Consider the following 72,089-nt stretch of genomic DNA (forward strand, 5'->3'; position numbering starts at 1 on the left):
GCTGGGCCTCCCAGCTTCTGGGCAGCATTTGCCTCCGGCAGGGTAAGTGGTTCAGGATCCCTGGGAATGCATGGCAACTGATTGGAGCCAGGATACAGGGTCCTGACCATCCAGAGGGCTGTTTAAGCTGCCAGGGCCTAGGAAGCTGAGCCACAGTGGACCACTGAGACAATATGATCCACTCTGACAATCCCTCACTATTGCACCCACCATGTTTCATCTCGGTCACTCTGATTCCCACCCCGTCTTCCAAAAGACTCTCTTCCCAGCAGCAATCTTCTCAGAAAGCTGGCAAATGGAAGGGTGCCTCCCTTTCTTTACTGCCTTTGGGGAATAACAATTGCTCTGTACACAGAATTCTGAATCCACTCTGTTATTCAGCCTTTCTGAAAAAACTGCCCAAATAGCTATAGTGGGGTCCTGGACCCCCTTCAGATCTAGGATTTAAGGGAGAAATGAGCTTCCACCTTAGAACGGAAATCTGCAATCAGGCTGCCACAAAATTGGAGAAATACTTATAAATCATATATCTCATAAAGCATGTTTATTGCACCAAATTTTTTTGTTTTGGAAAATAGTTATTTTTTTCATTAAAAAAGTGTTATTTACTTAAACATGTAGTGGTTTCCTAACAAATTACCACAAACTATGTGACTTAAAGTAGCCCCCCATTTGGTATCTCTCAGTTCTGAAGGTGAGAAGTTTGACACGTCTTGGCAAGTTCTCCCAAAGCTGAAATCAATGTTTCAGCAGAGAGCATTCTCATCTGGAGCTTTGGGTCCTTCTCTAGGCTGATTCTTACTGTTGGAAGAATTCAGTTCCTCGTGGTTATGGGTCTTGCTACATGTTAGCCAGAGATGACGTTCAACTCCTAGAGGTCATGCTCAAGTCCTTCCCCAGGGACCCCTCCATTGGAGCAATGAAGAACCTCTCATGCTTTTGATCTCTCTGTTCCTCTTTTTCCATCATCTGGAGAAAACTCTTGTTTATGAAGGGCTCATGTGATAAGGTTAGGCCCTCCCAATCATCTCCCTTCCTTAAAGCTACATAATCTAATCAAGAAGTGAAATCGATCATGTTCACAGTTGTGGGGATTAGAGTGAGAAGTCTTGGGAGCCAATTTAGAAATATATATATATATATATATGATTTATATTTATATTTGTATTTATGTTACATTAAATATTTAATTTTTTTCTACACAAGAACTACAAAAACATGCAGAATATCCTTCCCGTCTTCCCTCTGCCACTCTCCCCACAGCTGCACCCATGTGCTCAGGTAGCTGGTACCTGACAGTGGCTGGGAAAGTCAGCTGCTCTCAACACAATACAACGAATGTCTTCTTAAAGTCAGTAACTTGTTGAACATAAACGTTCTGATGGCACCACAACTCCTTCCTGTGCAACAGAATATACAGATGCACGGCTCCCTGGATTTGAACCCTCCTTCTGATTCTGTCCCCTGGTCTCTGGGGAGGAGCCCCTGAGAGGGGTGCTTGGTGGAGAAGAAAGGGCACTGGCTGGGGAATTGGGAACACTGGTTATGTCTATGGTCTTTGTCAAGTAATAATAACAGTAATAGCTTTATTGAGTATTGTTTGGACCAGACTCTGTGCTCAAAGATTTATAAAGATTTTTATTTTAGAAAAGAGATTTTGGCAGCCATACCAAACATGCAGGTGCTGTTTACATGACATAAGAACTGATGAATAGCTAGGTGTGAAGAGTTATGGGCCTGGGGCCTGTGAGAGTCTCTATTTCCAGGAGAGCCTGGGATGCAACCAGCAATTGCTCTATGTTGCTCTAATGGCGTACAGAATGGGGCCAGTGGAGGACAGTTTGCATCAGAAATTCATGGGCAGCTTTTGGCCACATGGGAGGTCCAGAGACTCTTAGAGGCCTTAGGGAAGTTTGCTAAAGTTTCTACAGTGAAGCAGAGTCTGGGGGCACTAATAGGAGTGCCTGTTGTGTTGCAATTTGGACACAGACTCTAGAGCAGTTTCTTGAAAGGGGCCACATTCAAAGTGGGCTGATTTGTGAGTAACAGCAGAAATGGGCTTAAGTAAAATTTGTAAAGACATTACACATCGCTTCCAGAACCCACAAAGGCCTAAAAGATTCTGGGCTTGTTTTAATGTCCTGAGTACTGAAAGGGTAAATAGTTGTTTCTTGAAAGTGCCAAGGATGGAGCAACCCTTGACTTCCCAAATAATGTTTAGAAACTTAACCAAAGCGGAAGTGTCTTGTAATGTGTGTGGGGGCAATGGCCCACCTCTTTGTGAGCTCCTTTGTGAGGATCTGTAGGTCCTGAATGAGTGTGTCAAATGATTTAGCAATCTCACTTCTGGGTATATATCCAAAAGCATTGGAATCAGGACTTTGAATAGATATCTGCACTCCCGTGTTCGTTGCAGCATTTTCCACAATAACCAAAATATGGAGATGACCCAAGTGTCCATCAACAGGTAAATAGATAAAGGAAATGTGGTATATGCATACACTGGAATATTATTCAGCCTTAAAAAAGGATGAAATCCTACTATTTGTGATAACATGGATGCACCTGTAAGACATTATGCTTAGTGAAATAAGCCAGTCACAGAATGACAAATGCTGCATGATTTCACTTATAAGGTACCTAAAACAGTCAAAAAGTATAGAAGAAGACAATAGAATGTTGGTTATTGGAGGTTGGGGGTAGGAGAATATGGGGAGTTGTTTTTCAGTGGGTGTTAAGTTAGAGTTACACAAATGAGTATGTTCCAGAGACCTGCTGTAAAACAGAGTGCCTATAGATAACAAGAAGGTATTGTGTACTGAAAATTTGTTAAGAGGGTAGATCTCATCTTTCTTACCATGCATACACACATGCACACACAAACACACACACACACACACTAAAAGGGCACAAGAAAACTTTTAGAGGTGATGTTTGGTAATAAATATTACCTGGATTGTGGTGAAGGTAACACAAGTGTATACATATGATCAAACTCACCTATTTGTATTTATTAATTATGTACAGTTTTTAATATCAATTATACCTCAGTAAAGCTGGCGGGGGGGGGGGAAGTCAAACATCAAAAATGGAGTCAGACTCTTTATTACAGGGAAGGTTAAAACCCCCTGCCCTTTCTTAGCCCAAAGAAGGCTCTGGCTGCTCCTTGGTATGAGCTCTGACAGAAAATCTTCAGCTAAAAGTCATGTATGTACCCTTCCTGAGTCATGTAAATGCAGCTAAATGCAGCGTCAACAGGATCCTTCAAGGCTTAGAAAGACTAATCAGAAAGGTACTTTACTCCTGCTTGAGAAAAGGTAAAATTTAGTTGCTGAGAGGTGGGACAAAGTCTTGGTCTATGGTGGTGGGCACAGGAGTGGGTCCTGTTCAGCCTCCATGGTTGTGCCACGCCCGGGAAAGTGGCCCTGTGTGGACCAGAAGGTGATTTCTCAGAGCCCTGGTAATAGCTGTAGTAATGACTTCTTAGGGAGTTGCCAGTGAGTGTGTCCAAGGAGTTGGCCTTTTTCCGCTGTAGGGAAGGGCTCTGGAGCAGCTGCACGGGGACCTCAGCTTCCACCGCCATGCCCAGGCCTTGGCCTTCAGGGACAGCCTTGTCATCCTTACCCTCCACCATAGACTGCAAGAAATTCATGAGCACCTTCAGACCACCTTTGCTGCTTCACTTCCCTACTCTTTGTCCTTAGAAGAGAGACCTAGACTCCTAACCCACGTGACTCCATGGGGTTGCTGTAACACTGCCCACCACAGCCAGACCTCCTCTGCCTCGAGCCTACTGCCCTCCCACGTCTGCCATGGGACAAGGGCTGGGGAGCAGTGGGGGCAGAAAGAGCTCTCACTTGGAGGGCCCTGGCCAGACTTATGTGGGAGGGAGGGCACTTCCTGGGTGTGACTCTATTTTTTTTTTTTTTAAACACTATGCTGCCTTTTTATTATTTATTTTATTTTTATTTATTTTTGGCTGTGTTGGGTCTTCATTTCTGCGTGAGGGCTTTACAGACAAGCAAAACCTAAGAGAATTCAGCACCACTAAATCCAGCTCTACAACAAATGCTAAAGGAACTTCTCTAAGTGGGAAACACAAGAGAAGAAAAGGACCTACAAAACAAACCCAAGGGGCTTCCCTGGTGGCTCAGTGGTTGAGAATCTGCCTGCCAATGCAGGTGACACGGGTTCGAGCCCTGGTCTGGGAAGATCCCACATGCCGCGGAGCAACTAGGCCCGTGAGCCACAACTACTGAGCCTGCGCGTCTGGAGCCTGTGCTCCGCAACAAGAGAGGCCGCGATAGTGAGAGGCCCGCGCACCGTGATGAAGAGTGGCCCCCGCTTGCTGCAACTGGAGAAAACCCTCGCACAGAAACGAAGACCTAACACAGCCAAAAATAAATAAATAAATAAATAAATAAATAAACTCCAATCTCTTAAAAAAAAAAAATTTCTTCTTCTTCCCACTCCCTTATGTCTGTTATTTCTTCAAAGTGTTTATTTTTGCATTATAGGCCTGATTCCTTCCTTAATCCTTTTGAGCAGTTAGTCTACACATGTACCCTGATGTGGAAGTCTCCACATGAATCAGTTTAGTATTTGCCCCAGCTTGGGTCTTTATAAGCGCCACCTAGTTTTAAGATAGTTTCTGGGCTCTGATTTCTAGCCTGTAGTTAGAATTCACATCCACACCCACACACAATGAAGGCTTGGATTCCAATTTCTCACATTCCTCTCATGGAACAGGGCAGGTTGCAGCCCCCATGCTGGCTTCCCATGACAGAAGACAAACACTTTCTTACCCTAATTCACCCAGCCTCTTATCTTTTTGCAGCATCCCTACAAGCTCAAGGCCACGTTTACACTTCATCCCCACTTACAGACATGTAACATTGGCCTCTAAGGTATATTTCTGGTTCTGATAACCCACTGGGACACCTGAACTTCAAATTCCACTCAGCTCTTCAACACTGAGTTCCCTTTTGTTTCTGAACTTAAGTGGCATAATTAAAACATTTTAATTACATTTAATCAAGTTTTGTTGTGTGGTTAGATTGTAAGGAGGAACTCCTGAGTCAGTTCATGTGTCTTCTCCTCTGGAGGATTCCGAAGTATTTTTCCACTCCTGTAATCATTACTCCCACACCCTCCAACACTTGGGGCTGAGACAGCCATGCTCAAGGCAGAGGTCAGAACCCCGCTGAGAATGTGCAAATCCGTGTTCATCTTTTGGCTTCCAAAATAGGCAAGAGCCATATTTTATTGACAGAACAAAAGAGATTTGTGTGCTCCCAAACCAAGATTATAGACTAAGAGAAGAGAGTTCATTTGGCAAATCACAAACTAAAAAGACGCCAGGTAGGACACGAGAGCAGTTTTATATATCTCTCTGAAATTAAGTAATCATTAAAAATGCATAAAGGGGGCTTCCCTGGTGGCACAGTGGTTAAGAATCCGCCTGCCAATGCAGGGGACACGGGTTCGAGCCCTGGTCCGGGAAGATCCGACATGCCGTGGAGCAACTAAGCCCGTGTGCCACAACTCCTGAGCCTGTGCTCTAGAGCCCACGAGCCACAACTACTGAGCCTGCATGCCACAACTACTGAAGCCCGTGCGCCTAGAGACCGTGCACCGCAATGAAGAGTAGCCCCTGCTTACCGCAACTAGAGAAAGCCCATGCGCAGCAACGAAGACCCAATGCAGCCAAAAATAAAATAATTTATTTTAAAAAATGCATAAAGGATGAGACTGTAATTAAAACTTAAACAGAATGTGACATGCCATTCCCTAGGGGCTCAACAGAAGAAGGCTATGTGGCAGGGGGTGAGGAGCCAGCCAGGTGATAGGAATTCCAGATAAGATGAGCAGGAATGCAAAAGCAGAAGAAGCTTCCGTCCTACTTCCTTCTTCTTTGGGAGGGTAGTACCTCCTCCTAGGGAGTCATGTTTAGTAAATTGGGCCATGTGTGTTTGTGTGTTTGGGCCTTAAAGGGCCTCTAGAAGTGCTACAAGTTCCCCTTAGCTTGCGTTCCATGTTGGGGAGGTTCAGACGTTCTCGTGGGCTCCTAGAGGGGAGATGAGGTGCTGAGAGGGGCCATGGGCCAGAAAGTGCCTGAGTTCAGAATAAGAAAGGTCAGAGTGCAGGGACCTCACTACAGGGGAGGCCGTGGCAGGGACCAAGGACGTCCCCAGTGTTGCCCACACAAGCCCAAGACAAGCAGGAACACCCACATCAGCAGCAGATGCAGCAGAGGGTAGACAGTGAGACCCAAAGACCAGGGCAAATTTCCTTGGCAAAGGCCCACAAGGATCACAGAGAACAGCAAAATAAACTGAGCTCTCTTCCCCACTCTACAGGGACGGGGAGGGAAGGAGGAGCAGTAAGGAAGATGGAAGTTGGAGGCAACAGGAAGGACCTTCCTTGACTCATCCTGTTGTGGAGATCTAGCACTTGGGTTCTCTGGGTGTGATAGCATTTAGGCTGCTGGTTCTTCCTCTCACGGGGCATTTTCATAGGTTCCTTGGATACCTCTCCTCTCCCATGCTGGGGATCTCATCCACCCTGTCATAGGTGACACTCTCAGAATGACCACCTATATCTTTCTCTTTGGTTGCTGGTCTTGGCTGGTCCATTTCCACATGGACCAGCCAAGATTCTCTTTGTTGGGAATCTGTTGCCTCTCTAGATGCCCTTCTTGTCAAAGTTCTTTTAAGGCCCTACTTCTAGTTGATAAAAAGCATGCTCATTTGACTCATCAATGCCTTTGCAATTTCTTCCCTATTGGCAGCCAATATTTTACTACTATAGGCTGTCTCTGCAGCATTTTATTCCTTCAGCTTCTCAGGTATAAATCAGACACTTGTCCAGTGCATCCCCAAGCTGCAGAGGACACACATCAAGTTCTCAGAATCATCTCACTGAAGCCCCTATCACCATGTTGAGGTGAGAGGTAGGCACCCATTATGTTAGAAAGGAACTCACAGCTCTCTCCAAATAAAATCTCTTTCTGCTTATCTCCAAATCCTAAACTTTGTATGTCTTCAGTTTGGGTGAGAGAGGGTTAAGACTCTCAGAACTTTTCAGAACCTTCTTTAAAAATTCTACCCATGGGAAGTATTTGCCCAAGAAGTTTCATTACACCCTCTGAGTGCTATGGAGATTGTGAAGGTTCTGATAATGCATGTGGAGGGCAAGCAGGTGTGATTTCAAGCCGTGTGTGGTGACAGTTGGGGGTATGGGTAGTGAAGAGAGTTGATAGACTGGCTGCCTTCCCTTCTCTAAAACTGAGATTCAGTATCACTTTCTCATTATATAATTTTGCAAACTATTTCACATTTCTCTAGGCTTCAGTTTCTTTGGCTGTGAAATGCCCTGCCTTCCCACCTGACTGCTCAGAAACTACATGATAGTGGGTGAATAACATGCTCTGCAAATACAATAATAAGCTTTTGTTCCCTCCTGCCCCAGAGCCTGTGCCCCTTTCCTAGATCCAGGCCGACTAACTATCCATCACACCAGGATGGTGCAATGTCACCCTGGAAGTGCAGGGCCACAGAGGACCTGAAGGTGACTTGGGTAAGCAAGGGCTTCCCCAGGGAGCTGGAACAGAGGAACATTGCGACCAAGCTCTGAGCCTGCCCCTAAGCCAGCCCAACTCCAGCCTCACCTGTGTGCTCAACAACCATGTGGACCAGAAAACTGCCACCATAGACCTTGGGGAACTCTCTTGGGATTAAGAGTGCGCCTGGCAAAGTGAGTGTGCCCACCTCTGCAGACATTCATTTCCCAGGAGATTGGGGGTATGGTAGGTCGGTGCTCATCATTGTCAAGAAGTATGATTCCAACCTCCCCAGCCCTTGGGACAGTACCAGATGAGATGGGAATCAGAGATAATAAAGGTTGGCATATGACCCAGGAAATTATGGGGGGAGGTAGAACAGCTGTACCAGGCACTGATGTTTATCTCTGCTCTGCTCTAAATCCCACTTGAAGGGCCATTGAGTAGACAAGGAATCATATTTGTAATGAGCAAATAAGGAGAGGCAGGTTTTGACTCATGATATTAGAGGAGAGTTTTCTATAGTCAGTCATCCAAAACTGGAATGGATGCTTTGGGGCACAGTGACCTCATGTCACTGGTGGAGTGAAACTACAGGTAAAATCACTTGGTGGGTAGTTATAAAGCTCAGAATGGGGTCAGACTCCACAGTGAGTTTCGTCCAACATGGACATTCTTAGATTCTAGGAAAACTTTTTGGCAAAATCAGATTATTTTGAGCCCCAAAATCCCAGTTTCTCCAGAACCATCAGCTGGAGTAGAGTGCCTTGTGTTGAGCCAGTACACCACAGGGAACGTGGCCAGCCCAGGATACATCACCCCGAAGCTTCTCACTCCCTGCTCTGTTTCTGACCCAACAGAGACTACAACTCTATTCTTATTTCCGTTATTGTGGATGATCCTGGCAAAAGCTCTTCTGCTCCTCAGCCTCCCTGGGAAGCTGGAAATTGAGCTCACCAAGGAAAATCTCCAGCAGAAGAAGGGAAATTACATGTGTCCAAGCAGCCTGGACAACTATTTCCTTTTTCATGCTTTGTCAAGTTTTCTGAATCATAAATGAATGCTTTCTATCTTCTGGCAAGTTAAAAAAAAATTTGCTAGCACAAAAATTATCTATTCTTTAAAGATGTGAGGAATTCACATTAGGCTTTGTGAATAGGCTTTGCCTCTTATGTCATCAAAGGAGAAAATACTTATGTAAGTTTTATAATATTTTCTATGTTCATTTTTTGAGGTTTATACACACATGTAGATCAATTTTATCAAGTCATATTTTTCTAGAAATTGTCCATTTAATAAAGATTTAAAATTGAATAGACATTAATTATGCACTACATTCTCTCAAGAGTTTTTCTTGTTATTATTGTTGTTTGGCTGTTTTAAATATGAGAGGATCTTGCTGAAAGGGTAAGTGATAAATTAGGTGATGTGTCCAGCCCTGAGAGCCACAGAATTCCATTAAACAGTTTATAGCTTTTCTCTTTTAGTCTATTTGCAAAAGCTATTTGGTGGCTCACCTGGTGGCAGGTGGTGTATTGAGGGAGTGTCTTCGCCCTCCACATCCTCTACTACAATTTGGAAATGAGAGAAATAAGGGTAGATGATTTGGAGGGATTTTTTTTTTTTACTTTTGGAGATTAAATAAAACGCTATATATCTGGATCATGGGAGAGATATAGCAATTCCAGTTGAGATCAAGGCAAGTCTTAATCTCACATAGGCACGTGACCAAAGAAAGAATGTCAATCAGAAGGATGGTTAATAAGAAATGGGGCATAACGAGAGATGAGTGACAGAGGCAAACGAAGTGCTCCATCAGGCTGGCAGGAGAATCCCATGCCCTGGGCAGGTAAGTCCTACCATGGAGATGGAGAGCTCAGATGAGAAGGCCACTGGGATCCATGCCGGCAGCATCTGCTTACCTGGCCTGACTCAGGGCTCCCCATGTAGTCCAGTGGTAACTCGGCTTCCAATGTGGCCTATCTTTGGGAAGAGGATGCCCTGGTCAGGCTAACAGGGATATCTAGCCCAGTTAGCAAGTATACTTCTCACTGTAAATGAATAAATATGCATTCTGGTTTTGTTTACCAGTGTCTTTTAACATTTATTATCAAGATTTTGCATCCCCAAGGCAAAAGGGCAATGGATGAAATGGAAATTCTGGGCTTTGGCTAAGAATCTACATGTCAGACTCTGAACACATGGTGAACACATCAAAGTACAGTTGACCCTTGAACCAGATGAGTTTGAACTGCGCAGGTCCACATATATGCTGATTTTCTTCAATAAACGTGTACAACAGTACTGCATGATCCATGGATGCTTGAACCCGTGGATGTGGTACTATGAATACAGGGGGCTGATTGTAAAGTTTTATGTGAATTTTTGACTGCTCAGGGGGTGGGAGCCCCCTACGTTGTTCAAGAGTCAACTGTAATGCCAAACTGTAGGGCTTTGTCATTCACTCATTCCTTCACTCAACCAACATTTACTGACCTACATACTAGCACACACTGAGAAACATCTTGGAAGACAAACTCACAGCCTTTCTTTGCCATGTACATTCCCATTTGAATTTTATGGAGAGTTCATGTAGGCCCAAGGTTTCAGTTCTAAAGCCTGATCATGAATCAGAATCACCTATTGAGTTTTTAAAAAATATAGATGGTGCCCAGTTTCAGGATAGAGTCCAAGTATCTGTTCCTGAAAGCTCTCCAGTTGATCTAATGAACAGCCCAGATTGTACGCAATTCACGGGGAGCGTCCATTTGGATCAATCAGACCACTTTGCCTGTACTATAAAGACAGATCTAGACATATTTGGGGTTATTTCAATAAAGATCCTGAAGGCATCAATCAATACAAAAGAAAGTAAAAATAAGCATAAGTACGTTAACTGGTTTAGATGATAAACTTCCTGTTGGTGTATATATGGCTTTATCTATCTGAAGCACAGCTCTGATCATGTCACTGTCCTGCTAAAAATTTTTAATAGGTAATTTGTTTGATTAGTGTTATAAAGAAACTGATGATACAGAAAAAGAGACAGACCGCAGAAGATAACCACTGTTAACTTCTTAACCTACTAGCTTTTAGACTATTTTATGCCTACATAAACATATTTATATATATTTACAATATAGGATAACACTATGCATGTTCCATAACTCATTTAATATTTCATGGGCAACTTTACGTTCAAATATATAAAGATGTAATTTGTAACTTATTCTCCTTATTACATAAATAGTATTCCCTCATGTGGAGAGAGTATACTTTATTTAACTAGTATACAGTGGTTAAGAGCTTTAGAATCCAACTCCAAGATTTCAATTCCAGCTCTGCCACCTATTAGTTATGTGACATTGAGTAAGTTCATTAATTTATCAGTGTTGCAGTTTCCTGGGAATAATAATGGTATTTGCGTAATAGGACTGCAGTTTATACTTTGAGGCCTCAATACCCACCTGTCTTTAAACTACAGCCCAGAATAAATGTACCCTGTCACACAGCCTTGTGAAAGTACTATGGAGAAAAATAGACCATGGAGGAGGGAGGAAGGCATCAGGAAGAGTTTGCAGTTTTACATAGGGAGGTCAGGGTAGGTCTTACTGAAGAGTTAACATCTGTACAGAGACCTGAAGGAGGTGAGGAGATGAGACATGTGGATACCTAGAGGGAGAGAATTCTAGAGAGCAAAGGCCTTGTGGAAGGAGCATGCATGTAGTATTGAAGGAATGGCAAGGAGCCCAGTGTCCTAGAGTGGATTAGGAAGGAGGGGAGCATGGGAGATGAGGTCAGCTGATACAGGGCCTTCCAGATAAAGTGGGCCCATGGGGTAGTTCTGAGCTAACGAGTAATGTGACATAACTTAGGTTCTGAAAAGATAAATCTGGGTGATATTATGAAAATAGACATTAAAGGATTAAAGACAAAAGTAAGAGACTCAGAGGCTACTTCAGTAATCCAGGTGAGAAATGATGACCCTATTGGACTAGGGAGGTGGTGAGAGGTATTTTATTATAAATGTAATTTTTTCATATAGGTATATGAAATTAAATATTTGAATATATATAGAATGAAAAGATATCAGTATTTTCTAATAGAGATAGAGGGTGGGGTGTGAGAAAAAGAATGAAGTCAAGGATGACACCAAGGTTTTGTGGCCAGAAAAAATGGAAGGATTGAGGTGACGTTTGGAGGGATCAGAAATTGTATAGGAAGCATGTTTGGGGAGTTTGAATTTAGACATGTCAAGATGGGGATGCTTGTTATACGCGCAAGTGGAGATGTCAAGTAAACCGTTGGATATTTACAATGTGGAGTCCAGGGGAGGGATCATATCTTTAAGTCCCTTTTGCCACATAAGGTCATGTAGTCATGGGATTACTGCATGGCCGTAACGTCAAAAAGAAATGAGTGTAGACAGTGAAGAGACGTGGTCTGGGTGGTCTGGGTATGAACCCTGGGTTATTCCAAAATTTAGAAGTTGGAGATAACGGAAAGATACTGATAAAGGAAACTAAGGAGCAACCACCCAGTAGGAGGAAAATAATGTGAATAGTGAATGCAAAGTGAAAACAGTGTTTCTAGAAAATATAGGTCCACTGCGGCTGAGACGTTATGGGAAATGAGGATTGAGAATTGACCACTGGATTTAACAACATGATGTTCCCTGGTGACTGGACAAAAGCAGACTCAATGGAGAGGTAGGGGCAATGGATGACAAGAGACAGTTCGAGAGAGAAAGAAATTTCTTCAAATAAAGTATACAAATGGTCAATATGCTCATGAAAACATGTTCAACATGAATCATTTGAGAAATGCAATTCATAACCACAATGAGATACCACTTCACCAGCACTAGGTTGGCTACAATCAAAAAATAACAAGAGTTGGAGATGATGTGGAGAAATTCTCATACATTGCTGGTGGAAATGTAAAAATGGTGCAGCTGCAGGTATAAGATGGGAATGAAAGAATAAGAGGAGAACGGAGTACAAGAAGCTTTATGAAGAATAACCCAATGGAAGACGGTAACTGGTTGGATGTCTGGGATGACAGAGAGAAAGGAATCACAATGTGTGAAATTATTACCCCCTGATATGCCTACATCACTTACACTTGGGAGAACTTCCGTAGGGTACTTAACATCTCTGGATTTTAATTTTCCATTTGTACACTGAGGATTTCTGCCTCACATAATTGTTGAATGAAGTTATGAATAATAATGGATAAGGAAGTTGGCTTGAGAATAGGGATGCTGAAAGCCACAACACACATTGAATGAGAGGAAGTAACTCCCACAAGACCCAAGAGGAAGAAGCATCTCTGCTTTGAATGTCTCATCTGAGCCAGAGGGCAGGGTCTCTCATTCCATGTCTCCCACCCACATCTCCTACTCCACTGTCCACTGAAGGGACAATTCCTCTTTCAACCACCAACTGCTCCATCCATCATCAGGATGAACTCATTCCAAGTTGGGGCACCTGAGTCAGAAGACCAGGATCCTTGGAAGAGGAACAAATGGAGGATATTCTCCTCTGAATACTCCAGGATTACAAGGTCTTCAGTGACCATGTGGCAAAGGATAAGATATGAATGCTGGAATTGTCCAGTGTTGGATTTAAGGCTTTGCTCTGCCACCAACTATTTTGGGACATTGGTTACTTGTCCTGCAAAATGGGGATAGTAATACCTACCCTAGAGTGTTCTTGTAAGAATAAGAAGAAATGATATTTATAAAATGCCTGGGACAAAACCTGGTTCATGATAGGCTTGGAAAGTCAAGTTCCCGTCCTCTTTCATTTTTTTTTCTCTTCTGCTTTAGGTGGGGGGTGGGAGGGGTCAATGAGTGGTCACATCTTACACTGCTTCTGGACTGATGGGCACTGATACCCAGCCATGATCGGTCACCTGGGATGCCAGTGAGAGATGTCATCTTTTTCCTTCTCAGCCTTCTGTTCAGCCTGAGCAGAAAGAGGTTAGAAAGAGCCTTATTATGGAAACTCTGCTCCTCTCTTATTCATGCACCATCTAGCAGGATCCTAGCATAACACTCAAGCCTTTAGCTCAGAGCTTGGCTTTCTGAGGTCAGAAGTGAAGCAGCTGAGCTTGCTGAGCTGGGAGGGGAACCAAGAGACCTAGGAATCTAGGCCAGCAGACAAAGGATCACAGATCATAGTATCAGAGTGAATCCATCTCCGATTCAAGAGCTGGGACTCAAGGCGGAAGGTACAGGCTTCGAGGAGGTGAGGACCGCCAGGGAGAGGAGAAGCTTCCACACAATACAGTGCCGGCTACATTAGGTCCTCAGGCAACGTGAAGCTGGATGTGGGTTGGGGAAACCAGGCGGTGTCATTGGAGTTCATCATGTCCTCTTTGCTTCCTTGTGGAGTCACTACCAGAAAGACCTTCAGCAGCATCTGTGCTCTGGGTCTTGTCTGCTGAGTCTCTGTGGGAGTTGGGAGTAAGAGTAGCTCAGACCCTTCACAGACAGAGGTGCTTGTCTCCTTGGCACTGGCCTCCTAAAGCCCCAGCACCCTCCTGAGGGAGCCCCAGGTGAGGTTAGCAGGGAAGACTCATGACCAATCCAAAGCAAACCTATGGCAGGGGCCTTGATTATGTCCAAGTTGTCTGAAAAGGACAGATGTGGGAGAGGCTATTTTCAAACCTATGCGAACATGTAGACCATGTGACTTGGAAGGGGGTTTTGGGTTGGAATGGTAGGATTCCAACAGGCAGGGATGGGAGGAAGGGATAGGGAAAGGGAGCCATCATTTCAGGCAGAGGGACGTGAGTGAGCAAAGAGGAGGCTGACCTAGGATCTGAGGCCAGCAGGGCTGTGGGGCGCTGAGGGTCAGTAGAAGAGGCAGGAGAGGGTTGGCTCAGACCCTCCTACAAGCCTCACCCCTCACCCCTCCCAGCAGCCTCATCAAGGGGAGGCGGGAGCTGCATGCTTCATTTCCATTCTAATAACCAAGTACCCCGACCCCAGACAAGGAAAGGCTGAAGCTGCTTTCCTAAGAACACAGGTCCCGACTTGGGTCCCTCTCTGAGAAACAGAAGTCTTGGAAGGTCCAGAAACAGTACACATTCCTTTTCCCACTCCACAAGAGGTGGATTTGAAGTCTACGAGCTGAAGCTGAGGTTAGTACTAGTGGTCAGGGAAAAGGGCTGTGGCCCGATGTATAATATACACTGGATGCTCCCCCAACAGACACACAGACACACACACACGCACACACAAACACACCGCTTGACACAAACCTTTTGCCCTATACAGGGTGCAAAGGAAGCCTCAGGCCAGCCCTTTGTGGGATCCCACCTACCCATGCTGCATCCACGGACCCCCAACTCAGCTTCCAGCACCAAGGTCCTAACCCCCTCCTCTGCGGCGTGGTCAATATCTTCTACACGGTCCCCATGCCTGGGCTGTGTTCTCAGAAAGACACACGGCAGCCACTCAGCAGAGGCTGTGGGGATTATCATGTGCAGGAAGGTTCTCTTTGGGAAGCCTCAGGAGGAGAGTTATCAGGAGCTGAGTCAGTGATGGAAAAAGAGCACGCATCCTGCAGGGTGAGGATCCTGAGTGGGAAGGCAGCTTGGAGAGGTGACAGAGGCTGTGACAAGGCCATGTGTGCCCAGGGAGTCGAGGGCAGGAGGGTCAGAGTAATGCAGACCACGGCGGCTGGAGCTGGACCAGAGCTGAGAGAGGCAGGTGTCTGCAGGGATCAAGCTCGGAGTGGAGGTGTCCTAGGAGTTCCAGTTCTCCTACCTCCTCCAATTAAATTATCTTCATGGCTTCTCTTTCTGGCTTATGGACCTCACTGTAGACAGTATTAACAGGCTCCTTTTCTTCTAAATGTTGTTCACCAATACCCTAGGAATGCAAGACAGAGTTCCTAGAACAGCTGAGAGAGGCCCCAGAGGGACCCAAATGGAACCAATGCTGCTGACATGAGCTGCATGTGAATTCCCCCAAAGCGCCCAGCACTGCACTGGCCCCAGGTATAAATTTTCTCAGTAAATACCACTGACCACCTGGAAAGAGTTTTAACTTGGGGCCGGGAAAGGCAGATGACTGGGTTGACAGGCCCAGACCCAGGTAAGGATGGACCCAGGAGAGCCCAGGCTGGGCACAGCTCCCAGCTCTCACCTTGTGCATGTCCTTTCGAGACTCCTGCTGGCTCAGCTCCGCATACTGGATGCCACTATCATTGTCCCTGTGGTCCTCCTGCAGTTCTGTACCTGAGTCATACACAGAGTGGAGCTTGAACCTGGGCCTTGAAAACCTGTACGCTCCCCCACTGTTCTGAACCCCAAGGCCAAGGCCACACCCACCATTCCCTCTGCAGAGAGATTCCTTGAGCAGCAAAATGCAGAAGGAAAGGAACCAAGGGTCCAGTGGGGGAGGGGAGGTATCAGGGCAGGAGGGAGAAATGCAACCTGCCTCTTCCAGTCTGCATCTTCTTCTTCTTCTCACATGTCTTCCAAAGGTACAGTCCTCCTCCAAGGATCAACAGCACAACCACGACAGCCCCTAGGATGCCTGGCAGGGGGTCAGCACTGACCTGTCCTTGTGAATCTGTTCCCCTCACACAGAGAGAATGAAGAAAGTTAAGGAAAGACAGAACCTAAGATACCCATTGCCAAGGGGAGATAGAGAGAGAGCAGGTGGAGAGCTCTGAAGGGTCCAGGTTCAGAAGCTGAAGAGGGAGGACCATGTCAGTTTCATCCATTCAACCAGGTCCTGAGCTCCTGCTTGGTGCCAGGGGTACCGAGATGAACAAGATGGGGTCACCCAGTGGGGGAAGACTGAGAAAATACCAAAGTCTGCCAGCCAGAGAGACTGCAGTGCAACAGAGGTTTACACCTTGTACACATGTCTTCAGGGAGGGCCTCCCAGAGGAGGTGATGCGTAAACTGAGTCTTGAGGGAGGAATAGGAGTTAACTAGATATTCAACGTGGGCACAGAATTCCAGGAAGGAGGGGCACCACATTTGAGAAATGTCTGTGTCAAATCGCCAGCCCAGGGAGCTGCCATCATCCCACTGCAGCAGGCAGGAGAGGGACAGGGCAGGGAGGGGCCGGGTGAGGAGGGTCAGAGGGAGGAAGAGTCTCTTTCCAGAGGGTTTTGTGGGTCATGCTGAGCATTGAACTTTATCTGAGACTCCAGGATGGGGCTGAGGGGAGGGTAACGCGGGATTTTAAGTGATGCTGACACATCAGTTCCTCCCAGCAGCTTATGGGGGGATGGGTTAGAGGGACAAGGCTACAATCAGGACACCAGGTCATTCATTCATTCAATGAAATCCTGACTGTGAGCAAACAGTGCCAGGAGCTTTGCTTGGTACATGAATTCAAAGGAGAACAAGACATGGCCTCTGCCCTCAAGGTGTTCCAGGCTACGGAGGAGACAAACCCATAAACAGCATTGCTATTTCGTGTGGGGTGGCTACGGACTGCTCCTTAAAGGGGATGATGCTTGAGGGCAGGACAGTTATAGCACCTGCAGGGCCCTGTGCCACATGAGATTGACACACCCTTGTTCAAACTTTATTAATAACAGAATTATAACCAAGCGCAGGGTCCTGCGTTACTGAGCTGGTCACGTGCCCATGACCTGAGGGAAATCCTTGAACAGGAATAAGCAAGGAAGTGAAGGACTCTTGACTTGGGATGGCTGATGGTAGAGGAAACAGCATTTCCAGAGGCTCAGAAGCTTATAATAGCAGAACACATTCAGGAGCTCCAAGCAAACAATCCCGTGTGAAGTGTATGAGGTAAGAAACATGGGCAGAGGAGCATCTGAGCCCTGAATCCTACAGGGAGCCAGCGGGTCATATGCCTCCAGATGACACAGACCAATTTCAAGATCCAATTTCTTTTCAAAGGATTCCAGTGGATGCACTATGGATAATGGATGAGGTGGGAGAAGTACTGGAAAGCTATTGCCCTGGACCAGCTCTGACACTGCACCACAGCAGCTGGGAAGGAGGGAGATGCCCAGCAAGCAGCAAGTAGGCGGGCAGGCAGGCGCAGGCAGCAGGGAGCATGGGTCAGGGGAGGTGTGGGCCCTCAGGGGAATACATCTCTAGGGAACACCTCTGCGGGCTGCAGCCCTAGTTCCCCTCACCTCCCCCACCCCACCCCTGCTTTCCCTCCAGGCCCAGCTGGGACTGGGAGCTGCTCATCTGGAGCTGGGTGGACAAGATTTGCATCAAAAACAAAACACTTGTATCTTAGGGGAAAAAAGGGGGGGTGTGGAGAGGCGGGCATGGATGTGACAATGAAAAGCAGAGATGAGTTTGCTGTACCTCCCAGACTCCTGTATGCGGTGACCCGATGGAAGGTGGTGCTCATGACATAGTGGGGAGAAAAGCCCAGAACCCTCACCCCAGTGCACCTGAGCTCCGAGAATGCCCCTCCCCTCTGGCAGGTACACTCACCATGGACACAGACTTCCCCAAGGTCTAAGGTGGCAGTTTTCTGGTCCACCTGGTTGCTGACCACACAGGTGAGACTGGCATTGGGCTGGCTCAGGGGCAGGTTCACAGGCAAGGTCCAGGAGTTGGAGGCTGGTCCCGGTGTCACTCTCTGCTCCAGCTCCCTGGGGAGGCCCTTGTTCTGCCAGGTCACGTTCAGGTCCTCTGTGGCCCCTGAGGCTCTGCACTCCAGGGTGACATTGCACCAGCTTGGTGTGATGGATGGTAACTTGAACAGGATCTGGGGAAGGGGCACCGGCTCTAGGGTAAGAGGGACAAAAGAATGGAGCCTTACATGAGTGGAGAATAATACAGTCTGCACATTCTCATCCAGTATCTCATTGAAATCCTGGCATCCTCCCTTTAATGATGGTGAATGCATTTTACAAGTAAAACACAATTTGCCCAATATTTAATACATAGTAAGTGACAATAAAGAAGGGAGCCACTGAGTTAAGTCCTATGTTATTTCACTAGATTGAGCAAGCCTTAAAAATCTCCAACAAGAAAATAAAACCTGGATCCCACCTACCCAAGGCCCGTTATTTCTAAGAAAATGGGGTTTCCTCTGGAAGGGGAAGAAGTCTGGGACAGAAAGGCTAGTCCCAGATCAGGACTTGCTCTCTCCTGCTCAGATAATGCCTGGGTTTGCATAGCCCGTAGAGAAGGAGGACATCTGGCCAGCACTGGGAGCCCAGAGAAAGGCCCTGTGCTCGCAATAGTGGAGACATTTGCGGGAGATGCGGTGGTAGCAACTGGGAATGATGAGTCTGAGTCTGGTTAGAATATGCCGCTGAACTTGAGAAGTGACATATTGATAAGTTGGTCTTAGAAATCACATGGGGACCTAAAGCTGTAACAGCCTTTATGCAGACAGGGACTTTAGGGAAAGAAAGTGTTGACTAAGTGAGGTTCTTTGGAAGTGTTGCAGTATAACCTTCCTCCTACATCTGTTGAGGCTTCTAGAGCTGGATTTGTGGAGTCTGTGAGTGAGGCTGGCCTTGGGTGGTGCTGAGTAAAAGGAGAGGAGGCATTAACTACGTGGGCTTATGAATTATGGTAGGTGAATAATGGACCCCAGATACGTCCATGTCGATCCTCAGAACTTGTGAATATGTTAGGTTACATGGCAAAGTGGAATTAAGGTAACAGGTAGAATTAAGGTTGCTAATCAGCTGACTTTAAAATAAGGAGATTGTTCTGACTACCTGGATGGGACCAATGTAATCACAAGGGTCCTTGAACGTGGAAGAAGGAAGAAGAGGAGGAGGTCAGAGGGATAAGAATGTGAGAAGAATTGGTCTCACTATTACCTGCTTTGAAGGTGGAGGAAGGTGGTCATGAGCCAAGTAATGTAAGCAACCACTAGAAGGTGGAAAAGACAAATAAATGAATCTCCTTCTGGAAACTCTAGAAAGGAACACAGCCCTGCCAGCACCTCGACATGGGCCCAGTGAGACCCGTATCTGACTTCTGACCTACAGCACAGTGAGATCATAAATTTGTGTTTTATTAAGCATCTAAATTATAACAATTTGTTCTAGCAGCAGTAGACAACTAATACACAAATTAAGTAAATCTAGACCTATAAAGTACAATAATTGTTTTGGCAATATCATTTCCCCAAATTTCCATTCTCCTCTCCCAAAATACTAAAGTGGTTTATCCCTGCTGTGAATCTCAGCTCTGCTCACCATTTGCAGTAAACCCACTTACCCTAATTTCAGAGGAGAAAATAGAGTCTGAAGGCTGGTGTCTGGAAGGAATCTTGAAAAATGGGACCTATGTGAAACTCGTAGCATAAAAGAAGGAGGTAAGCCATGGGATGGGGTCAGGTGCTGTCACTTACCATAGACAGTGAGGGGGAAAACTTGGTTAAGTTCTATTCCTCCAGTGAAGCTGGCTCGAGCCCGGTACAGTCCACTGTCCTCAGGGGTCAGGTTCTCAATCTTCAGGGACAAGATGCCGGGCACATGGACCCTCTGCTGGTACTTGTCCTGGAGGCTGACCCAAGTGGGAGCGTCTGCCCCAGCATAGACTCGCAGCAGGACTCTGTAATTTGAGTCAGGGCCAAAGCCCCATGTGACCTCCTCCAGGTTAGCTTCTTGCTTCCTGATCACATGAAACAACACAGAACCTCCTCGAACCCTGTGCAGATGAACATGGGCTCCAGAATCCTGAACTCCAGAACCATGTGTCCCAGAACTCTTGACCCCAGTGCAGCAGATGCCTAGGGCATTGGAAACAGGACATGTATTTTTTTTTTTCAGTAACAATAAAGGAGAAAACCACAAAACCCATCTTTTAAATGAAATTCATCCAATATAGTCCCTTGATTCTTAGGAGGAAGCCTAGTAAAATGAATCTGAAGCAATTCTAGAATTAAGTCCTGGCTCTAGTGAATTGTAACCTTGAACAGGTTACTTAAACTTGCTAACCTGCAGTTTCCTCACCTGCTTCATAATGACAGTATAAACTGAATGAGATCATGGATCAAAAGCACCTGGCAGGGGCTTCCCTGGTGGCGCAGTTGTTAAGAATCTGCCTGCCAATGCAGGTGACATGGTTTCGAGCCCTGGTCCGGGAAGATCCCACATGCCGCGGAGCAACTAAGCCCTTGCGCTGCAACTACTGAGCCTGCAAGCCACAACTACTGAGTCTGTGTGCCACAACTACTGAAGCCCGTGCACCTAGAGCCTGTGCTCTGCAACTAGAGAAGCCACTGCAATGAGAAGCCTACGCACTGCAACGAAGAGTAGCCCTGGCTCGCCGCAACTAGGGAAAGCCCATGCACAGCAATGAAGACCCAACACAGCCAAAAATAAAATAAATAAATTTATTAAAAAAAAAAAAAAGCACCTAGCAGAGTTTCTGTCAATACCAAATGCATAACTGTAGGAGGAATTTCTTAAGTGTCTCCTCATGTTCACATCGTTGTGTAATGCCCTCCCCTAGAGGGTGGGCTGCACCTAGTGACTGGCTTCTAAGGAATGGACCACAGCAGACTTGATGAATGTCACTCAGTGATACTAGGTTATAGGAGACTGTGACTTCCCTCTTGCTCTCTCTCTCTCCTTCACTCTCTCTCTTGCTCACTCTGAGAAACCCAGCTGCCATGTTGTCAGCTGTCCTAAGGAGAGGCCCACGTGACAAGGAACCGAGGGAGCCTCTGGCCAACATCCAGCGAGGAAGAGGGACCCTCAGTCCAGCAGACACAGGAACTGCCTCCCATCAGCAATCACATGAGTAGGCTTGGAAGCAGATCCTGCCCAGCTGACCCTGAGCTGCTGCAGCCCCAGCCAAGACCTTGATTTCAGGCTGGGAGACCCTGAGCCAGAGGACCCAGCTGATTCACCCCTGGGTCCTGACCCACAGAAACTGTGAGAGTATGCCTGGTGGTGCTTAAGGCACTAAGTTTTGGGGTGACAGGTTACACAGCAGTAGATATCTAATACAGATATGAAGGCTGCTCTCTTTCCTGCTCCTTCTAGACAGTGTAGCTGGCAGGACAGGCTAGGCTGTGCTGCATAACAAACAGTTACAATACCTCAGGGTCTTAGAACAAGGGGAGTTTATATCCCCCACCACAGGTTCCATGAGACAGTGAGGAGGGGTCCTGTCACACAGGGCGGAGGTTCTACCTCCTTGTAGCTGCACCCATGGAACTCACAGCACCCTCACAGGCTCCCAGCCCCGCAGCAGGGAGGGGAGACAGGAGAATCACACAGGGGGTTTCACTGCATCTGTCCAGAATTAGCGTGATCCCTGCTCTTGCTTTGTGGCCAGCACTTGTCACAAGGCTCTGGCTAACTGCCAGGGACTAGAATATGAGGGGAAGCGTGATCATTTAGTGAGCTCTGCTGTCCCTGCCACCAAGACAGCACTTCCCTAACCAGGCCCCACGAGGCCGCATTAGGCCTTTCTTGGTCATTTTCCTGCAGAGCTGTGACCAGTGGGCACATTCGCCTCAGTGGCACCTCCTCCTGAGCCCACCCTCCCGCTTCAGACACAGACCGCAGGGACCCAATACCCTCTTTCCATCCTGGGGACCAAGGTAGGACAGAACAGGACCAGGGAAAGTGTCTTATCCTGAAGAGATGATCAATCTGCTTCTTCCACCAGGTCAGGATCCATCTGCCTCGCTTGGCCTCTGGCTTCCAAGGTCCCAATCCTCTCTCCAATTCAATAAATTCTCATTATCTCAGGCCTGCCTCCCTCCTGCGGTACTTATTCCCATTCCTGGCTCTCGCTGGAAGCAGAGAACAGCTCGCGCCAGCTTTCATATGCACAAGCATTTCAGATATTTCTTTGTTTTTATTTAATCACTAACTCACTTAACCAGGCATCTCCTCCAGATCAGGTCTTAGGGGGGATCTGCCCAGGCCCCTCCTGTCACAGAGAAGGAGGAGCCCCAGGGGGTGAACTTGTCCTGGGTCACATAGGGCAGAGCCACGCCTGGAGCCAGGGCTCCTGTCTCCCAGCCCAGTGCTTCTCCCCTGCAGGAGCCGCCCATCACCTCCCCCACCCTGTCTGTCCCTGTCCTCCGCAGGAGCTCCCCTCCCAGCACTGCTCTCTCATCACCAGGATCAGAGCAGTTCCTGGAGGCTCATTCTCCAGCTTTCCTCTCCTGGGAAAGGGGAAGCAAGTACTTAGAGGGGTTTAGCAGGGCAGGGACTTCCGGCTGGCTGAGGGTTAGACAGCAGCCTAACCAGACTCCCCATGTGCTGGAAAGGAGGGAACCAGGGAGAGAAGAGGCTCAGCCTTCAGGCTGCAGGAAGGACCCACCCAGAAGGGAATGGTGAGCCCAGCTGTGAGGAAGATGGAAGAAGACGTAGAAAGAGAAGGAAGGCAGCAAGAGCTGTGATCTACAAAAGATCTAATCCTGAAGAAGAAAATAAAGCCGGGGGGTGTGGTTACAAACAAGACAGAGTAAAAGTTTATGTAAATAATATAAAATTTAACACTTACAAATCAACTTAAAATTTTGTGCATTTCCCTCCTCTCTCTTTCTCTCTCTCTCTCTCTCTTATGTAATCTTCCAACCCCAGAGCCTACGGAGAAAACTCTAAATAACAGAACATATTTTCCAGTTATGTAAAATTGAAGAGAAGGCCTACATTTTACTGTAGACATAAATTTAACTTGTTAAAAAAGAGGTCATGTTTTACAAAGCTCATTCTTTTTTTTTTTTTTTTTTTAATTAATTTATTTTTGGCAGCATCGGGTCTTTGTTGCGGTGCGCGGGCTTCTCATTGCGGTGGCTTCTTATTGCGGAGCACGGGCTCTAGGCGCGCGGGCTTTAGAGCGCAGGCTCGTAGTTGTGGCTCACGGGCTTAGCTGCTCCGCGGAATGTAGGATCTTCCCAGACCAGAACTCGAACCTGTGTCCCCTGCATTGGCAGGCAGATTCTTAACCACTGTGCCACCAGGGAAGCCCACAAAGCTCATTCTTATTTCAAGACATCTGTTTATAAAAGGTCTCTAATTCATTAAATTTCATATAACTCCTGCAAGTTTATTTAGTGGCTGGGTTACTAAAACAAAAAATTAAAACAACAAAAGCTTTCCAACTTTCTCCAGAATTCATAATTCACTGGGTATTAGTATTTTCTCATTAGTTTTTATTTAATTTCCTTTGACATAATCATATACTCTCCCAGGAAGTCCTGTATGTGATTACGGTGTTGTCCAGTCTTCAGTTCATTTTCACTTAACTCCCTATTGTTTCTACTTCCATTTCTCTTCTCCCCAAGTTCACTCCCTTCTGAAGCCCACATTACCAGTCTACTCTGTTCCTTCTGTAGTTTCTCCATATTCTTTCTACATGTGGGTATACAGAAACCCTTAAGTTTTACAGGCTGCTGTTCCTTTTACCAAAGCAGAATTTCACTGTATTCAACATCTTACATCTTGCTCAAGAAACCCAGACTAGAGTTGCTTCCTCCCTGTCAGACACAGGGTTCTGGCTGCCACCCTCCCCCATAGGACAACTGCACAAGCTGCCAGGTGTTCCCCTCTGAGTCCAGACCAGGGGAGCTTCATTCCCCAGCCCTTCCACGCCAAGGAGCGGGTTTCTTTGTCTCCCTCCCTCTTCCCAGGCAGCTCGATGCTCTCCCAGTCTCTCTGTTATTGCACAGAAACAGCCTCGCCTCCCTGGAAATGTTTCCCTTAATGCAGCCAAGGCTGCCTGAGCACAGGGGTCCCACGCTCGCCACAACCAAAAGGCCATTTTGTTCTTCTGTTCACCCCAGGGCTCTAAACCAAATGCACTGTAGTTGCTAAATAATTACAGAGCTGTTTTGTCTTTTTGTTCACCAAAGACTTTAGACGTGGAAAGGGGACATTGCCTCCCTGCTCCCCCCAAAGGTCCTCCCTCCCAGGAGCCCGGGCCACTCACTGAGGAGTAGGCTGGTGAATCCCAGGAGCCGGGAGGCCCAGCAGAGATGGGGGTCTTCTGAGCAGGGCCCCATCACAGGCTGCCTGCCTGCCTGTGCAGCTGTGGAAGAAAGGTCTATAGGAGGAGGGGCAGGAGAGAAGGGAAGCGTCACTCAAAGGGACACTTAGGTTCTTCCCCACCCCTAGGGCGGGGCTAGCATGTTAGCTCTGGGTTGCCAGCCCACAAGCCTGTAGTAAGCCACTCAGATGTTTCCTATTACGATCCCCAGCACTTACAGTAGGACCTCAATAAACAATTGCAGAATAAATGTATAAACAACTTCGCTACTGGAGATACCCCATCCCTGTGGTCACACCAGCCTGTTGATCTCACACTCCCCACGCTGGCACTCTCTATAATTCCCTTGCCTGTTTCCCTGGGGTTAGGCTCAGCCCAGACAGCTTGCTCTTCAGTGTCAGCCTATGGTTGGGCACAGAAGTCATGCTATTTCAGCCAGGGTAGGCTGGGCCTCTGCTGCCTTGGGTTGCTGTCTCCTCTGTCTTTACGCTGTTTAATGAGTTTGGTTTTCCATAAACTTCAAATGTCAGTTGCCTAAGTAAGAAGCTATGAGCAAAAGAACAAAGCTCTTTGGGGGAAGTGTCAACTCCCCGTATCACAAATGCAAATATTGGCATTTATTGCTTGCACCCTTATGGCTTTCCAGCTGCCCCTAGTGTTACTTATTCTCCCTACATACACACAGGGCAAAGCCAGACCCCACGGTATCTGATAGGCTCTTGTCTGCATCACACCCACCATTTCCCTTTAAACCTCTGCCAGGCCTGCTCCTGCTATCACAGAGGGGCAGGGATAGATATCTACACACCCCTCCTGGCCACAGCCTCAGCTGCCTCAGACTCACTCCCACCCACTGAGGCTCAGGCTCTCGCCTCTTCTCACCAGACTGAATACCCCACAACATCGGAGAACTCTTGGGCCCACACCCTAGGGGAGCAGCACCATCTACCTAACTCCTGGGCAGTGCCTCCTTCTCATCCCCACTGAGACTTCCCCCTCAGCTGTCCCAAGGCTGAGGAGCCCCATGCATGACTGGCCCCATGACCATGCACTCAAGGTAGTCATGGCACTGTGTATTAAACCCATTTTACGGATGTGAAAACTGAGACCAAGCGAGGCAGTGTAATTGCAAAAGGTCATACAGTGAATCAGGCGTAGGGTCTGGACTCTCGACAACAAACTCTAGAAAAAAACCCCCAACATCACAGCCACTGTCCCATCCCACTGTGTGACCTCAAGCAAGTCACCCGAGTCCATTCTGTGCTCCTTAAATTGCTCTGCTGAATCCCAGACAAGTGAATATCCAACACTGGCTTATTCCCTCCAACCTCCTCTAGTAATGGGGAAATTACTGCAAAAGGTAATGAGACTGTGGTCAGAAACTTCTTGTCTGGGGTCAAAATCCAGGCAGCTCACCCACTGGTCCCTCTCAGAGTGATGGGGAGCAAGCTTCATATTTTCGCTCTTCCATGTCCTATAAGTCCTCTTGTGTTAGTCCTCTTGTGTTTGGGTCTGTAAACCATCTGCTCAGGATTTGGGGAGGGAGGAGGAGCCTAGAGAGAGGGAAACAGCAATGCAGCTACAGGCCAGGGACACCGGAAGAGAGCCAGACAATAAACATTCCATGCTGGCAGAACACCAGGGACTTTCTGGAAATTTCTTAAGTCAGCATCTCAGCCACCTTGTGCAGCTGGAAAGCTAAATCATCATCAACACCCCCAACCTGTCTACCTCTTTCAAATTCACAAAGCATTTTCGTCTATGAGAGACAGATAGATATTATTACAATTATCTTCCCATTTTACAGATGTAGAAACTGAGGATCCAAAGAGGTTAATTAATAAACCCAATATGTAGTAGAGCCTGGCCTGGGACCAGATCCCTGTCCTTTCATACCAATGGTCTTTCCAGATCCAAGTCCCTCTCGGTGCAGTGAATCTCCCACACAAGATGGTTTCAGACTTTGAGAAGCCACATGAAAGGGGGAGGCCAGGCCTGTCCCAGGGCAGCCTCTCTCCTCCCCAGCACCTTTCCAGGCAGGAAAACTAAGGCCTGTGGCTGCAACTCAGCAGCCTCTGAGATCAAGGTGGCCTTTGTCCAACCACAGCTCCTCCTCCTGCACTCAGTACATCACAAACAGTCTGTGCCTCCAGCCCAGCCAGACCTGCAAAGGCTGCTGGCCTGAGAAGCCTCAGCTGGTCTCCCAACAGGGCCCGGGGACCCTCACTGTCTGTGAGCTGCAGGCTGGTGGACCTGCCCTTCTTCCTGGGGCAGTGAACTATCCTCCTAGGGAGTCTCATGGTCCAGCTTTCACAGGGTCTTTTCATCTTAGTCTTAACATCCATCTCATCTGCCACACCAACGACATTACCTTTTAAACCTGGAGAAGCGCCCCCCCCCCCACCCCCACACCAGCGGAGAGACTGCTCTCACCCTGAGCTTGTCCCCAGCTCCTGGGAGGGCTCCTGTTTGCCCGTGACTCTCACCCCAGCCACATCTTTCGGCTTCTTTCTGCTGGGCTCCTTTTTCACTAGATTTCCCCAGCGATTCTTGGCTGGACTGGTTGCCAGCCTCTCTCTTCTGTCCAGCGGGGGAGGACAGACCACAACACACAGCACATCCTTCTACCCACCCCAGGCATTCAGACCACATTACTCTACCCCATAGGGAGCTGAGTAGGCTCTGCAGATCCCCACGCACAGTCCCTGACAAGGTGCCCACAGACATTTGAGACCCTCCCATTGGGAGCACAGAGGGGAGGGAGAGCCCCAGCAGGAACAGATAACTGGGAAAAACCTCCCCATTTTAGGGGTCACTCCCCATCCTTTATGGGCCTAAGAAAGAACCCCCATCAGCCTCCAGCCTGCACACCTGCTCCCACTCCCTGGAGTAAGACCCTTCCCTCTCGCCCCCTGTCAAATGTCCACCGATCATTCCAGATGCAGCTCAGATGGTCCCCTGGGAGCCTGCCCCATCTGCCCCAGATGACTTAGGTGCCCTCTGCACTGGGCTCCCACAGCACTTCAGCAAGTTGTTGGTCATTTGTGATGTGACAAGTTTACTGGCTCTTGTCCCCCTCTTCTGATGCAGGCCCCAGGCCCTGTGACCAGGGAGGCAAGGAGACCCCACTCTCAGGCTGGGGCAAGTTCAAGGTCGGCACCTGAGAGTGGGTGTCCTGTTGACTCACCCTGGTCCCAGCCCTCCTGTGAGGACATTGGGGTGTCACATATGCTCTTGAGCAAGACAGGCAGCTTTTAGCTAAGCTTCACATGGCACCCATGACTTGTTTCCACTCAGGAAATATTTACTGAGCACGCCAGTGCCTCGGCACAGCCAGGGTTCTCATTTCCTGTCCAGGTCACCATCTGCTGTGGTCTGAGCCCTGAGCTGGCTTCAGGGGCAGCGTGACCTCACCCAGCACCTCCCCTTCTGATAGACACTTGGCCCCCTAGGGCCCAAGGTGCCGTGTTCTGTGGGAAAACGAAGGTGAGCGCCTCCATGGCTATACCTTCCCAGACCTGTTTCAGGGGTGCTAATTCACCCCAAGAGCATCCACCCCTCAGAAGGACAGTCTCAAAGTCTGCAGTGTTATCCTCAGAAATTCAAGTCTGAAAACTAAATTCTACTACTGGCATATACCCTGAGAAGGCCATAATTCAAAAAGAGTCATGTACCGCAATGTTCATTGCAGCACTATTTACAATAGCCAGGACATGAAAGCAACCTAGGTGTTCATCGACAGATGAATGGATAAAGAAGATGTGGCACATACATACAATAGAATATTAGTCATAAAAAGAAACGAAATTAAGTTATTTGTAGTGAGGTGGATGGACCTAGAGTGTGTCATACAGAGTGAAGTAAGTCAGAAAGAGAAAAACAAATGCCATATGGTAACACATATATATGGAATCTAAAAAAAAAGGTTCTGATGAACCTAGGGGCAGGACAGGAATAAAGACGCAGATGTAGAGAACGGACCTGAAGACACAGGGAGGGGGAAGGGTAAGCTGGGACAAAGTGAGAGAGTAGCATTGACATATATACACTACTAAATGTAAAACAGATAGCTAGTGGGAAGCAGCTGCCTAGCACCAGGAGATCAGCTCGGTGCTTTGTGATCACCTAGAGGGGCGGGATAAGGAGGGTGGGAGGGAGATACGAGAGGGAGGGGATATGGGGATATATGTATACATATAGCTGATTCACTTTGTTATACAGCAGAAAAAAAAAAACTAACACAACATTGTAAAGCAATTATACTCCAATAAAGATGCTAAAAAAACCCCCCACATAGGTCAATGGAACAAAATAAAGAACACAGAAATAAACCAACACATATATGGTCAATTAATTTATGACAAAGGAGCCAGTGGGGAAAGAACAGTCTCTTCAATAAATGGTGTTGGGAAAACTGGATAACCACATGCAAAAGAATGAAAATGGCTGAGTAATATTCCATTGTATATATGTACCACGTCTTCTTTATCCATTCCTCTGTTGATGGACATGTAGGTTGCTTGCATGTCTTGGCTATTGTAAGCAGTGCTGCAGTGAACACTGGGGTGTTGCTTAGCCATTAAAAAGAATGAAATAGTGCCATTTGCAGCCACATGGATGGACCTAGAGATTGTCATACTGAGTGAAGTAAGTCAGATAGAGAAGGACAAATATCGTATGATATTGCTTATATGCAGACTCTAAAAATAAAATGATACAAATGAACTAAAATTTACAAAACAGAAACATATACACAGACTTACAGAACAAATTTATGATTACCGGGGGGAAGGGTTCAGGGGAGGGATAGTTAGGGACTATCATGTATACACTGCTATATTTGAAATGGATAACCAACAAGGACCTACTGTGTAGCACAGGGAACTCTGCTCAATATTATGTAACAACCTACATGGGAAAATAATTTGAAAAAGACTAGATACACGTATATGTATAACTGAACCACTTTGTTGTACTCATGAAACTAAAACAACACTGTTAATCAACTATACTCCAATATAAAATAAAAAGTTAAAAAAGAAAAAGAATGAAACTGGACCACTATCTTATACCATACACAAAAATTAACTCAAAATAGATTAAAGAATTGAATGTAAATTCTGAAACCATAAAACGCCTAGGTTTTGACAATGATTTTTTAAGCGTGACTCCAAAAGCAAAAGCAAGACATGCAAAAAGCAACAAGTGAGCCTACGTCAAACTAAAAAGCTTCTGTGCAGTAAAGGAAATCATCAACCAAAGGAAAAGGTAATTTACTGAATGAGAGAAAATATTTTCACATCTTATATCTGAAAAGGGATTAAGATCTAAACTATGTAAAGAACTCATACAACTCAACAGTAAAAGCACAAGCAATCCAATTTAAAAATGGGAAGAAGATCTGAATAGACATTTTCCCAAACATACAGATGGGCAACAAGTACATGAAACCGTGCTCAATATAACCAACCTCAGGGAAATACAAGTCAAAACCGCTACGAGATATCACCTCACATCTGTTAGAATGCCTATTATCAAAAAGACGAGAAATAACAAATGCTGACAAGGATGTGGAGAAAAACGGAACCCTTGTACATTGTTTTTGGGAAAGTAAATTGTTGCAGGCACTAGGGAGGTTCCTCAGAAATTAAAAATAGAACCACCATATGATTCACCAATTCCACTATGGGGTATTTATTTGAAGAGAATGAAAACACTAACTTGAAAAAATATACATGCACTCCCATGCTCATTTTAGCATTATTTACAGTAACCAAGAAATGGAAACAACCTAAAACCTAAGTGTCTATCAATGGATGAATGGATAAAGAAAATGTGATATATATACATACACAGTGGAATATTATTCAGCCATAAAAAGAACGAAATCTTGCCATTTGCTACAAAATGGATAGACTTTGAAGGCATCATGCTAAGTGAAGTAAGTCAGACAGAGAAATACCAGTACTGTATGATCTCACTTGTATGTGGAATCTTAAAAAAAAACAAACAAGCTCATAGATACAGAAGACAGGTTGGTGGTTGCCAAAGGTGGGTGAAATGGGGAAGGAGATCAAAAGATACAGACTTCCAGTTGTAAAATAAATAAGTTTTAACGATGTAATATACAGCATGGAGACTATAGTTAAAAATACTGTATTGCATATTTGAAAGATGCCGAGACTAGATCTAAAAGTTCTCACTACAAGAAAAAAAATTCTGTTAACTATATATGGTGACAGATATTAACTAGATTTATTGACTTAATCATCTTGCAATATATGCAAATATTGAATCATTATGTTATAAACTTGAAACTAATATAATGATGGATGTCAATTACACCTCAATAAAATTTTTTTACATTAAATGAAATCAAAAGTGAAAAAGGAACATCTAGTTTGCAGCAGCAGGAAGTCACAGGGGCAGGGCCTCTGGCGATCTGTCAGGGCCCCTCAGCCCAGGGAATCCTGAACAAGCCTCCACCTCTACCCTTGAAGCTCCTGTGAAGTCTTCTGCAGGGGTTTTCAGCATTGCTGAGACCACCTGGAGTAAGGAGAAGAGAGTCTGGGGTCAAAGTCCCCTATCTCCCAGAGGGCCTCTCCCCACTCCCCACTGTCCAGAGCTCCCAGCCTGTAAACTGGGGGGAGGGGTGGGAGGAAGGACTCCTGGTGGAGTCAGGCCCTAGAGGAACTCACTCTTCATCAGAGATCTAAGGATGCAAAAGAGACCAGAAAATGCCCCCGTCCCCCCATACGTGCCCATGCACACCCTCCACCAGAAGTCAGATTACCCAGCACCTAGGTCCGGGGGCAGATTCTTCTTGGAGAGGGGATGGGAAGGGGACCTAGGAAGGCCACTGCGGCCATGTGGGTTCCTGGCATCTGTGCACCTGCCTCAGGGTCACCTTCTGCCTCACAGACCCAGCCCCATGGATTTTCCCCCAGCTGCCTTTAGCACAGGCCAGTATTTGGGAAACAATTTTGAGAAAACAGCTCATGTCAGTTAGGGGAGCCAGGAAAGAGTCAGGAGACCCAAAGGAAGTTACTTATCTCCACATAGGTCTCCCTTGTTTTGCTTTCAACTTCCCCCAGGCTGAATACACCTGAGGACATGGAGTGGGTCCACCCCACAGGCTGGTTCCTGCCAGCTCTGACCATCTCTGCCCAGGAAGAGCCAAAGGGCATGAAACCCCTGCTGCCCAGTGTCCCACCCACTCACCTCCAGATCCAGTTGCTTTTTCTTTTTCTTTCATTTTGTGGAAGCTTTTTTTCAATTTTATGTTTTAAAACTTTTATTAATTTTTAATAGACATTTTCTAGAAGGGTTTTATATTTCCAGAAAAATAATGAAGATAATAAAGTTCTCATATCCCCTACACACCATTTCCCCTGTCATTAACATCTTACATTAGTATGGTAATCTGTTACAATCAAGGAACTGTTATTGGTAGGTCCACACATTATTCAGATATCCTTAGTATTTCTCTTATGCCCTTTTTGTGTTCTAGGATCCCATCCAGGACAGCACATTACGTTTAGTTGTCATGTCTCCTTCAACTCCCTTAGCTGTGACAGTTTCTCAGAATTTTTGATGTTGACAGTTTTGAGTATTGGTCAAGTACTTTGTACATTGTCCCTCCATTGGGATTTTTTTTTTAAATTTATTTTCTTCATTTATTTATTTATTTTTGGCTATGTTGGGTCTTCGTTTCTGTGCTAGGGCTTTCTCCAGTTGCGGCAAACGGGGGCAACTCTTCATCGCGGTGCGCGGGCCTCTCACTATCGCGGCCTCTCTTGTTGCGGAGCACAGGCTCCAGACGCGCAGGCTCAGTAGTTGTGGCTCACAGGCCTAGTTGCTCCGCGGCATGTGGGATCTTCCCAGACCAGGGCTCGAACCCGTGTCCCCTGCATTGGCAGGCAGATTCTCAATCACTGAGCCACCCGGGAAGTCCTCCATTGGGATTTGTGTGATGTTTCTGAGGTTACAGGCTTTTGGAGGAAGACAACTGAGGTAACATGCCCTTCTTATTATATCATCTCAAGAGTGCACACTGTCGACATGACATCACTGGTGATGTTGACCTTGTTATCTGTCCTGGGTAATGCCTTTCAGTAATTTTTTATTCCTGCTTTGAGTTCTTATCTCTATTTCTAAGAGAACTTTCTCATTTTGAGATAGTTTCTTTCTTTATTGCTTGTTTTAGGTGGACGCATTTTTCTAGAAAGGGGTTCCTAAATCATCAGATTCTCAAAAGTTTGCATAATAAAAAAAGAGATGTCAAGACCCTAACAAGGTTGGCTTAGGAGCCCCTTGGGTCACTTCCAGCACAGCCAATACTTACTGAATATGACCAGGAATTCACCCCATAGCAAGGCTTTCCTTCTAACTGTAGGAATTATTTCAAGGGCTTTCTTTTTAAAGAATTGTTCTTATTTATAGTCAAGGTAGACACAGTAGACAGCACAGGTGTTACTGCCAAGGAAAATCACTAGGGGGATATTTATAACAAGGAAATATTGGCAAATAAATGATGAAGAAGGGGAGGAAATCCCCAAGATGTTAAATTGGAGTGCTGTCACTGAGATGATTAATGGTGTCGTGAATTTTAGTGAAGATGATTACTGGATTGTCATGTAACCATAGTGTACACTTAATTGCACCTATAATAAAGCATGTGGTGCATGAGGAGACAAGGCCATGGATCCACATTTTATTTTTCTGATTTACAAGTGTTGAGAAAGGAGAAATCCCAAGATGCAGCTCTCCCCCGCCAGGGAAAAGAACATTTTGAGTCCTGTGAATTGGCCAAGTTGTTGTCTCTTCCTGAAGCCATCACTAGCCAGCATGACAAGGCCTCCATCGTTCGAATTATTTAGCTATCTGAAAATGAGGGCCTTCATGAACCTGGAGGACCCTCCGTGGAATTTGTGAACAGAAAGCCCCTTACCTAACACATTAGTAAAAGTTATAGGTATACAATGAAGGAAAGCCCCAGTGCACCAGCCATTGACGTATTTGAAGCACACTTGGGAAGTCACATTTTGCAGTCCCTAGAATGGCTTTGCATTGGCACTAAATGAAGAAGGAAAATTTTGTACATTTCCAACAGTCTCCATCTACCTGCCCCTCTTGCAAGTGACTGGCTTAGTTTGACCCTTTTCATCTAGTGGTTCAGCATGAGGAAAACACAGCTTTAGTGAGAGGGATTTTTTTTTTTGGGCCACATCACACAGCTTGTGGGATCTTAGTTCCCCAACCAGGGATCGAACCAGGGCCCACAGCAGTGACGGCGCTGAGTCCTAACCACTGGACAGCCAGGGAATTCCCATAGTGAGAGGGATTTTGTATTTGTGTGATGCTTTGCCAAGTTGGATAACCTACCTTGTCCCTTGGAGCTAAAGATGGAGATAAGATTTGTCTGTCCCCTCTTAAGCAGGACCTACCCCAGACTTGTTGCTTCTGAGAGCTGACACTACTCTAAGGGGGAATCCAGAGCAGCTGGAACCTTTTGGCTGTTAGTGAGTTTGCTGGTTAATAGCTAAATCAAGAAAGATATTGGTGAATAATAGAGATATTTGGCATTTGAGGAAGGTTGAGGGAGGATGAGAAACACTGACCAATATAACTACTCCCTGTTGAGAATCCAAATCCAAGTCCACTAACTCCTCCTTGAAGAACGTGGAAGCTGTTGGCTGTCACATATAGAGTAGTTCTATTTCATGTGGACTTTAGCAAATCAATTGATAGAAACTGGGCTATTGTCAACTCAGTATTAGGATTCTTGTATCTCATTGAAATCTCTGATTTTGTAATAGCCTTTAATAGAGTTTCAGCCTTGTCTTAATCTGTTTGGGACCTAGTATCAAGAATATCCAATTTTGAAACTGATGTGTCACCATGTCAACACTGTATTGAACTGGAAACACCACTGTTTGTTGTTCTGCAATGCCCACATTCATCTGTTTTGTGCAGAATATCCAACAAAGTTTAATAAACTAGTGAAGAAGAAATATGAGCAATTAGTTTAAGCAGGTAAATGCTAATTAGGGAATGCCTCAAAAGCATCCATTATATACTAGGTCAAAACACATCTTACAGCCCTGGTTAGTAGTATAATCCAAATTCTGTCAAGGCAACTGCACTTTCTGTTATTAAGGTGTGTGTGTTTGCTTTGCCTGACAGATGGCTCTGTTTGCTTAGATTGATAGCTAGGAAAATAATAATTCCATTATTCTGGCCAAAAGAATATTAGCTCTTGGGTTTTGGCCGTTTCAGTCAGTCTTCCTGCCAGCACAGCATATGAACATATATGGATTGGATTTTCAAGGAAATTGACTCATCTGGAAGAGTGGCTATCTGAAATATCATCTGTTCACTCTAAAAAAAACCCCAAAATGAACAAATATAATAAAGCAGAAGCAGACTCACAGACATAGAGAACAGACTAGTGGTTATAAGAGGGAAGGGGGTAGGGAGAAGGACAAAATGGGGAAGGGGATTAAAAGGCACAAACTACTAGGCATAAAATAAATAAGTTACAAGGATGTAATGTATAACACAGGGAATATAGTCAATACTTATAATAACTTTGTTTGGAGTATAATCTATAAAAATATCAAATCACTGTGTTGTACACCTGAAACTAACATAACATTATAATTCAACTATACTTCAATAAATAAAAAAGAAAGAAACATTTGGCTTTAACTCTGTGCTGGTTTCTCCTTTAAAGCAGTTTATTTCCTTGCTTCTCTCCTGTAGCGTTAAGGCAATCTTTTCTTAAAATCTGAGACAAATAACTGAGGTTTCTGCAGGATAAAGGAGCTGCGCAGACGTGGCACAGCAGCTTGCAACTCGTGTGCAGTCATTCCCTGCTTTTGTACGTGATGCTCTTTAAAGTGCTTTTAATAGTCAGCATTTTGACTTACCCAGGGACAGATGCTGCCCGCAGTGTGCTATTCCTTCAGCAGTGGATGTGCTCAGTGTTGCCAGAAACAGTCGAATATGCAGGTAGAAGCCGTGAGATACAATGCAGAGATTAGCGCCCTCCTAAGAAGAGGAAGAGGTAGCAAAGCTTTCCCTCCTCACCGTGTAAGGAAATAGCAAGGAGACAGCAAGCCAGGAAGAGGGCCCTCACCAGGAAGGGCATCAACCAGCACCTTGATCTTGGACTTCACAGGCTCTGGAATTATAAGAAAATACATTTCTGTTGTTTAAGCCATCTAGTCTATGGCGCTTTGTAATAAAACTCTAAGAAGACCAAGACAGTCTGGAGGAGAAAAGGAAAAGACTCCATGACCCACCAAGCACCACCTGCAACCAGCACCTAAGCCTCCCTCAAAACATCCTCCTTCCCTGCCCACCCGTAGCGCCTGGGCGTTAGTGCCACCTGGCGGCTGAAGATCAAACTGTCCTAGAGGTTTCCTGAAAGGGTGTCTTCCAACATCAGGTCAACATTCAACAAACGTGTAATAAGTGTCAACTGTGTGCAGCACCACTGGGATACAAAGACAGGAGGCAAAGTCACTGTACTAGAGGGGTCCAAACTCTAGCGGGGGAGATAGAAGCAGAAATCATTTCAGTGCAGGTTGTATGTGCTACAGTACAGAGGCTCTTAAGAAGCATTTTCTTTCATCAAGGAGAACAAAACAGATCATGTGAAAACTGAAATAAAGCAGGAAGGCCTCTTGGAGGAGGAATGCAAGATGACCTGCAGGAAACAGGTGAAGCACACACAACCACCAACCAGGAGGGGAAGGAGCCGCACGAATGGAAAGAGATGTACCTTGGGGATCCTGCGGCCCAGGGTCTCTGTTCCTGACAGAGGCCAAGGCAGGTGCAAACTGGAGGAGACTGGTCCAACATGTTGTGCTCTAGGGATGTTAGAAATGACCAAAGCAATGGACTTAAAGTTAATTTAAAAAGAAAAAAAAATCAGCTTCTCATGCATCAAAATTTACCAGGAGCATGACAGTCTGAGGGGGAAAGGACAAAAGGGGAGTAAGTGAGCCTATTGCCTGCCTAGGTTTTCCCCAGATCCCTCCTCACACATCTCCAGGGGTTCAAGTAAGGTTGGGGGTCTCAGTGTAGGGGAGGGAAGCAAACAGGACTGGGTGGGGGAGAAATGACTCCCTCCACGGCCCCTTCCAGCCAAACAACTCAGTGTGCAGAGGGCTGATGTGAATGCGGGGGATGGTGGGTCACGTGGCCAGGCGCTAACAGGATGGACTTTCACAGCAGGAGTCGAGGCAAGGGCAAGAGCTGAATCAGCCACAGTGAGTTCCCGGTGAACCGACCACTCAGATCAAGGCTCCGCCAGCCAAGAGGAGGGGTGTGGAGAAGCCCCACACGCAGTGCAGCAGAGCCGGGCCAAGCAGACCGGGGCTGAGGCCAGGAGAGCAGGGCCAGCGGGACCCAGGGAACGTGGACAGAGCCCAGTGTCGCAGCCACATCCACGTGATGAAAACGCAGGAGAGCAGCAAGACCAATACCTTCCACCAAGAAGACTGTGGCCCCGGTCCGGCCGCAGGCGGGGTCTGTGGCCTCCATGGGAAAGGGAGCCCTGAGGCCAGGACAGCCTTTTCCACTTGTGTCCTCAGGCCTCCCACAGGCCCTTCAGGTCGCGGGTGCCAAGTAAATGTTTCCTGGATGTGAGGATGATGCAGCTTCCGCCTGAAACCACCAAAGAATTCCTGTAACAGGCATCACTGAAGATAAAGGCCCCTTGGCCTCCGAGCTCCCCTTTCCCCCGAAGGAATTCCTGACTCGTCAGTGCTCAGAGGCACCTGCCTGCTTTGAAGTCTGCTCCTCGGCCTGCCAACCACCCAGCTCCCAGAGGTCCTAACAGCCAAGGCTGCCTCGGCCCACTTCTCCTGACCTAACCCCTTGAGCACCAGCTTCACCCCTGCCCCAGCGCGCCCCAGACCCAGGACCAGTGCAGGCTCAGGACTGGGGACAGCGATTGCAGGCTAAGAGCCTGGTGTTTCTCTCAAACCTGAGCACAGGACTTCATCCACGGATTCAGTGAGCGCTGGTTGCCTGTCGCCCAGGCCTCTCAGCCAGGAACAAAACTGAACATTCCGGAGCTCATTCCGGTTTTCCTAGACACCACCCCAACTGGTGTTGGGGGTTCCTTCTCCTGGGAGAGTCTGCACCCACCCTCAACATCCCATGAGGTCCTTACCTCTATCCCCGGGGCAGAGGGCTTACAAATGTCCCACGTCCCCCAAGTCCCTGGCACTGGGCTGCCTGCACTCCCAGAAAACTCTAATAAATTGCTGGCACCTAACCCGTACTCTTGAGGTCAGTGATATGTCTGTCCCCTTGCTGTCAAGGCTGCTCTCACCCCTTGCCTTGTAAGAAGGGAGAATGACCTAGGAGCAGGGACCTTCCTCTGGAGCACAGCCCCAATCTGTGTGTCGAGCAAATCACTGAGGTCCAGCCACTCATTTCCATGGGATGATGAGAGAGCCGGGGTCACTTCCTCTCCTCTTTTTGCCAACTTCTCTTGGTAAGTTTTCCTGATAAAGTCTGTTCCTTAATCATATGAATTTTCAGGAATTCTTCCTGGGACCTGATATGCGGTAGGGGCAATAACAGAAAGACCCACCCGGGGCTTCCCTGGTGGCTCAGTGGTTGAGAATCTGCCTGCCAATGCAGGGGACACGGGTTTGAGCCCTGGTCCGGGAAGATCCCACATGCCGCGGAGCAACTAGGCCCGTGAGCCACAATTACTGAGCCTGCACGTCTGGAGCCTGTGCTCCGCAACAAGAGAGGCCCGCGCACCGCGATGAAGAGTGGCCCCCGCTCGCCGCAACTAGAGAAAGCCCTCGCACAGAAACGAAGACCCAACACAACCAAAAATAAATAAATTAATAAATTTAAAAACAAAAAAAACAACCCTCACTTACTTTAAAAAAAAAAAAAGACCCACCTTGCAAAATGGCACAAGACTCTGGAACTGAGCAGTGGGACACACCGGTGATTTTGTTAAAGGACAGAGAATCAAAGGCACCACGGCTGTTTCTCCAGGCCCCACCCTGCCCACTAGTGCCCCTCCCCAGCCAGGCAGCTTCCCTGCTTCCCCACCATCCCTGTCTCCCATCCCTACACATTCCACTTTCCAGATTTTTTTCTCTTGCCTCAACTTCTCTGAAAAAATGTCCCAAAAGCCTGAGTATTCTCTTCCTCTGAAATACAAATTAAATCATTCCCATTTGTAATGTAAAGATCCATCTTCTGAAATGTGAATCAGCACCATCTTGTCAATGAAGGGTCTCAGTGAAGAATGAGGGGTGGGAGACAGAGGGATTGGCTTTGTCTTGTTGCTGGAAGAAAATCCTAAGGAGCCCTCACAGGAGTGGGGCTTCTTTCTATGTGGAGCAGAGAGAATAAAACCCTGGTGCTGAGACTGCACTGTCCCTGGTGGCCAGGGGGAGAGAATCTAGATTCAGGGTGCTGGTAAGAAGTGGTAGTAGCAGGACGGGAAGCAGCTCAGTACTGGGGATGGAAGCAGAGAGAATCCTGCTTCAGAAATGGAGCAAGGCTCATATCATAGAGGGGGGTAGAGAATGAAACTGTATTAAGTGCCCACCACGTTCAGGGCACTGTGCTAGGAGCTTATATACGTTTTCCCAAATAATCGCTACAACTCAGCTCCTAACTACCTGGTCTACAGAAATGCATGCACCTATCTCCAGGGGACACAAGAAAAAAGCTCCTGTAATGTTGAGTCAAAGCAGCCAGAGAGAGAGAACACAAACTCTGTATCTTCTCTTGTGTGAACCCCCCAAACAGGCAAAGTAAATCACCACGTTTGTGGATGTCTACAGAGGTGGTCAAATTATGGAGAAAAGTAAGGACGTAATTATATCTGGTGAGGGTGACCTTGTGATTTGTAAGGGACACGCAGAAACTCTTGGGGTGCCGGGGTGTGCCATCTCATGACCCATGGTGCTTATATTGGGGGTTTCCTTATAATAATTCCTTAAGCTATACATTTATTGTTATGTTCTTTCTGTATTGTTTTTTCATAACTAAGGAGGTCTTTAACAAAAAGTTCTGTGAACACCTTTGGAGCATAAAGTACTTCCAATATTTGGGGGTGTCTGTTAGGATTCATCGCGGATGTGGGTAATGAGGCAGATGACATATTTTACATTTCCTGATGCACATTACAGACCCTATGGGATGTCACGGCTTAATTTGCATTTCTATGACTACAAGTAAATTACAACATGTTCTCAAATGTTTCTTAGCTGGTTTTATTTTCTATTTTGTGAATTATTTATTCATATCTTTGAATATAATCCACTGGGGAGATCCAGTCATGCTTGGGATGCTGACTCCAGAGCATTTTGAGGGCAGAGAGGTGTCCATGGAGAGGAAGATACTAAAAATACCAAAGGGGCGGGGGTCACCGGAGGGCGCAGCTGGTGTCCCTTCCCCAGGCTGCAGACGCAGAGCTGTGAGAATCCTTTCTGTTTGTCTCCACGCATCCTGCGTCCCCTGAAGCAGCTCATGGGACAGGCCCTGGGGATGCAGTGAGCAGACTTCACATCTGCCTGAGAAGAGCAGGTCCAGAGGGGCGCAGACAAAAGAAAACAAGACAACTGAGACACAGGGCTGGATGGGACACCCACGGTGATGGAGGGTAGACAATACACACAGGCAGGGTGGGGAAAGTGGTGTTTGAGCTGGAAGGAGTGTGGAGAGGGGGGGATGGGGGCGGGGGAAGCTGAAAGAACTGTGAGCAAATAGAGAACTGCGTGGAATGGGTGAAATGTCGGACACGTTTGAGACTAGTCTGGAGAGACTGGAAGAGACCATGAAGGCCCTGGAGGCCATGCTCAGAGTTAAGCTTTACCTTGTAAGCTGGCATTTCCCAAAACACGTGATGATTCAGACACTAATTTAGCAGAGGCTCAGGAGGGCTTTGGTTGAAAAAATAAGAAGGAACGTGGAATCCCATGGTCACATATGCGATGCAGTGAGTGCAGGAGCAAAGCTATGCTCTGTTCTCCCCACGAGCCCTCACCTTCCTCTCCATCTCCCCGCCTGTGGTAGCTCATCAGCAGTGTCCTCCTTTCAATGAAACCCCATTTTATTGTCAGTAGCACAACCACATCTCTGCACTGAACATGAGCTGGTTGAGGTAGACCTGTCTGCCCCCAGCCCAGACCCTCCTCAGTGGCATACTCATTCCTTCCACAAATATTAATTAGCTCCTACTGTGTGCCAGTCACTGCTCCAGGTGCTTAGGATACATCCATGAATGTATCCGACAAACCCTCTACCCTCGTCATTCTATTAGAAGGACAAAGACACTACAATAGCCATAATAAATAAGGAAATGGTATAGTGTGTTAGAAGGTGATAAGGGCTCTGGGAAAAGCAGGGTAGGGAGGATCCAGACCTTGGGGAGTGGTTTCCATTTATGTCAGGAGGTCAGAACAGGTTTCATCCAGGAGGAGACTTTTCAGAAAAGACTGGAAGGAGGTGAGGGCATCTTAGGGAATAGCTTTTCTGACAGAGGTGACAGCCCTTGTAATGGCCCTCAGGGGGGACCGTGCCTGGTATGTTCCAGGAACAGGAGGCCAGCGTGGCTGGAGCAGATGTGAGTGCAGGCAAGAGGGGAAGGAGATTCTGAGATCAGACAGGTAACGAGGAGCCAGATCAGCTCTATCTTGACCTGGAATCTCAGGATGCCCATGCCAGAAGGGGCCTCAAAGACTGTATGATAACCCACCACTAGCTGGACAGATGAGAAAATGAGGTAGACAGGATGGGGGGCACTCCCCAAGGGATGCTGGGATAGAATATGGTTCCTGTACAGTCTTTCTCAAACTCAACTCTTGCTAATGCAGACCTTGCCTGGGTCCTGTGCAGGTCTGTGCCCTCCACTCTCTCCACGTGTCCAGGAAAGACCACCCAGGTGGCCACAACATCAGGGCAGGGAGAGTAAGCTCTGGGTGGCTGCCGCTGCAGCACTCTCCACCAGGGGGCGCTGGCCCAGTGCGAAGGTTTTCCCTTCATCCCTGGAAACTTCCTGATCTTGGCTCCTCAGTGCTGCCCCCAACTGACTCTGATGCTAACTCCAGCCCATCCAGTGTTGCCTTCCAGCTGGTGCTTGCTCCCTTTGCTTCAATGTCTCTCTTTCCTAGGTTATGAGGTGGGAGGCCCCAACCCCTAAGGAGAGGCCTGAAAAAATAGACCTCAGCCTGTGTTTCAAGGAGCAGACAAGGGAAACGAGGAAACTGAGGAAGGAGATGGTGGGGGGGCAGGTGTGGCAGGTACGGAGTCATGCTGCCAGTCCCCACAGGGGCAGACTCTCCAACGTGGGTCAGCCTGCAGGACAAAATACAAGCAGAGGGTCCATGGGCCCAGCATGAGGTCCTGAGGATTGAAAACCTGACCTGTGAGCACAGAGGGCAATACTAGACTAGAGCAAGCTTAACTCGAGGAAAAAATATAAGGCCGCACCCCCTGTCCACTCTACACCCCTCCCCAGCCTGCCTTCCCCGGTTCTGACATGACTAGACCTTCCAGGGGTGAGTGCACCTCAGCTGGTTCCTACTCTTGCTGCTGCCCCTTCCTTTCCTTCCCCATTGCATCATGATGAGCTCAGGCCAACACAGTTCTCTCTCTCTCTCTCTCTCTCATCCCCAACATTTTGGCTTGCTGCAATATCCTATTTTGCTACTTTGCCTCCCAGAAGCTGATTATCGCCTTTTCTTCCTCTTCACATTTCTTCTATATCAGATCCTACCCTCTCAAGTTATATGTTTTGGCTTCACCCTACTAGGTAAAGGCTATGTATTCAGTGTATTCAGACAACCAAATAGAAAAAGGCTATCAATAATCTTTAAAACATTGCTCCATTAATGTTAAGAAAAGAAAAAGAAAACTGATTGTTTTAAATTACATAAACCTTTAACAAGTATATTTGGAGTAGTCTCTAAGTAAGATCATTTTTTTTTTTTTCTAATAAATTTATTTATTTATTTATTTTTAGCTGTGTTGGGTCTTCGTTTCTGTGCTAGGGCTTTCCCTAGTTGCGGCGAGCGGGGGCCACTCTTTATTGCGGTGCGTGGGCCTCTCACTATCGCGGCCTCTCTTGTTGTGGAGCACAGGCTCCAGACGTGCAGGCTCAGTAGTTGTGACTCACGGGCCCAGTTGCTCCGCGGCATGTGGGATCTTCCCAGACCAGGGCTCGAACCCGTGTCCCCTGCATTGGCAGGCAGATTCTCAACCACTGCGCCACCAGGGAAGCCCCAAGATCATCTTTACCAAAGAAACATTTGCTCAGGGAAGAAATAATATAGTGACCATTTTTTAAGTGCCCACTGTGAACACTTCCGAAGGTATGTTACATTTATGATTTATAATTTTCTAAAATAAGATTCCACAATTCAAGTTATTTTTATAGCTATGGATACAATATACTCAAAGTCAAGCTGCTTTTAAATGTAGAGTTAACAACAAGACTGAGATCTTTTTGACACTAAATTTGAGTGCTTTCCACTGCAAATTAAAAATATCTAACATTTTTAAAACGAAGGGAAAAAAGAGAATAAAAAATCACCTATTAACATCATCTAACAGAGACCTGTTCTGTAAAATTTGCAACAGTGGTAGAAATGATGTAGCTGAGAGACTGTAGTCCCTTTTCCTTCTCTAAAACTGAGATCCTGTATCCCTTTCTCATTATATGACTTTGGGCAAAAATGCTTTACTCTCCAAGCCTCTGTTTCTTCATTTCTGTGAGATGTCCTGCCTTCCTAGCAGGGTGCTCTGAAACTAAGTAAGGTAACGGAGGAGCAATGTGCTCTACAGATGCAAAAATAATTCTTTTTTAGGTGAGATGTTGCTGCTCAGTCCATATTTTCAAAATGATAACCTTCTTCTCAGTATGTATGTGGCTTTATTATTCCAAATATCAGCTCTGGTCATGTTGTTCCCATGCCCCAAAATTTAAATAGATGATCTTTTTTTCTGATAAGTTTTATGGAAAATGTGATGATACAGAAAAAGAGACAGACCCCAGAAGATAACCACTGTTAACAACTTCACATGTCAACTTTTGTATTCCCTTGTGGCCCACATAAACATATGTGACTATCTATTTATAATACCAAGACAATCTGACATGTGCTGTTAAACCCACCCTGCCTATATGATGTAACTTATTTGAAAGGACTACTCTGAATGCTATTTGAGAATAAGCTTAAGGGGGTACAGAGACAGAGAGACTCACTGTGAGGCTACTGAAATAGTCCAGGTGAAAACTGGTGGTCATATTGGATCTGGTAGGTGGTAAGGGTAGTTATATTATCAGTATAGACAGATGATAGATAAGTAGATGATAGATTAGATATATAGATAGATAGAAAAGATAACACTGTTTGCTGATAGAATGTGGGTTATGAGAAAATGAATGAAATCAAGGATGGCAGCAATTATGTGGCCAAAACAAATGGAAGTATGGAGGTGACATTTATTGGGACTGGAAAACTGTATGAGAACATGATTAGGGAGTTTAAACATAGACATATCAAGCTGGAGATGCCTATTATACATCCATGTGGAGATGTCAAGTAAATGGTTGGATATTTACAATGTGGAGTCCATTGGAGCAATCCAGACCAGAAATTTTGGAGCAGTCAGTGTATTTAAAACCATGAGATGGTACGATAACTATATTGGTTTTCTATTGCTGCCATAAGAAATCATTGCAAATGTAGTCGCTTAACACAAATTTATTATCTCACAGTTCTGAAGATCAGAAGTCTGGTGTGAGTCTCATTGGCATTAAATTGAGGTGTCCTCAGGCTATGATCTTCTCTAGAGTCTCAACAGGAGAATCCATTTTCTGCTTGTTCTTGTTCTTGTCCAAATTCAGTTCTTGGCAGTTGTAAGACTGAAGTCCTCATTTTCATCTGGTTGTTAATTAAGGCCTTTCCTAGCTTCTAGAGACCAGCACATGTCCTGGGCTTATGGCCCTCTTACTCCATCTTCAAAGACAGCAATAGTATGTCAAATTCTCACGTCATATCTCTCAGACCCACTTTGCTCCCTCTTCTTCCACATTTGTGGACTCCCACAATTAAAATGGGCCCACCTACATAATCTGGGGTAATCTCCCAATCTCAAGGGCCTTAACCTTGATCACATCTGGAAGACATTCTTGCCAGGTAAATTCACACAGTCACAGGTTTGGAGATTATTGCATGGGCATAACATCAGAAAATAATGAGTATAGATAGTGAAGAGAGGTCATCTGTTTGGTCTGGGTCTGAACCCTGGGAGATTCCAGAATTTAGAGATTGGAGAGATGAGAAAGAAACTAGTCAAGGCAACTAGGGAGCTACCACTGTATAGGAGGGAAAGAATGGTGATTGTGGAGTGCAAAGTGATACAGTGATTCAAGCACGGACAGGTCCATTGCTGCTGAGATTCAAGGGAGATGAAACAGAATGTCTATTAGATTTAATGACATGAAGTTTCCCGGTGACCTGAACAAGAGCAGTTCTATTGGTGTGATGGGAGCAAAGTATGATGAGAGATACTCAGAGAGAGAAATGGATTAATTCAAACAAGGTATACAAATGGTCAATACACGTGAAAAGATGTTCAACCTCATTAATCATTAGGGAAATGCAATTCAAACCCACAATGAGATACTACATCACACACACTAGGAGGGCTACGATAAAAACATTTACAAGAGTTATGTGCAGAAATCCTCATATATTGCTGGTGGAAATGTAGAAAAGGTGACACTGCAGGTGGAAGATAGGAATGAAAGGATGAGAGGAGGATGGACTACAAAAAGCATTTTGAAGGATAACCCAACGGAAGATGGTGATTGGTTGGGGGTCTTGAACGATGGAGAAAAAGGAGTCAAAATGAATGAAATTATGATCCTCTGTGGATCTAAATCAGGCACATCACTTGGGGAGCTTAAATGTGGTATTTAACATCTGTAAATTTTATTTTTCCACTTGTGCAGTGGGAATTTCTGCCTCACAGAACTGCTGAAGGTTTAAATGAAAAACTTATGTAAAGCCTATTGAGTGGACTTTTGAATAACAATGTAAGGGGAGCTGGTTTGAAGACAGGGATGCTGAAATCCACGACACACCTTGTAAAGAGAGGAAGAACTCTTATAAGACCCAAAAGTGAGAAGCATGTCCTCTTAGAATGTGTCCTCTGCACTGAGGGCAAGCTCCCTCTTTCCATGTCTCCCACATACCAAGTCCCCATTGTCCAATTAAAGGGTAATTTCTCTTTCAACCATCAGCTGATCCATCAAAAATGAACTCAGTCCATATTAGGGCACCAACATCAGAGGCTAGGTCCTTGGGAGAGGAACAAATGAAGGATATTCCCATCTGAATACTCCAGGATTCCAAGGTCTTCAGTGACCATATAGAGAAAGGTTAAGATATGAAAGCTGGAGTCACCCAGTTGGATTTAAGGCTTTCCTCTGCCACCAACTAGCTTGGAGACAAAGGTTACTGTCCTGTAAAATAAAGAACATGATACTTACCCTAGAGGGTCCTTGAAAGACTTGGAAGAGGTAATATGCCCAGGACATATGTAAAGTGCCCAGGACAAAACCTGACCCATTATAGGCTCTGAAAGTCCAGCTCCACCCCTGTTGAGCTGAGGTCACATGGGTCAGAGTAAAAGAGACCAGGGGCAGCTGGAGCTGAACCAAAATTAGAGAAGCAGGTGTCTGAAGAATGTCAGGATCAGAGTGGAGATGTGCCAAGATTCTTCTGTTTCCTCCAATTAAATTATCTTCATGCCCTGGCCTGTGTTATGGATCGCAGAGTAGACAGTGCTAAGAGGCCAGTCTTCTTTCAGATGTTGCCCAGTGATACCCTAGGAGTGAAAGACAAAACATTCTTAAAGCAGATGAAGTATAGAGTAGACCCAGAGGGACCCACATGGAACCAATGCTGCTGACATGCACTGTTTACGTATTTCCCCAAAGCACCCAGCACTACACTGGCCTCATGTACAAATTTTCCTAGTTAATACTGTTGATTGTCCAGAAAGAATAAAAGAGGCAGTGGGGCCAGAAACAGCAGTAACTGGGTTTGACAAGCACAAGTGCAGGCAAAGAAGGACCCAGGACAGCCCAGGCCGGGCACAGCTCCCACCTCTCACCTTGTACATGCCTTCTTCATACACTTCTGGGCTCAGCTCTGCCCAGTCGATGCCATCATCATGGTCCCTGTGGTCCTTCTGCAATGTTGCTCCTGAGTCATACACAGAGTGGAGCTTGAATCTCAGTCTCAAAAACCTGTACCCACTTCCACTGTTATGACCCCAATGCCATGTTCACACCCACAAGTCCCTCTGCAGGGGCAATCCCTGAGCAGCAAAATGAAGAAGAAAGGGAGCCTAGGCTCCAGTGGAAGACAGGAGGTATCTGAGGAGGAAGGAGAAGGGCAACCTGCCTCTTCCAGTCTCCATGTTCTTTTCCTTCTTAGATGTCTTCCAGAGGTACAGTCCAGTTCCCAGGAAGACTAGCACAACCACGACGGCCCATAGGATGCCTCCAAGGGGACCATTAATGGCCTGTCCATGTGAACCTATTTCCCTCACACAGAGAGGGTGAAGAAAGGTTAAGAAAGGTTAAGGAAAGACAGAATTTTAAATACCCATTGCCAAGGGGAGATAGAGAGAGAACGGATGGAAACAGATAGGGAACAGATGGGAACAGATAGAAAGAGAAATCTGACGTCCTGGTTTAGAAGCTGAAGAGGAAGGAGTACAGCAGGTTCATTCATGAATGAACTGAGAAAATATCAAAGTCGGCCCGCCAGAGGGACTGCAGTGCACACCTTTGCACACAGGTCTTCAGGGAGGGTTTTGCAGAAGAGGTGATGCATAAACTGAATCTGGAGGGAGGAATAGGAGTTTCCCAGATATTCAGGGTGGGCACAGCATTTCAGGAAGGAGGAGCGCCATGTTCAGGTAATGGCTGTGTCAAATCGCCAGCCCTGGGGGTTGCCATCACCCCACTGCAGCAGGAAGGAGAGGGACAGGGCAGGGAGGAGCCGGGCAAGGAGGATCAGAGGGAGAAGGGTGTCTTTCTTGAGGCTCTTGTGGGTCCTGCTGACTGTTGAACTTCATCTGAGACTCCAGGATGGGGCTGAGGGGAGGGTAATAGTGGGTTTAAGTGATGCTGACACATCAGGTCCCCCCAGCAGGTCTCCCCAGTGGAGGATGGGTTAGAGGGGCGAGCTGCACACCAGATCATTCATGATTCAATGAAACACTGAATGTGAGCAACTTTGCCAGAAGCTCTGTTTGGGACATGTATTCAAAGAAGACAAGACACGGCCTCTGCCCCCAAGGTGTTCCAGGTTACACAGGAGACAAATCCACAAATAGAGCATTGCTACTTAGCGTGGGGTGGCCACTGGAGCACTCCTTAAAAAAGGTAGTGCCTGAGCTGGAAGGTTACAGCACCTGCAGGGCCCTCTGCAAAATGAGATTGAGGTCCCTTTTCGTCAAAATTTATTAAAAGCAGGACCAAAACTAAGCAAAGGGCCCTGTGTAACTGTATTGATCACACACCCATGAAGTTGGCCTTAACTGAGAGACATCCGTTAATAGGAGTAGGTAAGAAAGTGAGGGGCTCTTGACTTGGGAGGGCTGATGGTAGAGTAAACAGTATTTCCAGGGGCTCAAAAGCTTGCAATAGCAGGACACATTCAGGGACTCTAGGCAAACAGTTCAGTGTGAAGTGTGTGAGGCAAGAAACTTGGGCAGAGGAGCATCTGAGCCCTGAATCCTACAGGGAGCCACTGGAGGTCAAATCCCTCAGATGACACAGACGATTGACACAATCCAATTTGCTTTTCCTAACGACCACTCTAGACACACAATGAATGATGAATGAGTGTGGGGAGAGGTACTGGAAGTCTGCTGCATGGACCAGCCGTGGTAAGGGGTGGAAAGGAGAGCGTAGATGTGAGAGACATTTAAAAGAAGAAGCAAATTGGATGTGCTTCCCAGGCTCTTGTATGGGGTGACCCACTGGAAGGTGGTGCTAATAACATGGTGGGGAGAAAAGCCCAGAACCCTCACCCCAGTGCACCTGAGCTCTGAGAATGCCCCTCCCCTCTGGCAGGTTGCACTCACCATGGACACAGACTTCCCCAAGGTCTAAGGTGGCAGTTTTCTGGTCCACCTGGTTGCTGACCACACAGGTGACACTGGCATTGGGCTGGCTCAGGGACAGGTTCACAGTCAGGGTCCAGGAGTTGGAGGCTGGTCCCGGTGTCCCTCTCCACTCCAGTTCCCTGGGAAGGCCCTTGCTCTCCCAGGTCACCTTCAGGTCCTTCGTGTCCCCTGAGACACTGCACTCCAGAGTGACACTGCACCAGCCTGGTGTGATGAATGGTGAGCGGACCAGGATCTGGGGAAAGGAAACAGGATCTGGGGCAGGAGGGACAAAAGAATGGAGCCTCACATGAATGAAGAACATTGCAGTTCATGTTTTCCTATCCATTATCTCACTGAAGCTCTGGCATCCTCCCTCTCAGGGTGGTAAACACATTTTCCAGAAGACACACAATTTTCCCAAAACCCAAATATGTAGCAATGACGGTAAGGAAGGGAACCACTGAGGTAAGCCCTATGTGATCTCACTAGATTAGCAAGCCTTAAAATTATTCTGTAAAAAAAGTAAATGCTAGACCTCATCTTCTAGAACCCATTATATATAAGAAGCTGGGATGTTTCCTAGAAGGAGAAGAAGCCTGGGAATGAAGGACTTGTCCTGTTCCAGGGCCTTGCCCTGTTTATCCTGCTCAGAGGATGCCTGGGACTGCACAGCCCTTGTGGAGGATTGACATCTGGCCTGTGCTGGGATGCCAAAAGTAGAGACATTTCCGAGAGATGCAGTGGTAGAGACCAGGAATGACAACTCCAAGTGTGGTTAGAACATGATACTAAACTTGAGAGGTCCACACAGGAAGTCACTGATTAACAAGTCTGTGGTAGAAAGCACATGGGGACCTAAAACTGTCAAAGTCACTCTCTTAGAGCAGATATTTCCCTATGCAACAGGAATTTTAGGGAAACAAAGAGTTGACTAAATGAGGTTCTTAAGAAGTACTGCAGTGTAAATTTTCTCCTATATCTATCAAGGATTTGGGAGCTAGATTTGGGGAGTCTTTGTGAGTGATGCTGTCTCTGGTTGGTAAGAAGAGAGAGGGCAGGGAGGACCACCTACATCTGGATTTCCAAATTGTGGTAGGTGAATAATGCCCCGCTCCAGAGGTGTCCACGTCCCAATCCCCAGAATCTGTGAATATGTTAGGTTACCTGACAAAGGGGAATTATGGTAACAGATGGAATTAAGGATATTTATTAGCTGACCTTCAAATAGGGAGATTATTCCAGATTATCTGGATGGGACCAGTGTAATCACAAGGGTCCTTAAAAGTAGAAGAAGGAAGAAGAGGAGGAGGTCAGGGGGATGCAATGTGAGAAGGACTCATTCCCTCCATTGCTGGCTCTGAAGATGGAGAAATGTGACCATGAGCCAAAGAATTCAGGCAGCCACTAGAAGGTATGAGGGAAGAGAAAATGTTTTTCCCTCTGGAACCTCCAGGAAGGAACACAGCCCTGCCAACACCTTGACTTTAGCCCAGTGAGACCTGTGTCTGACTTCTGACCTCCAGAAAGGTAAAATAATACTTTCGTGTTTTAAGCCACTAAGTTTATAGTAATTTGTTATAGCAGCAATAGAAAACTAATACACAAATCAAGTAAACTAAGTCCTATAAAGAACAATAATTATTATGACAAATACATTTCCCTCAAATTTTCATTCTCCTCTCCCAAAATTATCCCTGGTATGAATCTCAGCTCTGCTCACCATTTGTGGTGAAACTACTTACCCTAATTTTGAAGGAGAAAATAGGATATGAAGGCTGGTGTCTGGAAGTAATCCTGAAAAATGGGACCTATGTGACAGTCCTAGGACAAAAGCAGGAGGTAAGCCATGGGATGGAGTCAGGTGCTGTCACTTACCATAGACAGTGAGGGGGAAAACTTGGTTAAGTTCTATTCCTCCAGTGAAGCTGGCTCGAGCCCGGTACAGTCCACTGTCCTCAGAGGTCAGGTTCTCAATCTTCAGGGACAAGATGCTGGGCACATGGACCCTCTGCTGGTACTTGTCCTGGAGGCTGACCCAAGTGGGAGTGTCTACCCCAGCACAGACTCGCAGCAGGACTCTGTAGTTTGAGTCAGGGCCAAAGCCCCATGTGACCTCCTCCAGGTTAGCTTCTTGCTTCCTGATCACATGAAACAATACAGAACCTCCTCGGACCCTGTGCAGAGGAACACGGGCTCCAGAATCCTGAACTCCAGAACCATGTGTCCCAGAACGCTTGACCCCAGTGCTGCAGACGCCTAGGACATTAGAGACAGGAAATGTGAGTGTTTTTTCAGTTAAGAATAAAGGAGAAAACAACAGAACCCATCTTTTTCATGAAATCCATCCATCCAATATACTCCCTTGATTCTTGGAACATAAGTAAAAATGAATTTGAAGTAATTCTGGGATCACGTCCTGGTTCTGGGGGAGCATAACCTCGGACAGGTTACTTAAACTTGCTAACTTACATTTTCCTTACTTGCCTGATAATGACAGTGTGAATTATATGAGATCATGTGTCTAAATCAGATTTTCAGGTATATATTAAATGCATAACTGTAGGGGGAGCTTCTTAAGTGTCTCCTCACGTTCACATCCTTGTGTAATGCCCTCCCCTAGAGGGTGGGCTGCACCTAGTGACTGGCTTCTAAGGAATGGACCACAGCAGACTTGATGAATGTCACTCAGTGATACTAGGTTATAGGAGACTGTGACTTCCCTCTTGCTCTCTCTCTCTCCTTCACTCTCTCTCTTGCTCGCTCTGAGAAACCCAGCTGCCATGTTGTCAGCTGTCCTAAGGAGGGGCCCATATGACAAGGAACCGAGGGAGCCTCTGGCCAACATCCGGGGAGGAACAGGGACCCTCAGTCCAGCAGACACAGGAACTGCCTCCCATCAGCAATCACATGAGTAAGCTTGGAAGCAGATCCTGCCCAGCTGACCCTGAGCTGCTGCAGCCCCAGCCAAGACCTTGATTTCAGGCTGGGAGACCCTGAGCCAGAGGACCCAGCTGATTCACCCCTGGGTCCTGACCCACAGAAACTGTGAGAGTATGCCTGGTGATATTTAGCCACTAAGTTTTGGGGTGACAGGTTACACAGCAGTAGATATCTAATACAGATATGAAGGCTGCTCTCTTTCCTGCTCCTTCTAGACAGTGTAGCTGGCAGGACAGGCTAGGCTGTGCTGCATAACAAACAGTTACAATACCTCAGGGTCTTAGAACAAGGGGAGTTTATATCCCCCACCACAGGTTCCATGAGACAGTGAGGAGGGGTCCTGTCACACAGGGCGGAGGTTCTACCTCCTTGTAGCTGCACCCATGGAACTCACAGCACCCTCACGGGTTCCCAGCCCCGCAGCAGGGAGGGGAGACAGGAGAATCACACAGGGGGTTTCACTGCATCTGTCCAGAATTAGCGTGATCTCCTCTCATGTTTTTTGGCCAGCACCGTCACAAGGCTCTGGCTAACTGCCAGGGACTAGAATATGTGGGGAGCAAGTGATCCTTTAATGAGCTCTGCTGTCCCTGACACCAAGACAGCACTTCCCTAGCCAGGCCCTGAGAGGCCGCAATGGGCCTTCCTTGGTCACTTTCCTGCAGAGCTGTGGCCAGTGGGCACATTCCCCTCAGGGCCACCTCCTCCAGAGCCCATCTTCCCCCTTGAGGCTTAAGCTCCAAGGACCTGATACCCTCTGTCCTTTTGGGGACCAGGGTAGGACAGAACAGGACCAGGGAAAGTGCCACAGAATGACTTTATCCTGAAAGGAAAAACAACTTCCTTCTTCCAGCAGGTCAGGATTCTCCAGGGTCGGCCTCTGCCTGCTGGGAACCCAGTCCTCTTTCCAAGTCAGTAAGTTCTCATTTCAAGTTTCTCCTGCTGTACTTATACCCATTCCTGGCTCTCACTGGAAGCAGAGAATAGCTCGTGCCAGTGTTCATATGCACAAGTGTTTCAGATATTTCTTTGTAGTCATTTAATCACCAACTCATTTAAGCAGGCATCTCCTCGGGGTGAGGCCTTCACCCCAGTTCCTTCAGCTCCCCTCACAGCACTGTGACCTTCACACTGAGCTTAACAACCTTTTAGCCCCGAGCCAAAAGCCTTCATGACATATCAGTGGGGGCAGTGGTCCACGAGAGTAAAAGGTATTCACTCATCCGTCTCCTGTCTGGCTCCTCACAGCTCTTCTTCTGTCCCTTCTTTCCACACCTCACTCCCCGCTGAGACCCTAGTGCAGGACGAGGTCTGGTGCAGATGACACATTGTCCTGTAGAGCACACACCCTGGGGTGCAGGATGGACTCCCCGACATAGCCCACAGAAGGTCGACTGAGAAGAGCTGGATGGGACTGTGCTACCAGGTCCCTCTAAACAAGTCAGGACACAAATGCCATGACCAGCAGGTCCCCATGACACAGCGCTCTATCCCTCTCTCACCAGAAACAGAATTGGCCCCAAACTTGAGTTTGGATTCTAGCCTCCAGAACTAAGGGAAAACAAATTTCTGTTGTTAAGTCACCCAGTCTATGGTATCTTGTTTTGGCGGCCCAAGTTGAGTAACACAGTCCTACAGGTTTTAGAGAGAACATAGTCCTGCTGACCCCTTGATTTTCGACTTCTGGGCTCCAGAACTGAAACAATAAATTTCTGTTCTTTTATGCCATCTCGATTTTGGGTCCTCATGAAGAGATTAGTGCCTATATAGTAAGAAGAAGAAGAAAGAGAGAAGTCTCTCTCTCTCTCTCTCTCTCCATGTCTGTCTGTCTGTCTGTCCTTCTCATGTAATCTTTGAACCCCAGGAACTATAGAAAAAAACCTCTAACATATCTCTCTAGTTAAATAAAGTTGAAGAGAAGAGAAAGCTTACATTTTACTGTTGACACAGAGGTACCTAGTTAAATGGGATGTAATGCCATGCAAAGCTCATTGTTATTTCAAGACATCTGGTTACAAATGCTCTCTAATCCACTGAATTTTATATAACTCCTACAAGTTCATATACTGGCTGGGATACTAAAACCAAAAATTCAAACTATAAAAGCTTTCCAAGCTTTCTTCAGAATTCATAATTCCTTAGGTCTTCCTATTTTACTAGTTTTTATTTAATTTCATTGTAAACATATAATCTCTGATGAAGTCACAAATGAGGTATAGAGCCTTCCTTAGGACAGTCTTTCTTTAAGTTCCCATTTTCCTTAATCCCCAGTCCTCTCTGCTTCACCCTCCCTTCTCACTTCCCCAAGTTCACCCCCTCCTGGAACCCACTTAGCAGTCTACTGCTCCTTCCATGGTTTCTCCATACTTTTATGACATGTGGCTATACAGACACACTTAAATTTTGGACGCTGCCCCTCCTTTTACAAAATTAGAATTTTATTGTATTCAGTATCCTGCATCCTGCCCAAGAAAACCAGACTAGAGTTGCTTCCTTCAGCTCAGACACAGGGTTCTAGGTCCGCGCCTTTCTCTGTAGGACAGTGGCAGAGGCTGTCAGGTCAGGGAACACTTGTTCTCACTCCTTCGGCCCCCCAGGAGCCGGCTTCTATATCTCTCTCCATCCCTCTCCCCAACTGGCTCCAGACTCTCCTGGCTTCCCTGTTATGGCAGCAGTAGCTACCTCACCTCCCTAGTAACGGATCCCTTACTCTAGCCAAGGCTGCCTCCACTCAGGGTTCCCAGCCTCAACACAACCTAAGACATCAGACAGAGAGGGAGACCCTGTATCTTGGCTTGCCCACCCCCAGAGAGCCAGGCTACTCACTGAGGAGGAGGCTGGCGAATCCCAGGGACCAGGAGGCCCAGCAGAGGTGGGGTCTTCTGAGCAGGACCCCATCAGTGCTGCCTGCCAGTCTGTTCAGCTGCAAAGGAAACATCTAAGAAGCAAGAGCAAGAGGAGGGGAAAAGCTTCACTCTTGAGAGCTCTTGGGCTCTTCCCCACCCTAAGGGTGGGGCTAGTATGTTAGTTCTGGGATGTCAGCTCACAGGTCTAGAATAAGCCATTCAGATGTTTCATATTATCCCCAGAACCTGCAGTAGGACCTCAATAAACAATTGCAGAATAAAATATATAAACAACCCCACTCTATGATATGCCTGTACTATGTTGGAGAGGCCCCGTTCCTGTGGTCATGCTAGTGTGGTGATCTCAACTCCTTACCCCTGCACCCATTGTAATCCCTTTACTAGTTTCCCCTGGTTAACAGCTCAGCCCAGGCCGCCTTGCTCACCAATGTCAGCCTATGGTTGGACATAGAAGTGACACTATTACAGCCAAGGTGGGCAAGACCTCTCCTGCTCTGGTCGATTGTCCTCTGTCTTTACACCGTTTAATGAGATATATTTCCTTTTTGATTTTCCGTAAACTTCAACTGTCCATTGCCTAAGTAAGAAGCTGTTAGCAAAAAACTAAAGCCCATTGTGGAAAGTGTCAACTCACCACATGCCAAGTACAAATATTGGCATTTATCAATTGCTTGCACTCTTATGGCTTTCTTAGCTGCCACTAGCACCAGTTATCCGTCCTACACACAGGGCAAAGCCAGACCCCCACAGTATCTGATAGAGTCTTGTCTGCATCACACCCACCATTTCCCTTTAAGCCACTGCCAGGCCTGCTCCTGCTATCACAGAGGGGCAGGGATAGATATCTACACACCCCTCCTGGCCACAGCCTCAGCTGCCTCAGACTCACTCCCACCCACTGAGGCTCAGGCTCTCGCCTCTTCTCACCAGACTGAATACCCCACTACATCGGAGAACTCTTGGGTCCACACCCTACAGAATCAGCACCATCTACCTAACTACTGGTCCGTGCCTCCTTCTCCTGCCCACTGAGCCTTTCTCCTCAGCTGCCCAGACCCCAATGCTGCATCCGCAAGACTGGCCCCACGACCATGCACTCAAGGTATTCAGGGTGCTGCGTATTAAATCCATTTTATGGGTGTGAAACGTGAGACCAAGAGTGGCTGCATGACCTGCAAAAAGTCACACAGTGAAGCAAGTGTAGGGTCTGGACTCTCAACAACAAACTCTAGAAAAAATTTTTCCAATATCACAGCCACTGTCCCATTCCACTCTGTGGCCTCAGACAACTCACGTGAGTCCATTCTGTGCTCCCTTGAAGTGCTCTGCAGCATCTCAGACAAGAGAATATCTAGCACTGGCTTATTCCCTCCAACCCCATCTAGTAATGGGGGAATTACCTGAAAAGGTAATGAGTCCTGTGGTCAGACACTTCTGTATGGAGGCAACATACAGGCAGCTCACCCACTGGCCACCCTCAGGGTGATGGGAAACAAGTCTGGTATGTTCCCCTTCCCCATGTCCCTACACCTCTTGTGAGCAATTTTTGTGTGAGAACTCTTTGTTTTTTTTTTAATTTATTTATTATTTATTTATTTTTTTGGCTGCATTGGGTCTTCATTGCTGTGCGCGGGCTTTCTCTGGTTGTGACGAGCGGGGGCTACTCTTCATTGTGGTGCGCGGGCTTCTCATTGCAGTGGCTTCTCTTGTTGGGGAGCACGGGCTTTAGGCACGCGGGCTTCAGTAGTTGTGGCACACGGGCTCAGTAGCTGTGGTACGCGAGCTCTAGAGCGCAGGCTCAGTAGTTGTGGTGCACGGGCCTAGTTGCTCCGCGGCATGTGGGATCTTCCCAGACCAGGGCTCGAACCCGTGTCCCCTGTATTGGCAGGTGGATTCTTAACCACTGCGCCACCAGGGAAGCCCCAGAGAACTGTTTGGTTTTTGAAGATCATTTGCTTAAGGGCAGTGGGGAGGAGGAGCCTAGAGAGAGGGAACCAGCAATGTGGTGCAGGCCAGGGACACTGGGAGAAAGCCAGACAGTAGACTTTACATGCTGGCAAAACAACTGGGACTTTTAAAATATCTACCTCATTTTCAGCATACCAACCATCCTGTGCTAAGGCATAACACATAAACAAGTACACATGCCAACTGCAGAAAATTTGGAAAGAGTTTACCAAACACAAACACTTGGTGCCAGGAATCTTTGGGGAATTGAAGGAAGGCAGGCCTGGATCTACAGCACCATAAAGTGTGCGTCAGGAAAGTCAGATAGGAGAGAAATGTAGAGTCCAGTGATATGGAGAGTCCAGGAAGAGGAGATCTGAGAGGTGACCAGGAGAAAGTAAGCTCCCGAGAATGCACAGAAAGTGTCGGGAACTCTCTGGATGTCCAAGGGACTTCAGGGGTGGTCATATCTATTTTATTTGATTTCCAAAGAGCAAAATATCCCAGTGGAGTGCTTAGTTATGTGAAGAATACATGTATTGAATATCTATTCTATGTGTTCTTTCAATTAATCTACAATATATGCTTAATTAAATCCTTAAAACGTGATATTTCCTAAGCATTACATGCATCTAATGAAGGAGCATCTTGAAAGTACAAAGAGATTAAATAACTTGCTCAAGGTTGTATTTTAAGTAACTGGCAAGATGCTTACAAGCTTCCACATCAGCCCAGCCATGGACATGCTCAAGAGAATATAGTTTCTGAGAAACTTAAGTCATGACTGTGAAAGGCCTGGGGAGATAGAAGTTGACTGTTTCCTTATGTGAGAAGAAACTGCAGGCCTGGGAGGAGTGTTAGGTGCTTAGGTAAAGAAAAATTGGGGTGAGAGGATCTGAATTATGGTCTTTTCCATGATCACCCTTCCTGGGTGAAAGACTACAGCCACCAAGCCAGCCATGTGTGGTTTACTACAGAGCAGCGGAGAAGACCCAGAGCTGGGCTGGAGGGAGAAGCAGACAGTAGCAGGTGCAGACTAGCCATAACTATTCTTCCTCTCTTCCTCTCCTCTTCCTTTGTAATAGAACTAATAATTTGCCAGTTAAAAAAATTACATTTAATATTTTTAATAAAAAATAAACAGCACTAAAATTTTAAAAAATAATAAGAGGATGATGGGTGGTTTCAATGAGTCATTCAGGGAAAAGTAGGTAAATACCGAGCAACTATAGTCATAATAATTTAACATGCATGTTAAAATGTGAAGGGTATTAAATGTCAGAGTAAGAACCTTCAAAAATTCTCTCCTTTCTAAAATCAGTGAGAGAAGCGGCTTCCCTTTCAGAGAACTTTTTCAGAACTCTGGAAAATAACTATGACACACAGTAACCTGACAGGCATTTATTCAAGAAAAACAGCTGAATTACAATAAGGACAGGAAGGTTTGTGGTGTTTTAACTTTCCCTACTTAAGTCTCTGCTCTCCAACAGCACAATACACCTGAAAAACAATAGCCTGTATTCTTGGTGAACACCAGCAACCTTGCAGCCACCAGATAAAGCCATTTCAAAGACTCATTCCCAATAAATTTGTCATGATTTGACATATCTGGTGGTACCTCTGAAGACCCCACTTCAGGAAAATCTGTATTTGACCTAACATGGAATTCTACTGTTTGACAAAAGCAATTACAGGCAATTGTTTAACTTTGGGCTGCCTACAGTATTGAATAATAGTTCATGCAAACTATAGACTAATTAAAATCTTATAAGGGAGAGCTGGGGAATGAGGGGTTTTGAAAAGCTCTGATATATTTCTGGGAATCTAGAAATATAGGCATATGAATATGGCTGTATGCATTTGCAAAGAGGCCTGAGAAGGCCCTGGCTAACATTGGGCCTCTGTGCAAGCACAAATTGAAGCCTAAAGGCACAGCTGTCAAAGGCCTGGATGAGTATGGAAGATAAAGCCAATATGCACACAGAGATTCTCAGCAAAGAAGATAAGAGTCCAGGCATTGAAAAAAAAAATCTTGGGAATTCCCTGGTGGTCCAGTGGTTAGGATTCCGAGCTTCCACTGCAGGGGGGCTGGTGTCCGATACCTGGTTGGGGAACCAAGATTTCGCAAGCCGTGCAGCCCAACCAAAAAAAAAAAAAATCTCTACCCAACATTAGCTTACTACTAAGCTAAACAAACAGAAACTTCAGTAGTCAAACACAACAAAGAATGTGAATGAACAGAATTACTTCAGAAATGTAACTAAGCAAACAAGAAAAAGTACAACAAAAAACAGCAACAAGCCCTAGAAAGGGGGAGAATCTGATTTCCAGAGTTGCCATATTATATTATTTTAAATGACCAGTTTTCAACAAAAACTTATTAGATATGCAGAGAACCAAGAATATGTGATACATTCCCAAAGATAAAAATAAAATATCCCTGAAGAAGCATAAATATTGGATTTACTGAAAAAACTTAAAATTGGCTATTTTAAATATCTTCAAAGAACAAAAGAAAATCACGTGTGAAGAACTATAGAAAAATATAAGATCAATGAATCACCAAACAGAGAATATTAATAAAGATATAAAAATTATAACAAAGAACCAAGTAGAAATTCTGGAGTTGAATAATCCAATAACTGAAGTGAAAAATTCACTGGAGGAGCTCAACAACAGATACGAGTAGAAATAAAAGTAATCAGTGAACTTGAAGATATGCAACTTAGATTATCCAAACTGAAATAGAGAAAGAAAAAATAATGAAGAAAAAAATAGAAAGACATTCAGAGACCTATAGGACACCAACAATCATATCAAGATGCACATAATGGATTTCTAGAAATAGAGGAGAAAGAGGAAAAATTGTGAAAAAATATTGTCAGTACATTTCCTAAAATTTATTTTTTTTAAAAAACACTACACAGTCAATGAAATTCAACCAGGTTAAACTCAAAGATATCCACATCTAGTCATATAATTAGATTATTAAAAGAGCAAGATGGAGAATCTTGAAAAGAAATAAAGTTACTCATCTCATAAAGAATCCCCAATATGTATATGTATAACTGATTCACTTTGTTATAAAGCAGAAACTAACACACCTTTGTAAAGCAATTATTCTCCAATAAAGATGTTAAAAAAGAAAGAAGAAAAAAAGATTAGCATCTGCTTTCAGAAACCATGGAGGCCAGAAAGCCCTGGGATGACAAATTCAAAGTTTTGAGAGAAAAAAATTTCAAACATATATTGACTATCCAGCAAAACTGTCCTTTGAAGGACAAATTCAGACATACAAAGCTTGAGTAGCAATACATATATCAGACAAAATAGACTTTAAAACAAAGCCTGTAACACGAGATAAAGAAGGACATTATGTAATGATAAAAAGATCAATGCAACAAGAAGATATAACAATTGTAAATATAGATGCTATATATGTACCCAACATAGGAATATTTAAATATATAAAGCAAATATTACAAATATATAGGGAGAAATTTGCAGTAACACAATTATAGTAGGGGACATTAACATCCACTTTCATCAATGGACAGATCATCCACACAGAAAATCAATAAGGAAACACTGAAATTAAATGACATATTAGATATTAATAGAATATAACCTTGAAAAGCAGCATAACACATTCTTTTCAAGTGCACATGGAACATTCTCCAGGATAGGTCACATGCTAGGCCCGCAAACAAGTCTCAATATACTTAAAAAGATTGAAATCATATCAAGTATCTTTTCTGAACACAACACTATGAGACTAGAAATCATCTATAAGAAAAAAAACTGCAAAAAACACAAAAATGTGGGGGATGAACAATATGCTACTAAATAACCAGTGGGTCACTGAGGAAGTCAAAGGGAAAATCAAAAATACCTGAGTCAAATAAAAACCATGATCCAAAATCTATGAAACACAGTAAATGTAGTTCTAAGAGAGAAGTTTATAATAATACAAGCCTACTTCAGGAAACAAGAAAAAAATCTCAAACAACCTAACCTTACACCTAAAAGAACTAGAAAAAGAAGAATAAACAAAATCCAAATTTAATAAAGGAAAGAAATCATAAAATCAGAGCAGAAACACATGAACTAGAGCCTAAAAACTTTAGAAAAGATCAATGAAACAAAGAGTTATTTCATTGAAAAGATGAACAAAATTGATAAACCTTTAGCCAGACGCATAAAAAAAAACCAAAAAAAAAAAAAAAAAAAAGCCAAGGACCCAGATAAGTAAAATAAGAAATGAATGAGAGGCTAAAATTGACATCACAGAAATACAAAGGATCATAAGAATTTACTATGAACAATATACACCAATAAAATAGAAACCTAGAAGAAATGGATAAATTCCTTGAAACATATAATTTCCCAAGACTGAATCAGAAAGAAATAGAAAGTATGAACAGAATAATTACAAGTAATGAAACTGAATTGAGAATTTTATTTAGAAACTCCCAACAAACAAAAATCCAAGACCAGACAGCTTCAGAGATAAATTCTACAAAACATTTATTTTTTCCTTTCCGTTTTATTGAGATATGATTGACATATAGAAATGTGTAAGTTTAAGGTGTACAGCATAATGATATGACTTACCTACATCATGAAATTATTACATTTAGTGAACATCCATTATCTCATAAACATACAAAATTAAAGAAATAAAGAAAAAGATTTTTTCCTTGTGATGAGAACTCAGGATTTGCTCTCTTAACAACTTCTGTATATAATATGCAGCAGTGTTAATTGCATTTATCATTTTGTACATTATACCCCTAGTACTTGTTTACTTTATAAATGAGAGTGAATCTTTTGACTGCCTTCATCCAGTTCCTCCAACCCCACACCCCATCTCTGATAACCAGAAAGCTGATCTCTTTTTCTGTAAGTTTGTTTGTTTGTTTGTTTTTGAAGTATAATTGCCCTACAACACTATGTTAGTTCATGTTACACAACATAGTGATTCAGTAGTTCTAAACATTTCAAAATGATCACCACTATAATCTAGGTATGACCTGTCACCAAACAAATACATTACATAATTATTGACTACATCGACCACACTGTACATTTGATACCCATGACTCATTTGTTTTGCAACTGGAAGTTTGCACCTTTTAATCTCCCTCATCTATTTCTCTCCTCCTGCTACCACTCTCCCCTCTGGCAACCACTGTACTCTGTATCTACAATTCTGTTTCTATTTAGTTGTTTTGGTTATTTCTTATGTTTTTTAGATTCCACATGTAAGTGAAATCATACAGTATTTGTCTTTCTCTGTCTGACTTTTCTCACTTAGCATAATACCACTCAGGTCCATCCATGTTATAGCAAATGGAAAGATTTCATTCTTTTTCATGTCTGAATAATATTCTATTGTATATGTATACTGCATCTTCTTTATCCATTTATCTATTAATGGGCACTTTAGGTCACATCCATGTTTTGGCTACTGTAAATAATGCTGCAATGAACATAGAGGTGCATATATGTTTTTGAATTAGTGTTTTCATTTTCTTCTGATAGATGTCCAGGAATGGAATTGCTGGATTGTATGGTAGTTCTATTTTTAATCTTTTGGGGAATCTCATATGGTTTTTCATAGTGCCTGCACCAATTTATATTCCCAACAGCAGTGCACGAGAATTCCATATTCTCTACTTCCTCACCAACACTGATTTCTTGTCTTACTGACAATAGCCATTCTAACAGGTGTGAGGTGATATCTCATTGTGATTTTAATTTGCATTTCCCTGATTATTAATGATATTGAGCATCTTTTCTTGTGCTTGTTGACCATTTGCATGTCTTCTTTGGAAAAACATCTATTCAGATCCTCTGCCCATTTTTAATTGGGTTCTTTTTGTGTGTTTTCTGATGTTGAGTTCTATGAATTCTTTGTCTGTTTTGGATATTAACTCCTTGCTGGATATTATCATTTGCAAATATCTTCTCCCATTCAATAGGTTGCCTTTTCATTTTGTTGATAGTTTTCTTTGCTATGCAAAAGATTTTTAGTTTGATGTAGTCCCATTTGTTTATTTTTTGTTTCCCTTTCTTGAGCAGACAAATCAAAAAAAATTACTGAGAATGATGTCAAAGAGAATACTGCAGATATGGGAACATATTGTATGTGTATAACTGATTCACTTTGTTATAAAGCAGAAGCTAACACACCATTGTAAGGCAATTATACTTCAATAAAGATGTTTAAAAAAAAATACTGAAGAAAATAATGCATTTAAAAATCAAAATTAACCATGGTTCAGGCATCCAAAATGAAGCTGGGTTGCTATTGTAGATGTGATATCAGACACATTCCTGTATCTTGAACTTGAATTTTCTAAACTGTATCAGACTCAAGGATACCACCAGTCATTCTCAAAATAGTATCTGCTAGCAGCTGCCAGCTACAAACTCATGGTCTCAAGGTCTCTTCTTCTAACTGTGCAACCATTTCAGACCCCAACCACTCCTTGCTTAACAAGCACCCTTACTTCTTGCCAGCTTTAGCTATAATTCTTGACAAATGACTTATGTAACTTGGCATAAGCCTTTCCCATTTTGTAGTCCAACAGAACATAATTCAAGTGCTTCTTGAATCTGTGTCTCCCAGTCTATAGTCCTCAGTTCTGATGGAATAAAACTCTTTTTCCTATTATAGCTCATTTATTGATTTCTGTCAATAATATGCTTACTGATTTTCTGCTTGCTTGACCTATCAGTTGCTACAAAAGGGGTGCTGGTGTCTTCAACTACAATAGTGTATTTGTCTATTTCTACTTTCAGATCTATCATTTGTTGCCTCAGGTGACTTGATGCTTTGTTGTCGAATGCATACACATTTAGAGTTTTTATGTCTTTTTGTAAAATTGACTCCCTTTATTATTGTTTAATATCTCTCTCATCCCTGTTAAATTTCCTTGCCCTTAAACCTGCTTTGTCTGAAATTAGCAAAGTTATTCCAGCTTTATAATGATTACTGTTAACATTGTATATTTTAAACATTTTACTTTTATCCTTGAGTCTTCATATTGAATGTGGACTCTGTAATACAACACATAGTTGGGTCTTGATTTTTTAATGTATCTGTATTAAACAGTCTTTGTATTTTAATTGGTATCTTTAGATTTTCATGTTTAAAATTATTATTTACATAGTTGAATTAATATCACCTTGTTTGCAACTGTTTTCTATTTGATGTCTTTGTTCTTTGTTTCTTTCCTCCCATTTTTCTGCCTTGTCTGGTTTAATTCAGTATTTTATGTTATTTTACTTTATCTCCTCTCTTAGCACATCAATACCAATACCCTCCTTTTAAAAATTTTGTATTTTGGTTGCCCTAGAGTTTGTAATGTGCATGTTTAACTAATTTAAGTCCACCTTCAAGTAACACTCTATTGCTTCATGTGTAGGTAGTTCAGGAACCTCATAATAAAGTACTCACAATTCTTTTCTACCACTCCTATCCCTTATGACATTGTTATTATTCATTTTACTTCCCTATAGCATCCAATAATTGTTACCATTATTATTTTAAAGTTACTTTTAGATGAATTAAAATAATAAAAATAAAATATTTTATTAAAAAAAAAAAAAGAATACTGCAATACTGCCTATGTGTTCTTCTAGAAGTTTTATGCTTTGAGGTCTTACATTTAAGTCTTTAATCCATTTTGAATTTATTTTTGTATTTGGTGTGAGAAAGTAGTCCAGTTTGATTCTTTTGCGTGTAGTTGTCCAATTTCCCCAATATAATTTATTGAAAAGGCTGTCTTTTCCCCATTGTATATTTTGCCTCCTTTGTCATAGATTAATTGCCCATATAAGTGTGGGTTCATTTCTGGGCTCTCTATTCTGTTCTACTGATCTATGTGTCTGTTTTTATGCCAATACCATATTGCTTTGATTACTGGTATCTCTGGCTGCAGGGCTGGTGGGTCCTGGAGCTGGTGTTGGTTCACTGGTAAGCAGTGATGGCACCAAGGGAGTCGGGGGGTTGGTGCTGGCTTACTGGTAGGCAAAGCCTGATTCCAGGTTTCTGGCTATAGGGTCCTGGAGCTCCTAGAGCTGGCATCAGCCCACTGGTGTTGGGTGTTGGGGTACAGTGGGTTCCTGGGCTTTGCTGGCCACTGGTGGGCAGAGCCAGGTCTCAGGGTCTCTGGCTGCAGGGCCCTGGGTGTCCCAGAGTTGGTGTCATTTTATTGGTGGGAGGGGCCACGGCCCAGACAAGGCCAAGAGCAAGGCGGTCCCAGGGCTAGTACCAGCACACTGGTTGGCAGGCTCAGGTCTTGTGCCCTCCAGAGAACAGCTGTCCTAAGGCAGCTGGCCTGCTGGTGGGTAGGGCTGTGAACTCCTCTTCCCCCAGCTAGCTGCTTGGTCTAAGGCATCCCAGGATGGTACTGGGGCCAACAAGTTTGTAGGTGGTGCTGGGTCCCTGCACTAATAAGCTAGAGGGAGGGTTCCAAAATGGTGTTTGCCAGCACCAATGTCCTCATGGAAGAACGAGCTCTCAAAAAGGCTTCTGCCAACATCAATGTCCCCAGGGTGAGCTCAAGTTGTCTCCTGCCTCTCCCAGTGGCTCTCCAAGCTCAATAGGTAGTTCCAACCCAGGCTCCTTTCAAATTACTACCCTGTCCTGGGTCTCAGAGTGTGTGAGATTTTGTGTGCACCCTTTAAGAGTGGAGTCTCTGTTTCCTACAGCCCTCTGGCTCTCCTGAAAATGAGCCTTGCTGGCCTTCAAAGCCAAATGTTATGGGCTTGTCTTTCTGGTGCAGGACCCCCAGACTGGGTAGCCTGAAGTGGGACTCTTGTTACCAAACCAAACTTGGGTCCACTTGCCTAACACATAGCAAAGCCAATCTACTGACACTGAGAAGCAGTGAAGGAAAATACAGTGCTTATTACAAGGCAACCAGCACAGGGCCAAGCAAGGAGAATGGGCACTTCATGCTCAAATGATCCAAACTCCCCAATGTATTTTGGAGAAGGGTTTTTAATGGCAAGGTTAGGGAGGTCATTGCAGGGTGTCTGATCAGACAGTGGACATTCTTCTGATTCGTTGGTGGTAAGGTAACAGGTGGTATCTCAGGAGTCAACATCATCAACTTTCTGATTCTAACCAGTCTGGGGTGTAGGTGCTGCTGGTCAGCAGTTAACTTCTTCCACGTAATGGGGGTTTTAATATCTGCAAAACAACTCAAGGATGTGACTCAGAATATTATCTATAGCCCTTGAGGAGAAACTGAATGTCCTTGACTTTGTTTATGGCTAAATTATTATTTTGTCTTGCATAACTATTTTCCATTGTTTCTGCATTTTCTTATTTTTCTGATTACATTTGTTCTTTGGAATTTAGGGAAGGCCTAGGAGTCTAAAGCTTTTCTACTAACAAGAGACAGGGAACACAGGGGGTCTGTTCCCAGGAAGGGCCTGCAGGGTCCTGCTCAGTTTCACTCCAACCACTTGCTCCTTGGGGAGGACCTCTGCAATTGTCATTATCCTCCCTTTTATGGGTCACTCACCCAGGGGTGTGGGTCTTGACTATACCACATATCCACACCTCCAACCCATCTCACTGTGGTTCCCTCCTTGTATCTTTAGTTGTAGAAGATCTTTTCTGCTAGTCTTTTTTTTTTTTTTAACATCTTTATTGGAGTATAATTGCTTTACAATGGTATGTTAGTTTCTGCTTTATAACAAAGTGAATCAGTTATACATATACATATGTTCCCATATCTCTTCCCTCTTGCATCTCCCTCCCTCCCTCCCACCCTCCCTATCCCACCCTTCTAGCTGGTCACAAAGCACAGAGCTGATCTCCCAGTGCTATGCGGCTGCTTCCCACTAGCTATCTATCTATTTTACATTTGGTAGTGTATACACGTCCATGCCACTCTCTCACTTTGTCATATCTTACCCTTCCCCCTCCCCATATCCTCAAGTCCATTCTCTAGTAGGTCTGTGTCTTTATTCCCATCTTGCCACTAGGTTCTTCCTGACTTTTTTTTTTTCCCTTAGATTTCATATATATGTATTAGCATACTGTATTTGTTTTTCTCTTTCTGACTTACTTCACTCTGTATGACAGACTCTAACTCCATCCACCTCACTACAAATAACTCAATTTTGTTTCTTTTTATGGCTGAGTAATATTCCATTGTATATATGTGCCACATCTTCTTTATCCATTCATCTGTCAATGGACACTTAGGTTGCTTCCATGTCCTCGCTATTGTAAATAGAGCTGCAATGAACATTGTGGTACATGACTCTTTTTGAATTATGGTTTTCTCAGGGTATATGCCCAGTAGTGGGATTGCTGGGTCGTATGGTAGTTTTATTTTTAGTTTTTTAAGGAACCTCCATACTGTTCTCCATAGTGGCTGTATCAATTTACATTCCCACCAACAGTGCAAGAGGGTTCCCTTTTCTCCACACCCTCTCCAGCATTTATTGTTTCTAGATTTTTTAATGACGGCCATTCTGACCGGTGTGAGATGATATCTCATTGTAGTTTTGATTTGCATTTCTCTAATGATTAATGATGTTGAGCATTCTTTCATGTGTTTGTTGGCAATCTGTATATCTTCTTTGGAGAAATGTCTGTTTAGGTCTTCTGCCCATTTTTGGATTGGGTTGTTTGTTTTTTTGTTATTGAGCTGCATGAGCTGCTTCTAAATTTTGGAGATTAATCCTTTGTCAGTTGCTTCATTTGCAAATATTTTCTCCCATTCTGAGGGTTGTCTTTTGGTCTCGTTTATGGTTTCCTTTGCTGTGCAAAAGCTTTGAAGTTTCGTTAGGTCCCATTTGTTTATTTTTGTTTTTATTTCCATTTCTCTAGGAGCTGGGTCAAAAAGCATCTTGCTGTGATTTATGTCATAGAGTGTTCTGCCTATGTTTTCCTCTAAGAGTTTGATAGTGCCTGGCCTTACATTTAGGTCTTTAATCCATTTTGAGTTTATTTTTGTGTATGGTGTCAGGGAGTGTTCTAATTTCATACTTTTACATGTACCTGTCCAGTTTTCCCAGCACCACTTATTGAAGAGGCTGTCTTTTCTCCACTGTATATGCTTGCCTACTTTATCAAAGATAAGGTGACCATATGTGCGTGGGTTTATCTCTGGGCTTTCTATCCTGTTCCATTGATCTATGTTTCTGTTTTTGTGCCAGTACCATACTGTCTTGATTACTGTAGCTTTGTAGTATAGTCTGAAGTCAGGGAGCCTGATTCCTCCAGCTCCATTTTTCGTTCTCAAGATTGCTTTGGCTATTTGGGGTCTTTTGTGTTTCCATACAAATTGTGAAATTTTTTGTTCTAGTTCTGTGAAAAATGCCAGTGGTAGTTTGATAGGGATTGCATTGAATCTGTAGATTGCTTTGGGTAGTAGAGTCATTTTCACAATGCTGATTCTTCCAATCCAAGAACATGGTATATCTCTCCATCTATTTGTATCATCTTTAATTTCTTTCATCAGTGTCTTATAATTTTCAAGCAGGTTTTTTTATATGAAAATATAAGAGGCAAGACCATTCAAAGACATTCTAAAAAATAAGCATAAGCAGGAGACTAGTCCTAAGAAATTAAAACTTACCATGAAACTACAATGATTAAAGTAGCATGGTATCAACACTTGAATAGACATAGAAAGTCCAAGAAAACACACAATAATTGTTTTGAGATAATTGGCTAGCCATCAAGAAAAAAAATTGAATTCACACAACATGCTTCATACCAAAATAAATTTCACAAAGAAGAATGATTTAAATGTGTATGGAAATAGTGCTGATGATTGCACAACATTGTGAATATACTTGATATCACTGAGTTGTACACCTAAAATGGGTGAAATGTCAAATTTTATGTTACATATATTTTTCCACAATAAAAAATACACCACACACACAAAAATTTTTAATGTAAAAAATTAAAAAAAATCACAGAATGATATTTTTAATATCCAAGAGTAGGAAAAGCTTAACCATGACAAAAACAAAAACACAGACAATCAAAAACCTCTGAAACCAGAAAAGTTTGATATATTTAACAAAATAAAAATAAAAATTTTTTCTTCATGGCAAAATTGGCTAAATATACCAAAAAAATCAGAAATTATGAAAGATATTAAAATGCAAAAAAATATGGAAATTACTTAAATGTTCATTGGAGACAATAGAGGATCAGTATGATATTGATATACAGTAGAATTCTATGTAACCATACAAAAGATTAATGTAGTTCTTTATGTGAGGTTATGAAATAATTGCTAAGCTACATTATTAAGGCAAAAAGAAGTCACAAGAAAAAGAGTACATAGTATGTTAGCATTTGTGTAAAGAAGGAGGGCAATTATGTGTACATTTTCTTTGCATGTGGATAGAATATATTCAAAAAGTAGAGGAAAAAGGAATAGTGAGAATTATAGACCTATGTTAATGGGCACACAGTGTACAAAGCTGTAATTTTTGACAATAACAAAATAACTCATACTCACCAAATCTGGATAGAATATTTTAAATTAAGAAGACATGCACTTGGAGTGTATCACAAAAGATGGCAGTGTAGGAACTCAGAAATTGGACCTTCCACACACATACAGAAAAAATCTATTTAGCTGACAAGAACTGTCTGAATGACAAGAACTCTCTGAATAGCTATTTTAAAAACTCTGAAGTCTAGTCAAACACTTGCAGCATTCATGGGAGGGATAAAGAAAGAAGCTGGTAAATTTTAGTGTTTTTTAGTGGCTACCATCTCCCACTCCAAAATCCCATGACAGGCAGCCATAACGACATGATACACATTCCTGGTGAGACTTGCTGGTGCCAGTGTGGGCAACAGGAAACTGTCCTCCTGGTTGCATTTTTTAATCTGTCTGGTAGATTTCTGAGTGGTATCATAGAAAGCTGGCCATAGTTTCAACCCCTGCAAGGCCAAATCAGATTTCCTGGTGACTTCCATTGACGGGCTTTAAAGAAACAAAACACCTTTCCACCCTCCTTTTTTATTGGATCCATGCATTTAAGGAAATCTTTGTCATGTCACCAGATGACTACAGAAATAATGGAATGGAGACTTCAATGACCACACATGACAAGGAATTTGGTCTTTGAAAAAATAGTTTGGAAAACTCACTAAACAAACATACAGTTGCAGCTTTCATCAAGCAACAACAGCAATCCCTGGGGAAGGGGTGGAATCTGCTTTCCAGAATTACCCAATTACAACATTAACAATACCCAGTTTTCAAAAAAGTTACAAAGCATACAAAGACTTAGGAAAGTGGGACTGTTCACAGGAAAAACAAAAAATTGACAGAAAACATCCCTGAGGAAGCCCAGATCCTGGGCTAAACAGTAAACAACAACTTTAAATTAGCTGTCTTAAATATCCTCAAAGAGCTGAAAGAAACTATGAAAAAACTAAGGGAACCCAGGGGAACTATGTATGAAAAATAGGGAATATCAATAAAGAAATCAAAATTATAAAATGAAAGGAAACAGAAATTCTGAAGTTGAAAAGTACAATGGCTGAAATAAAAACTCACTGGAGGGGTTCAACAATAATTTGAGCAGGTGGAAGAAAGGATCAGCAAACTTGAAGATAAGGCAATTGAAATTACCCAAACTGTGGAGCAGAAAGAAAAAAGAATGAAAAAAATAATGAACAGAGCCTAAGGGCTGTGTGGAACATCACCAAGTGTACCAACATATGCATTTGGGAGTCCCAGAAGGAGAAGAGAGAGAAAAGGGCAAATATTTGAAGACACGACAGCCAAGAACTTCCCAAATGTGATGAAAGACATGCATCTACACATCCAAGAAGCTGAAAGAACTCCAGATAGGATAAACTCAGAGACCTACATCAAGACACGTTATAATCAAAGTATCGAAAACCAGAGACAAATAGAGAATCTTGAAAGCAGCAAGAAAGAACTGACTTGTCACATACATGTATTTACAAGGCTCCTCAATAAGATGAGCAGCTCATTTGTCATAAGAAACCATGTAGGTCAAAAGATAGTGGGATGATATAGTTAAAGTTCTGAAGGTAAAATGATAGTCAAACAAGAATTCTATTATCTACAATACTATCCAAAAATGAAGGAGAAATTAAGAAATTCCCAGATAAACAAAAGTTGAGGGAACTCAATGCTAGTAGATCTGCCCTACAAGAGATGCTATAGGTAGTCCTTCAGGTTGAAACAAAAGGGCACTAGAAGCCACAAGAGGAAATAAAGATCACCAGTAAAAGTGATCTTTTCTATATTTAACTGTATTGTTAAATATAGAAGCTAGTGCTATTGTATTTTTGATATGTAGCTCCTCTTTTTGTTTCCTATGTGATATATAAGAAAATGCATAAAACAAAATTATAAACCTATGTTAATGAGCACACAGTGTATAAAGCTGTAATTCATGACAATAACAAAATAAAGTCATTGATGGAACTGGACAGGAACAGAATTAATGCATGCTATTGAAGCTAAGATGCTATAAATCTACCAATCTATACTATTATAAATTTAGGGTGTTAATATTTTGAATGTTTACTTTTTCCCCATGGCAAGCACTAGGAGAATAACTAAAAATGTATAGAAAAGGCAATTAAATGAAATCAAAATGGTACACTAGAAAAAAATTAGTCAAACGTGAAAGAAAGCTGTATTGAAGGAATTGAGGGGAAAAATATATGACTTAGAAAACAAATAATACAAAGGCACAAGATTCTTAAATTTTATTTGGTCTGTAGTCACTATTGCCACACCTGTAATCATTTTGTTGACACTTTCCTAATCTATCTTTTTTTTTTCTTAAGTGGAATCACCAACAAATTTATTGACCCAAATGCAAATGCTGAGCTCAAACAACAGTGCTGTCTTTCTACTACAGACATAGATGCTCCAAACTACTGGCATAAATTCAATTGTTCTACAAACCTAAAAGTTTTATCTGAAGAGAGAATGGAACATTTCCTCTAAAACAAAATTTAAACCTATGATTTTTATGAGCCCAGCATTGAGAGTTTTATATCTAGACAATAAAGGGAAAGAGTGTGCTTTACTTTGTATGTGGTGAAACTTGTTTCACAGTGAAGGTGATTTTAATTATTTTAGCCAACATGTATCATTTCTACACTCTGTAATTTATAAACAAAATGTCATGTGAGGCCAGGCTCATTCACTGCACTCATGAAGGTCTACTGATTGTTTATTTTCATATTCATCCAATAGCTTTGGCTTCAAGGATTTTATGTTCATTTTCAAAAATTTAGAGGAAACTGCTTTCAGTCCTGTTGTAAACGACTTGTGCAGAATCTTCGTTACTTGAGCTCTTAACAAAAGCTCACCCTTGAGGTGACTGAGAACTGAAGGTGCAAAAAACTCTCTGCATAACAGTTCAAAGTCCACCTCAAGGCTCAGTGACCTCTCCTTCATATGAATTAGTAAAATAAGTATTATATTGCCTCTTTCTGTCACATGAACATGTGTGTAGAGGAATGGCCTTAGAACCCTCCAGAGACAGAAAAGTCTTTATTTAGCTGACTATCCAAATTTTAGTTCTGCCAAGCACTAAGAGGCTAACTAGGAGAACTGTATTTTCCTGAGATGGGCACCCAAATTAAG

At 44.4% G+C, this 72,089-nt stretch overlaps 1 protein-coding gene across 2 annotated transcripts; it reads right to left on the reverse strand.

The window, feature by feature from the left end:
• Window positions 1-9,639: 9,639 nt before the first annotated feature.
• On the reverse strand, window positions 9,640-27,003 carry LOC132372160 (SLAM family member 5-like). 2 transcript variants are annotated; one of them, XR_009505114.1, is made up of 9 exons: window positions 26,936-27,001; window positions 25,919-26,055; window positions 24,446-24,559; window positions 19,899-20,279; window positions 18,014-18,310; window positions 16,014-16,148; window positions 15,720-15,811; window positions 14,893-15,443; window positions 9,640-13,530 (listed from the first exon to the last, which is right to left on the reverse strand). XR_009505114.1 is itself a non-coding variant. In XM_059934326.1 (9 exons), the coding sequence occupies exons 3-8, from the start codon at window positions 24,516-24,518 to the stop codon at window positions 15,348-15,350; spliced, it is 1,074 nt and encodes a 357-aa protein (XP_059790309.1). In that variant the 5' UTR covers window positions 24,519-24,559; window positions 25,919-26,055; window positions 26,936-27,003; the 3' UTR covers window positions 9,640-13,530; window positions 15,339-15,347. The 2 variants fall into 2 exon arrangements, 1 of the variants encoding a protein (XP_059790309.1); XM_059934326.1 differs by having other exon boundaries at window positions 15,339-15,443; window positions 26,936-27,003.
• Between the last annotated feature and the right edge of the window lie 45,086 nt (window positions 27,004-72,089).

Source organism: Balaenoptera ricei, chromosome 1 (assembly GCF_028023285.1).
Source record: "Balaenoptera ricei isolate mBalRic1 chromosome 1, mBalRic1.hap2, whole genome shotgun sequence".
In the NCBI taxonomy this organism is placed as follows: Eukaryota; Metazoa; Chordata; class Mammalia; order Artiodactyla; family Balaenopteridae; genus Balaenoptera; species Balaenoptera ricei.

Bases quoted from the DNA above. Each gene is read 5' to 3' on its own strand.
- LOC132372160 (XM_059934326.1), bottom strand. From the start codon at position 24,518: ATGGGGCCCTGCTCAGAAGACCCCCATCTCTGCTGGGCCTCCCGGCTC. The intron at 20,280-24,445 runs GTGAGTGGCCCG...CCAATGCCCTAG, and splicing joins ATTCACCAGCCTACTCCTCA to GCATCTGCTGCACTGGGGTC. The intron at 15,444-15,719 runs GTGAGAGCTGGG...TTGCATTCCTAG, and splicing joins CTCGAAAGGACATGCACAAG to GGTATTGGTGAACAACATTT.